The sequence below is a fragment of the Pholis gunnellus genome, assembly GCF_910591455.1.
Source record: "Pholis gunnellus genome assembly, chromosome: 5".
Taxonomy (NCBI): Eukaryota; Metazoa; Chordata; class Actinopteri; order Perciformes; family Pholidae; genus Pholis; species Pholis gunnellus.
In genome coordinates, this window is record NC_136531.1 from 17,162,001 (window position 1) to 17,222,948 (window position 60,948).

The 60,948-nt window shown below is 43.0% G+C and overlaps 3 protein-coding genes across 4 annotated transcripts; 2 read left to right on the top strand and 1 right to left on the bottom strand.

Annotated features, from left to right (window-relative positions):
- Window positions 1-21,061: 21,061 nt before the first annotated feature.
- ccdc85al (coiled-coil domain containing 85A, like) lies at window positions 21,062-40,822 on the bottom strand. Of its 2 annotated transcripts, XM_079159331.1 has the most exons (4): window positions 40,480-40,822; window positions 38,075-39,173; window positions 23,257-23,314; window positions 21,062-21,265 (listed from the first exon to the last, which is right to left on the bottom strand). In XM_079159331.1, the coding sequence occupies exons 1-4, from the start codon at window positions 40,804-40,806 to the stop codon at window positions 21,247-21,249; spliced, it is 1,503 nt and encodes a 500-aa protein (XP_079015457.1). In that variant the 5' UTR covers window positions 40,807-40,822; the 3' UTR covers window positions 21,062-21,246. The 2 variants fall into 2 exon arrangements, with proteins under 2 accessions (XP_079015457.1, XP_079015458.1); XM_079159332.1 differs by lacking the exon at window positions 23,257-23,314.
- A 1,631-nt stretch (window positions 40,823-42,453) lies between these two features.
- On the top strand, window positions 42,454-51,348 carry sec23b (SEC23 homolog B, coat complex II component). The gene is made up of 19 exons (XM_079159382.1): window positions 42,454-42,600; window positions 43,848-44,075; window positions 44,477-44,534; window positions 44,646-44,732; window positions 45,144-45,380; window positions 45,502-45,584; window positions 45,706-45,850; window positions 46,922-47,080; window positions 47,291-47,406; window positions 47,566-47,689; window positions 47,834-47,914; window positions 48,022-48,111; window positions 48,360-48,466; window positions 48,792-48,945; window positions 49,112-49,189; window positions 49,342-49,503; window positions 49,646-49,732; window positions 49,916-50,137; window positions 50,750-51,348. Exons 2-19 carry the CDS (start codon window positions 43,855-43,857, stop codon window positions 50,837-50,839), a joined length of 2,301 nt encoding a protein of 766 aa, XP_079015508.1. The 5' UTR covers window positions 42,454-42,600; window positions 43,848-43,854; the 3' UTR covers window positions 50,840-51,348.
- Window positions 51,349-55,680: 4,332 nt separating this feature from the next.
- Window positions 55,681-60,560, top strand: LOC306696049 (germ cell-specific gene 1-like protein; the record flags this gene model as incomplete). The annotated part of the gene is made up of 5 exons (XM_079159537.1): window positions 55,681-55,969; window positions 58,098-58,145; window positions 59,069-59,221; window positions 59,586-59,697; window positions 60,266-60,560. The coding sequence occupies 5 exons, from the start codon at window positions 55,681-55,683 to the stop codon at window positions 60,558-60,560; spliced, it is 897 nt and encodes a 298-aa protein (XP_079015663.1).
- Between the last annotated feature and the right edge of the window lie 388 nt (window positions 60,561-60,948).

Genomic DNA, 60,948 nt, shown 5'->3' on the forward strand with positions numbered 1-60,948 from the left:
AATTTTCTGTTAGTGATTGGTTCTTTGTTCATTCATTCACTCAAACTATGTTAGATGAGTCGCCAAACATATTGTAACACAGATACAGCCACACGTGCGGCTCTGTGACACTGCAATGCTCATTGTAAAGAAGCCCAAATTGTGGACAGTTTGAAATTTGACATTTTGACCTGATGTGTGACAGAAATAATGACGGATGACAAGTCAACGTTCTGAAAGACTTTAAATGCCTGCACCAACGTTTATGGTAATCCAGCCAACAGTTGTCAAGGTATTTCACTGTCAACCCCAAAATTCTGGCCTGCTGTTGGCGCCAGATGAAAAGTCACCAGTGCTATTAGGGTTCATCCCCTGCAATTCATTCCATAATTCCCATTTCACCGAAAAACTAAAATGTCAACCTCACGTTGACATTTTAGATGAGAAGTCTAGATGAGAAGTCATGGGATTACTTAAGTCAGGTGGATACATCCTCTAGGCCAGTCATTCCCACAGACTGGAGTCACAGGTGGGTCACATGGGATTTTATTCGGGTAGCCAATTACATTTGAATTTCTTCCATCATCTTTTATTTAACATCTGTATCTGTGGTACACGTTTTTTGCAATAAATGGTTAAACAATCTATGACGAGTGTTCCTGACTGAACTTGTATCTCTTCGACATGGCTAGATTACCTATTCAAGATAACATAAGGTGATGCGGAGATGTCAGTAAAAATGGTCATGCACGTTCATTTACGAACAAATCTGCCTTTTGTGAATTGGGTTGCAATGGTTTGTCATTTTTAAAGAGTGGCTCCACAGAAACAAGTTTGGGAAATAAATGTCTCTTCTGCCTGCAATTTCCTGCAATTACCACAATTTGTTCTGAACAATTAAGTATAATATTCCCTGATTTGCATACCACTACGGTGACGAAAAAGAAAGAATCTCTGTGTTCATGGGAGACACATGCAGAGACAAAGAGGGAGAGAAACTCTGTGTCAGATGCTTTGTGTATCCCATCACCACTAGTAATCCCCTGTTCCCAAAGGCCCAGCAGTGGCTCTCAGTAGCCGACCCTGCAGGTGCCAGTCTGAATATTCTCATTAAAGGGTTTAATGTTGTACATTCCCCAAGTCCCAGTACAGAGTTGCGGCAAGCGTAGCAGGTGCAGAGTCAGATGCTTATCCTTTGAGCAAGGTAGGGAGCGACAATCAGCAAGCTCACGGTCGTTAAACCAGCAAGAGCAAAGTTTAGCCAACAGATTGTTGCTATAACTTCTCTTAGCAAGCGAGAGAGGTAAGCCAGCCTACCAGACAATTAGGGGGTTCAATAGTGTGCAAGGCAGCTATCCAAATACACGAGGAAGCCAAGCAGACAGGGACAGGAAAAAACTGTAGAGGCAGGTGTAGAAGTAGGCTGGAAGATGTCAGACTGTCTGTCCACTGACTTGTCAGCCTAACTGTCTGATGTTAGAGTGTGTGTGTGTGGGTGTGGGTGTGTGTGTGTGTGGGTGTGTGTGTGTGTGTGTGTGTGTGTGAAGATGGAATGGGAGCACACTGCATAACAACACTTGAGGGAAATCACTGTCAGAGTGCTGGAGACATGTGTCAGCCCTGACCCCAGAGGATGACCATTTGGATTAGCAGGGATGCATCATGTTGTTGCACTCTGTGGTTGCTTGTGGGCGTGGAAATGTGGAGGGCAGCACTGTTTTTGGTATCTCGTCCTGTGTGCTGGATATAATTATCAGCCTGTCACTACAATGACAGAGTGAAAGCTTACTCCCAAATTATCTTCATGTGCATTATTGGTGATCACGCACATGTGTGAGCTCATGACAACAACAGATCCATGTCCATTCCATGTTTGTTTGTTTTGTGAACGGCTTCTAATATTTCGCACAAACATCACACACACACACACACACAAGCAGGTAATTGGCTTTGTTCATCCATATCCTCCACTCTGCTGTCAGTGCAGCGGTCTCCTCCACCTCTCATGTGAGGTCAATGCAGTATGTCAACAAAATGTTTAACCTTGTCTGCTGACCTTCCTGCTGCTGCGGAGCAACAGGCGTCAACATACGTTTGTGTTGCCGTGTCTGTAAAGAAGGTTTGTTTTATCTACAGTGTTACAGTGTTATTTATCAAGTTTTTAAATATTCTTCTGCCCAATGCAATGGACAGTGAATGGAATGTTGTGTTACCGTCTGTAAATAGTTTATATTATTTTCCTTTCCCCACACTGATGCAAATATGCATTTGCTGATTATCTTAGCTGCATATCACTCGAGTGATGAATTCAATCCGTGTTATAACTATTTCAACAAATACTGATTCAGGGAAAGGGTTGCTATTATATACAATGATTAAATTAATATGTATCACAGCAATACTTTTGAATTGGGGTCCAGTATTTTCTGATTAGGCATCTGAGAAATGTGGACTATCATCTAGTTACATTTGTTTGTTTTTTGAGAAGATGATTGAATAAAGTAATGAAATAATCATAATAAAGTGTTTGATATTTATTAAAAAAATGTCACTAAATTCATCCTTAAATGGCGTCTAGGTATGAGATCACCTTTTTCTGGGAAGGACAACATTGGCGGGTAATTTGCTCATGTGTCAAATGTCATATAATGTGAAATTGGCCCCTAATGCCAAATGACAGAGTTCGGCATTTTTGTGTTTCTGGTTCACTCGACTCAAAGTCAATGTGCTTTTTGTTAGACACCTGAAATAATGTCTGTGGTTAATGCAAGCTTGAGCGATTTTAGCCTTGTGTGCTACGATATTAAATACGTAGATACACCTGTCATGAATTTTGAAGTTTCTACAAAACATCATCACGCCGTATATTAGTGAGCCTTTAACTTCACGGCGACCTGAAGTCCAGCGACGGTGGCGTGGTTCATTTATAGCTCAACATCAGCTTTTTACTTCTGGCCATTGCATTTATATTTAAATAAATTATAAAATTAGTTTAATTTGTGAAGTTTATCTTGTTGAACAAAACCTCTAAGTATCATAAATGTTTGTTAGCCACAGAGCTGCCTGATAGGAGAGCTTATTGTCAGACGTCAAATGACAAAATGTCAACGTCGTCCAAGTTCCCTGGAAATAAGAACATTTGGCACGGGTGAGTCTTGATGAAAGAAAGACATAAAAATAGATAAATCAGGGTAGATTTAAGGTCAAGTGCAAACGGTATAATGGTGAAATGCTTGAAGTCCCGGCAGCCTGAGCTAGTGTTTCAGTATGCTGCCAGAGCACTGCGTCGGAATCTCCATAGAGGAGGTGTCAAATGGCCTCTGCAGTAGTTACTACCCAGCCTGCACTGTTACTGTTACTGGATATCTGCTGCTGTCACAGCCCGCTCTGTAAGTGTGTATGCATGTGTGTATACAGGGAGGCTTGTGTTGGTGCCTTCTTGTGTACCTGCCTGTGCTTGTATTGATGTATGCTAAATTTCATGTGCATGACAATATTTCTCTATTGTGTTTTGTGTGTAAGACAGAGCTGTGTTTGTGTCTTCATTAACAATGTTTTTATCTTGTGAAATGTTCTTATAGTAGGTGGAAAATGTGTCATTTGTCTTTGGAATACACTTTTATGTGTATGTGCTTTGCCTGAACCCGCCTGTCGCAAAATCCTTCCTCTCAAGGACAATCAAATATCTATGCTCTCTTCATGTGCTTACTGGGAAATATGTTTGAGTTTATGGACTTCATTTCCCCCTCCCTTTGAGAGAGGCAACACGTCATAGAAGTATATCAACTTTGGCAGACTGTGTTGGCCCTGATGGTGAAACAGACAATAGCCAAGCCTCTTATAGCTCCTCCAGAGGGAAATACCCATAAAAGGTTAACAAACGTCACCTCTTAGACGGCTCTCACAGTCTATTAATCATGTTAAGATGATTACGTAAAGGGAATTATCTATCAAAGCAGGCTCAGGCGGGTCACAAGAGTAATTTAGGCTTCTTTTAGAACGGGAACTTTGCTGGAAACGCTTTTCATGGGTTCAAATAAGCCCGGCTTCTCTGACAAACTGCATAGAACATCACAGAAACCAGATGTTCAAAGATGGCAATACCAGCTATCGTTTCTGCTATAGGTCCCTACAGATACATTCTATGTCTTATAGATTCACAGACCTTTGTCTCTGTGGGAATAGATCAATACATCTACAAGTATAGTAGCTACAGCAGACTTTATTTTATTTGGCATTTATTAACGCTCACTAATTCCAGATTCAGATTGTGCAAACAAATCGTGGCTCAATAGTAAACTGGCGATATGATGTCTTGTCTTTCTTGTTTTTCACACTCTGTTTGGATATTGATGATGAGAATGCCTTCAAAGTTCAGGAAGATGTGTCCCAAAACCTGCCTCTCCTCACCCGGAGCCATCAAAAGCGGGGAACAGGTTGGAAGGCGGTGCTGTCATGGATGAACCGGGGAACCCGCCTCAGGCAATGCGCGTCCTGGAGGGCCCACTGAACCTCAAGTGCACCAAAAACATTTAAACGGTATTCAAGTGTCCAACAACAAAATCTTAAAGATGAGCTTCCAAGTGGCTCAAATATTTTAATATAAAGACAACTTGTCCGGGGTTAACAGTGGTGTGCTTGGTATTGCTAGCTAATGTAGCCTGTCCAAGTTTCGGTTTATTTCTCTCAAATGCTAATATTTGTGTCAGTGTTGGATCAGGTATGGCGTCTTCCTGTCATTTATGCGAGGTAACTTTTGTGAGTAGGTTTATGTTAACATGTGTGTCTGTCTCACAGCACAGGAGCTGTCCTCACCTGTGGGTGCACCCCGTCTGTGAGAGACAGCCGGCTGTTCCTGCTGCTTCACTGATGTCATCACCACCCCCAACCCCGGAGCGGGGCTGCATGCGTCCGTCTGCATGGGGCTGATTGTGTCGGGGCATCCTCCCCTTCTCATCTTCCTCCTCCACCCCTGTGCTTCCTCCACACCACCCTTGCTCCATCTTTGAGTCCCTGTGGTGACAGTTTTGAGTTGACATTCCCAGTCCCCCGGAGGGCTGTCAGCAGGACATTGTGTTCCTCTTTCATACAGGAGGACTGATGAAAAGGGAGACCACCCACTGTGCTGCACTTGATTGAACCCACAGTGTGGTCAAGTCAACAAGTAGAACATTACAAGTAGAAATAAGCAACGTTCTGATTTTGTGTGTTATTGTCACAGTTAGATCATCATTTAACAGATTAAACTGAAATGAGAGATGCTCTGATGTCATACTTAACACAGGATTACAAACCAATCTGAAACAGAAGAATGTTTACAAAATAACCTGAAAATCCTTCCTTCCTGCGGATTTCAGACACATAAACCATGCCACCTCTGTGTTTATTTCCCTTTTTTCCAGCCCCATCTTCGATCCCCTCTTTCTCTCCCATGGGTTGTTTGCCTGATTGATATAAAATGCATTGCTTCTGAATCTTTAATTCTCATTAAACCAAAGTGTTCAAGGCCTGTATAATGGCTAGCAAATTCCAAATTGTCATCAATTATCTATCTAGACCTCTCATTAGAGATTCTGGCCACAGTGTTGGGCTGCTGCTGCTGCTGCTGTCCCCGGCAGGTCCGCCTCCACTAATAAGGAGAAAAGTGCAAAGTCATAGAGAGGGGGAGAGGGAGCGCCACACATTTCCTCTCTTTTTCTCTCATTTGTTCATTTTTATCTCTCTCTCAGTTGGTGTTAAATCTGGTACATTACGCAGGCAAAAGGCCTGGCAAAAGATAATGGAGGTTATGAGCTATTAAACGTACTCGGTACCCAAATTTAACTCATTACTGTGGATGTAGCAACCCGCCCATCTTGACATGAACTGCAGATTTTTTGGATGTTTGTTTTTAAAGGATGTCAATATGGCTTATAATGAAAAAATCAGTACCAATCGTTATAATGATTTTTTCAAAACCGTGTTTTTTGTCTGTTGAGTGAAGTGATTCTTGTAGCCTGGTCGCCTCTTTACTTGTTTCACAATATTTCACTCCTCAGCGTGAACGTTTTGAAGATGGCAGAGTTGATGCGTCAAAGCCATTCTGAATCACAACAAATTACCAGATTAATTGGATACATCAGCTGTGGGCTATTTCCTCTGCTGACTGTCACCGACTTCTGGATGGGGTCGAGCAGCCAGTTTTGGACTTTCTGGGAAGCGGTTCGCCGTGATGGATGGACAATGTTTTGTCTTGATTTTTGCTCCGGGGACTGGAGAGTCCTCTCAAAATGCCGATCAGAGGCGCTACTTCGCTTTGTGTCCAATGAGGGAAACGCACACATTTATGCTCTCTCTTTGGTACAAACACACTCGCACGATTGCGTTTGCCAAGCCCAATCAACAGGACCCCTGGGGAGCAAGAAGTAGAGAACCAAATTCAATCAGGCTATTGATTTGAGGGTGTGTTTGAAAATGGAGAGGAAGTGTGTATGTGTGTGTGTGTGTGTTGTGTGTGTATGTCTGTATCCTCACGCCCAACACCATGTCAAGGCCCACTTTTGTCTAAAACAACCCTACAAGTACTTCTATTTAAAGGTCTATCAGCAGCTAGTGCGGCTGCAGCTGGAGAACTCTCTTGTCTTCAGCCGCACAGCGATTGTTACATCCTCCAGGATAGCATGTGAGTTAAACTGAGGCTGACACGCTTCAACCCAAGCTTTGCTGAATATCAGCATTACTGCAAAACATCGCGGCGAGGGCCTCATTTACAAAAGTCCACCCTCGTGTCTTAGACACTAAAGGGTACGTATGGACAAACCTGAACAGACAGCTGGTATCTAGACCTGAAGGAGTGGTATTGTGATATGCTTTGTGTTCTTTTAATACAGCCTGTCTACTGCTATTTTTTTCGGAGATAGATACAGTTGCTTGATCCGTTTGTTGTTTTGGAGCCTCCAAACCCAAGCAAGTTGTCAAATTCACCTCACCTCTTTGACCCCAGTTCAGCACAAACCTTACCTGAGAGCATTTATGTAAATTTGACGCTAACCTTAACTGACAATATACAATAATCCATCACTGTGATTGATCGGATGCATAAAACTGAGCAACACATTTCCTTGTCACCCCTTGTCGGGGTATATGAGGTAGGATGAAGAGGCAAAAAGTGTGCCACGATGAATGTTATGCCCCCCCCCCCCCCCCCCCCCCCCCGCCCTCGGAATGAGCCAGTTTATGTATGGAGGAAGGGGAGCAAATGATCTCTTTCTACTGGTGTGCAGGTGGTGTGATACATCTCAGACCCCAGTGGCCTTTTTAAGAGCAGCTTGGCCTGTTTTTGCAGACCCTCCAGACTTGGCTCTCTAAGGGAGAAATAGGCAGGCACCTTCCTGAGACGCACTCTTTATATTCTTAGGCTTGAACTGTACTGTATATTCAAACATTACGTTCATCTATACGAGGCTTTGTTAGTTATCATGTTACGTCGCTATATTTTCTACATAAATATACCAAACTGCTCTTCAGGCCTTGCTTTACAGTGTGGCACGTTTTCCTTCCAGAAAAATGGGATGGTTACTGTTCAGAACAATAGCAGGGTACGCATGATGTTTTTGGGGTCCAGTTTCCTCTGTAGAAATAGGATTATATACATAAAATAAACTAAGAGTAGCAACTCAGAGAGGCCACATGGAATACTGAGAGTTCTTTTAATCATTCAATCAACAACTAACCAAAGTAAAAGAAAAGAAAGAAGTGCCCTCCAGCACCTCTAACGCTGATAGATGGATTTTTGAACTTTGGAGAGCCAGGCTAGCTGTTTCCCCCTGCCTCCAGTCTTTATGCTAAACTAAGCTAACATAATTGCCTCCTTACTCTGGCTCCATACAATCCAATGCGAAGACACAAGAGTGGTTTCGATCTTCTGAATATGTGATTTACCAAATGTAAATACTATTTATTTTTTTCGTGTTTTGGGTGATGAGCTGCGAGCCGTGAATCGCAAACATAGTCAAGGTTCAAATCCTGATGGAGACCTTTTTTTACATCTCTTTCTTTTATTTACTCTCATCTCTCCGCTGTTGCTATCCAATTACAATTAGAATAGAAAGAGGACTCAAACACAATTTACAATAGTGGCATAGTGTTGTGATACCAGCAATATTCAAGACAAAGAAAGATGTTGCTCTGATTTATTTTCACAAATGCTTGTGCTCACCTCTCAAGGCTGATACATTTCAAGAGTTAAAGCCCTTAATGGGCTGCTCTATCATTGTCTAAAGCATGTGCTGTCATGATGACATAATGTGACCTTTGCCATGTGACCCCTGAGGTGAAGGTCACATCATGGTTTCCAATGCTGTTCATTCCAACTGGTTCCTCGCTAATGCTTATCTATATGGAAACATCTTCATTTGACAAAAGATGGTGGCATAGATGTCCCAATGAAACAGTCGTCATTGGAAATAAAAGTGTCATCCACATGAGTTACAGGTCAGACATTTATTTCCAGGTGAAAGAACAATGTACTTTGCCCGCATGCATTGATTCACAAGGACTCGTAGGCATGGCACTGTATGTTCATCCTATTCTCTTGTTTACCTCTTAAGACTGGACACAAGGGGAAATCAATACTGCTCTCTGACAGGTCCGTAAACAGCCTCCATCCAATATTTACTGGTGTCGAGGTTCAGTGGTCCTCCTCTTGCTACTGTCTCCATCTACCCCACACAAGTTTAGATTTTTGCCCAGGCCGAGTCACTCCATCACTGGGCCTCCTCTCTGACATAACCCCCCCCCCCCCCCCCCCCTTCTCCTCCCGCTGCTATTACCCATCAGGGTGGCAGGGTCTTTAATCGATGTAGAGCCAAATGGGTCCTGGAAAAGGCCATTTAGCCTGGGTTGTTGACACTGCTGCTCAGACAAAATGATAAAGCTTCTTGTTGGAGATAAGTGGAGGCAGCGAGGCTATAGCAGAGAAAAGGACTGGGGGATCTGGGGCAGGGCCCACGTGCTTTATGTATGTAGTGTGTACATGTATGCATGTGTGTACCTCCTTATACTTTCAAAGCTTGACTGAATGAATACTCAAAGTGTCCATTAATTTATAAACACAGATGAGGCTCATAATTAGTAAATGATTCAGTCTCCCAAAATTAAGTTTAGGAGTTCCATGTTTAGTTAAACCGACAATCAAAATCCCCCTTGCTGCATATAATGTCTCCGAAAGGAGCAGTTCTTTAAAGCTGTGCTGATCAGATATAATATTTGTATTCCTCACTACCAGTGCTCATTTTCCTATTTTCAAATGCTGGGAAAATATTGGGAAAACTGTAAGATTATCAACTCTCAGATAGTCTTGCCTCAGTTGCATAATGTAAAAGCTTCAATGTTTTATTGATATTTCATAGTTGAGCGTCATCAGTATTGCTTAATGTCAATCAACATGACACCCACAGGAATAAATATGAATTTCTACCAGCAAAAAAAAAACTTAAAACCATGTTGCTCAACAAGCTTTATTTTCAAGTGCATGTGTCAGTTGGGACGTTGTTGTTGCTAACAGCTAGTGAGCAACTGTGATCAGAGCCCTTTGAGGCAGGAATACAAGTTGTCATATGACGGGGATGATATGGGGATTGGTGTTACCTTGATCAGCTGGAGGTTTGAGGTTTGTCCACAATGTACCACTGTATGTATTTAGTTCTGACACACATACCTTGTGGCTGCATTCTTTCCTGATTTGCCATCTGTAAAAGTGTGAAATTTGATAATGAGGGAATTAATATAGCAGCAAACAACTATTTGCTATGTAAAGATAAAGTGGAAAAATGTCAATATAAGCAAAGTATGAAGATGCTCTCCTTCTGTTTGTGGGAATCCGACCTTCTCATTGCTTGGTTGACATAGTCGGGCTGGCCACGTTAGCTTTTATTGCATATTAGAGCATGTGAGGGTCCCCCACTGGTTAACTCACGGACACCACTTTGCAGTGCGCTCATACGGCAGTTACAGCTGACAGCATTGCAGAAGCGTAGCACCTCCCCTCCAGTTCCCTTTAGGTCAAAACTTGTATTTCTGTTTTTTGCCATAAAATAAAAGTCTGACCAGATGATGGTGCGAGGTGAAAGATCAAGGGATACAATATTTTTGAAATGAATTATCTGGGGATCATGAATGGGTTTACCAAATGTTTGCAGCAATTCATCAAATATTTGTTGAGATTTCAATTTAGACCAAAAATGTCAACCTTAATAGGATAAGTGAAAACAAGTGGGAAAAAAAATTAAATGACATTATCTTGGTACCATGTATGCAAAAAAAGTAGATGTTGAGCTATATCAATGTAAACACTTTGATGGTGGTGCTAGAGGTCAAATCAGGGCATCATCAAAGTTAATAGGATTCATCCTCTGGGAACCATGAATGCCTGTACAAAATGCCATGGCAATCCACCTTACAGCTGTTGAGGTATATCAGTCTCTACTAAAGTGGTGAACCTACAGACCAACATTGCCATCCCAAGAGTCACTCTGGTAGTCTGGCTGAAAGGAAGACTGTGAAGCTCCTGAAGGAAAGAGCAAAGCAATATGAGTGAAATGTCCAAACAAATACACAGCAGCTTTACAATGTCTGCATGCTGAACTTTTAAAAATAGCACCTTGCCTCTTGTCGACTGCGTGACCACACACATTGAGCCAATCAGGTCACTGCGATGTCAGGGCAGCTTGTATAAGGGCGGAGATCATCACAGTGTTGGCTCTGCTTGGGAGCACGGCCATGTTATCATGGGTCAGCGCATGACCCTCTGCGGTGAGGATCCAGGGGAAATGCAGATGAGCACAGCATGCAATGCTGCACGCCATGGTACACCAAGTGTAAAGAAACAAACAATGTACTTCAGAATACCCCAATGCTTGAAATTGTTATAGTAAAGTCAGACATCAGTCGTCTCTGTTTATCATAAATGAAGCAAAGCATTAGAGACGACATACGGTCACAATTTCTTCATGTTTATTTCTACCACAAACACCATTGTTCAGACAGGAAGGAAAATATGATCTCAGTGCTGTAGGAAGAAAGAATAATACGATCTCAGTGTCAGAGGTTGAAAGGCCAAGTGTGAGGGAGACACAGAAAGAGACGAGGCAAGCAAAAAGCCAAACTCGGACAGAGATAGTCCACTCTATTGGGGGAGTTTGAGTGTGAGGATGGAGCATCTGCTCCTGCCCAGTGGGCCTCCCAGCTAGTGCGAGCAAACACACACACACGCTCAGAACCAAACCGCTGCTGATTCTAATGAGGCCAAGGCCTGCTGGGCAGCAGGACGGCTGTTCCAGTGTGTGTCCGGCTCTCTGATTCTTGTCCCAAAGCTCCTCACACGTCATCCACTGTTTCACACCGTCCACACTGTTTTACACTCAACCAAGTTCCCCCCCCCCAGCGTTGGCTCTTCAGAGTAGCTTCACATTTACAGACTTGACAAGACTGGACAAGAATAGAAAAAGACCTGGATTGAAGACAATAGAATACAAAAGAAGAAAGTCATTAATTGCGTGGCTTTAACTTCATCCATTGTGTGTCATCCAGTGCTGTTTCTTAGGCTCACAGAGCAGCTAGCATGCTTGTAAACTCTTAGTCTTGTTAAGCCAGTTATAAGAAATAGAAAGACTTTGCGCTGGCAGGTTGATTTCCCTGAATTATTGTTTATATTGTTTGCTGTGTCATCCCAGAAGTTGGAGCAATGGAGGTAGCAGCTGGCTGAAGTATGAGGAAAACAAACCACCAAAATGATTAAATAAGTAAATAAATCTTGTGGGTTATTTTCTACTTTAGTATCCATGCCCCTTTCTGCAGGCTCACTGATGTGTTGCAATGTTTGCCTCACAAGGGCCACCCACGTTATCTCATCCAAACTCCAGTTTATTCAGTTTCTTTGAGTCATTCACTCCAACTCTATTTTCTTTTCTGTCTTAGAGTCGCTCCATCATCAGGACCGATAAGCCCAAACAAATCTGTCGAAAGCCTTTGCCGGGCTGATGGTCTCATAGGAATGATACCTATTCCCTCTCATTTCAAACGACACTAATGGCATATTGACGTGTGTGCAGATTAACAGAGTATTGTATTTGTGTGTGTATGCTGGGTAGTGCACACTCATATCAGTGCATTTTCTAATCCAACTTCAGAGCATCTTTTATCATTTCTGATCACTCAGAAGGAATCTTGTCCTTTTGCCCTCCTATCTTAAACTGGTACACATTAGCATGAGCTACATCCTGCATGAGCCGAATCATAATTTATGCATTTATACATTTATGTATTCATTATAATTTAGATATATGATATTTCTGTCAAATGCATGGAGGTATAATCCCTTCTCACTCATTATATTTGCTCCAGCAAATTCATTTCCTTTGTCAGACACCACGACAGCAGTCTTTTGCAGATGGTTGTTGGGGTTTGGCTATTTCTAAAGTGATAATAAAACTGCAGAAAAAGGGGACTTGTGGGGAAGGTAAGTGTGGTGAAGAACAGGAGGGGACAAAGTCATCAAAAATATCCCCAAGGAGCCGTCTCAGCCTTTATTTCAAGCCTTGTAGATAAACTAATATAGTGAAACGATCTAAGATGGCCCTTTATTTCTCACCCTCATCTTATAGGTGTGTGCGTTTGTGTGTGCATGCACCCTTGTGGCTGATCATTGTGAGGAGAGGTGCTAAAATGGTACCCCACTGGTTTTAGCATTTTGTCCATAGATTCCCTTTCTGCTGAAGATTACACTTTACCGACCTCACAAAATGGCACCACCATGGAAACGTTAGCAAGTTATGCTCTGGCATCATTTTGTGTTACTTAACCATCATATGCTGAATTCCATAGATTGAAATCCTAAGAGATCGTTTAAACCAATTCAAGCTGATCATTAATCAGAGAGACAGGTACCGACAGCAGAAGCCAACTAAAGCATCTGTCGTCTCTTTGAAGTGAAAACTGGACACATCCAGCTGCAGCTTGGTTGTCCAATGTTCTTGTTAAATTGGGTCAAATGATGATGAAATTGCGCATATGTGCGGCTGGGTTGGATGGCTTATTGCTGGAGTCATTGCTCTGGTAGGGACAGTCTTCCATTAATTTGATCTTTGACAGAGACAGATTGAAAGTCATGTCCGTCATTAGAAATTCACATCTGCTGATGATTTCTTTTGCTACAATATCTGAAAGATCAGCAGGCGATTAAGCAGCAAATCATCAACCAAAGGCACTCTTCCTTCGCCGGTGGATACAATGTTGTCATTGTACCAGGTGCTGTTTGTGCATCCAATACATGGTATGCCTTCCAGTACTGCACTGAATTCAAATCCACTTCCTTCAGTAGCTCTGAGTCCAGCTGAGGCTCTTTCCGCCTGCTCTGTCCTAGTTAGCGTCTTGAAAAGTATTTCTCACCAACAATGATGTAGTTTGCATGTTGGTTTTCTCTGGTGCCTCACTTCTGTACATCAGCTGGAGAGGAGATTCTGTTCGGAGGTGTGAATATCTGTCAAATTGTGTGTTGGCCCTGGCAACGCACAAGGTTCTATTCTGCCCTCAGTGTATGTTGAGATCCACTGCAACACTAGATAACTATTATAGAGTAGTGGTGTACATTTTACCCAACGTAATCACGTATGTTCTCTGATCTGTTGTTAATATTCTACTATATTTGATGTTATAATACCATGGACATACTAAATGTAAGCAATTCAGCAAAATGCACTGCACACAATTAGATTTGCGTACCAAAAAATGAGTTGCTTTGTTGCTTTTGTATTTTTGCTCTCTTGTTCACACAGAAACATAATGGTTCTTAAATGGTTCTTTAAAAGGTTCCACGAAGAACCATCACCTACTAAAGAACCATTTTATCTATTGGATGGTTCTACATGTCCGTCATATGGTTCTTTGGGATATTAAAGGGTTCTTAATTCATGTTTGAGTTATTGGATGGTGGGGGATGGGATAAATGACCTTGTCATGATCTGGGTGTGGGGTAGTATAGCTGCCAGCTGATATATATATTTATTTATTTGTGGGTTCTTTAAAGATCCGTTTAACACCTTTATTTTTCTGTCTGTATCCTGAAAACACACATCATTAAATTGTTAAAATTTTAATTTAGAATTTGAAATTAAAGGTGTGGATTGCAACTTATGAAAACACCAAGGCAGAAAAGATCATGGGGCAGTTTTGATCTTTCAAAATGAATTAAATATTTGGTTATATTTGGCCCATTGGAAGAAACAGGCTATAATCCAAACATTGACATATTATACAGCGCAACATTAGCATTCTATTCCAGTTGTTCTTGTGCCCACCTGCTAAATGTAAGACCAAATTACTGTTAGCGCCAACACTATGTGTTATGAGCGTTAAGGCAACAAATAGAAGGTTTGCTGTGGAAATGGCTTCCCATATGTTCCTTTATCCTGCATTACTGAAAATGATTGTTTTCTTTAAGCTGGTCCATGTTGTATTCATTACCATCAAATACTAGAAATAGTCGGAGAAAAGACAAGCAGACCAAGAATTTCTTTCATGTGTCTGCACAGCCTGTATTGGCCATTAGCATAGTTACATTAGCTACAATAGAGCTGTCATATCGACAGAGTAATCAGATTTGAGTGGGTAATATCCACTTATTCTGTTAAAGAAATGAATGATTAGTGGCAGACACACAGACATATCACTTCCTAGCTAGCACAGTAGAACAAATGAAAACAAGGCAGCAGTAGAAAGGATGTGGTCAAGAGGTCACAGAAGTCGAGGCAGTGTCATGTGTGAGGTTGGTGTAAGGGTCCGGTCTCTTGTTCTCACCCCTGTTTTGATGAGTCAGTCCTGAGTCTCTCTCTCTCTCTCTCTCTCTCTCTCTCTCTCTCTCTCTCTCTCTCTCTCTCTCTCCCTCCACTGCTGTCACTGCATATCAGCATTGTGTTACTGCTAAAATCTCACTTCACCATTCCTGACTCTGCTCACCCACTCAGGAGACAGAAACAAAGAGATAAAAAGAAACAAAGAAATGAAGAATGGAGGGGGAAACACAGCCAGAAAATATCAGCAGTGACCGGATGAACACAGATAAGATTACAACAACATAACAAAACGTTGGTCCAAATGTAAGAGAATGCATTATTTACATTGTGTTTGCCAAAAGAAAATCTGTGACGGTTCACCCAATTTGCGAGGGCCATGCTGCGTGGGAAATTCTCCACCTCCAAAAAAGCACGGTACATATTGTGCAGGCATATTGGTGTGGAGGAGAAAATTTAATTAAGTTTTATTCTACGCCAAAATCTCCCTGACAGCAGACAAAGTGAGCACATCACGCAAAGTCTCGGAGGAAATTGGAAGAAAGAAGCAGTTTTCACATAAAATCCACCACTGAACTGCACCCATTAAGCTCTCCTTCACTGGCAGGGTGCACATAGAAAGCAGGCAGTAACAGTAGCTGATTGCATAATTAGCTGCTGCCTTTAGTAAATCAGATGCTAATTACACACAGATTGCGACTGCAAATAGAAGGAATGCTCTCTGGCGCTGAGTCTTTGCACATCCATCAATCAATTCATCCGTCCATCAGTCAGCACGATCAAGTCATCAAAGCCCATAACATGAGTTAGTGTACTGCCTCATTGCCTCAGTATGCTTTATTGGTTGCATAGTTTTATTGAACGTTAGACAGTAGTTATACTTCCTGCAGCATAAATGTTTCTGTATGTGTGTTGATGCATAATCAAGATCTAATAATTATATTAATAAAACAAAAAGTATGATGCTTTTCCCCAAAAGAGCACTGTATGTATTTTATATTCGCAGATTATTACCTCGGATATGGATTAAAGAAATTACAGATTTTCCCTGACAGTTGCGTGGCTGTCTTACCATGTAACCCCATTGCAGCGCTGGTCACATTATCATAAAACACAATTACCTCCGGAGTGAAATGTATGTTTTAATGGCTCCAGCACTGCAAGACAGTGTCCCTTTCTAACAGTACCCATGCACAAAAGTGTCCCCACAATGAAGTTTGTTTAATAAGTCCTCCATCCCAGTGAAGATATGGGACGAGTAATGACAGATCTGTAATCTCTTTTGGCCAGTAGCCTTAGTGTGTGAGGTTATTAGAGGATGTAATTAACTCCTATTGTACTAGAGACGGGTCATTAGCAAACGAGTCAAAGGCGCGTGTAGCATTGACGCAATTTGCTGGTGACCTACATGGGGTGAGAAGTTAAACGGGCTTTTGTCGTGAGACCGCCAGACTGTGTCGATGCTGTGTTTACAGCAAAGTGTGATCACAAAGCAGCTGTGTTTCTATGGTCGCCTACAGAATGCAGTTGAAGTGCGTTGTTTCCTCACTTCGTATGCAGATGCAGCATTGCAAAGACATTCATCACTTTACAAAAATGTTTGTGCTGAGAGAACACGCTGCTTTTGTGAGTCACAGATATGGAAGACAATGAAACAAAAAGCCTGTCCAGATCGCATTCTTGTGTGCTTTTATTCAAATCAGCGTTGTTTAGGGATGCTCCTCGTTTCTTTCTGTCTCCAGAGAACCAACTGTCAGAGTGCAGGGAGAATATCATCAAGTGATATTCCTGTTCCTGTACTGGCCTGTCTGATGTGGTTTATGTTTTGCACCAGAGAGCTCGCTGGGATGCCACCCATTTACTTAAATATTCAGGTTATTTCATAGATGGGATATTTTACACTTTGCTATGTTACAGTAAATCTTAGGGAGGACCTATTTGTTTATTTCCGTTGTATCTACTGTTGATAATAATCATTGAAAACCCCATTGAAATCCTCCTGCCGCGTGAATGTAATAAAACCCCAAACATCCTGGCAGATGAGCTGAGGCTGAGTATTTGTACAACAAGCCACTCCGTGTCAAACGGATCCCTGAAGCCACATTGGGCAAGAGACATGGTCAGAAGGCAAGGTAGGCAGCTGTCACAAACTGCATTTCCCAAGGTGCTCTTTGTTTGATTCATGCCCAAATTCTCACTCTCTAGAACTGGCAAATGCATGTGTTTGTGGTAGTTTTTGCTGGGATTAGCAGATGTATTTCATGAGTTCAGTGTGTGACAGAGGTATTAAATGGACTTCTGAAATGATGAACGTTCTGACATACAGAACCAAGTCAAAGGCCGTCACTCCTATCGACAATAATAGCAGTTAATCACCAAGAACTAATTGCTCACAAACAATCATACAGATGTTATATAACCCTCAAGTTAGCCAAACCTACTTGAAAGTTGGAGTGGGGTAAAGCTCATGGAGCGCAGACAAAGGAGAGCGGGAATCTGAGTCGAGGGATATAAACTCTGAGGACGAAGTGGAAGCAAATCACTCTGGAAGCATTGCTCATGTTCATGTAATACTCATTAGAGATACAAACTGATAAGACTGAACACCCTAATTCCCTGGAGGTCACCTTTTGGGGGTTTTCCTTCAAATAGTTTTATGTTTGCGAGCTCTCAGGGCTTCTGTGATCATACTGTCAAATTACTGAAATACATTTTATTTGTTTAATTCTCCCCTCGAACTACGATTTGTCTTGTTTAGAGTAAAACAGTAAATCTTCCAATGAGTGTTTGTGCTTGCTATACTCGCACGCATTTACACATTCTTGTCGTAGGTCTGTTTTTTTAGATGCGCTCCTTAACACACTAGATGATATCTATTTCCATTTTTCGACATGATATCTCAGTCAGTGAGTCAGCTCCACGTGCTTGCTGATGGGTCCCATAAAAGTTATCATCTTCCACCAGACTAACAGCTCCCAAGTCAAAGTGTCATATTTGACTTCAGCTGCATGCATTTGCATGTAGAATGTGTGTCCTGCAGTAGTTCGTTGTGTTGATGGTTTTCCAGGTTGATCGACCAGTCATCTGGGTAGATTACATGTCTCATCTCCGTGTTGATAGATTATTGTGAACTTGCAGTATGGTTATCGTCGGCTCTGGTTTCTTCTGGTGTCCGTTGCGCAAATAGCCGACATATTTGGTGTGGTGTTTGTGGATTTACCCTTGCATCGGCTATGCAGATGGGGAGGATTGACCTGCTGCGACCTTGGAAGAGTGCCCTGGCGGAGGACGATGGCGACCTCGGGATGGGCAGGACATGCTGCAATGCAGCAGAGCAGATCAGTGGCGCTGCATGCTCTCACCCACACACACACACACACACACACACACACTCAAACCCATAAACTGCAGCTCACAAACACACTTCACACTCGCAAACACACCTACTTTACATAAATACCATTAAACAGCACAGTTGCACACAAATCAATAGAAACACACACACACACACACACACACACACACACACACACACACACACACACACACGCACACACTCTTTCTTTTCCTGGATAAGCAGTCGAGGGCGTGTCTTAATCAACCTGCCACTGTCTGGCTGGCTGAAATGCATCCACCATCCACATGACTCTGCATATTGAGCAGCACGTAAACAGGCACACGCTCACACACATTTACTTCCACACTCTTCATAGATGCACACATGTACACAGAAGGAGAATGTCTGTGGGTGCACACACACACACACACACACACATGAAGTACTTGGATGGGGAAGTAACAAATGAGCGATCACATAAAGTATTGTATTACACTTCATTTATAGCACTATATAAACACAATTAACTTTCCTTTTTCTCTGCATGCAAGCAACATCCTTCTTATCACACAAATGTAGCCTATAAATCTTTAAGTTTTTTTTTTTTTTTTCATCGCACTGCAACAACAGTCACTGCTTTACAGATAAGGCGATCACTCAGTTCCAGCAGCAGGGCATCCCATAGGAGGACAATATGAAGCAGCAGTGCCAAGATGTCTGATTTAAATACCAGCACAGCACCGACCCTCATTAAAGAGGTTTTCTGGGGCAAATAAGCAAACCCTAATTACTCTGAGCAATCACATCAAACCAGATCAGTTTGCTTTACTGGTAATACTTAAACCCAGTGGACGACCAAATACACATCGGTGTTTGTTATGACCTTGTACTGACTTTCATCCATTTCCTGGGGGGGCGTACCCATACCGAACCAAAACCATAACTAGATGCATTACTTCAATGCAAATATTAAAGGACAAATCTGCTGATGTTCTTTATGTTTTGTTGTCAAAAAGTCCCATGGAAAGACCAAAACCAACAATGAATGAATCCTGCTAACAAGTATTGTCTGTGTAGAGCCTGATGTATGTTGCTAAGAGCTCCATTGTTGTCTTAAAACTATTAAAAACACACCTATGAGCCACACTGTTGGATAACATGTCCCTTTATTATGGTGAACATGGCCACTGTAGTTTATTTGAGTCAAGCCTGCATATGCTGTCCTGTAGCTGTAAATTCTCAAAAGAGTACCAAATGTGTGTTAATGCGCTGCTGAAAAAGGTTCCAGATAAATGCTCTATTTACCTTTGTTTGAGTAACGTTTGTTAAAAACGTCAGTGCCCAGCTGTGTCAGTAAAATGATTCGGTCTTTAAAATAATGAAACTATATATTTGTGACCTGTTTTTCAAGATTTACATATTTAGTAGGAATAGGGTTGGAGCGATAGACAGGGTTCGAGGCGTTTTACAGAGATGGACTAGCACATTTTTGGTTTTGTTCTTACATGTTCAGCTTTACCCTTTGATCAAATCATAAAACACACACAAACACACACACACACAATGGTGTCGGAAATCCTTAGTAGTGCAGCAGATGTTATAGCACAACTGCCTGTTGGGCAGGATGTGAGGGAAGGTGATGGGTGCAGAGGAAGGGGAGCTGGCTGTTACAGTTCCAGTGACTTCACAGGAAATTCCTCCCAGTTTGACCCTATTGTTTCCAAACTGACAGGATGGGATATGGCAACGTGTGAGGGTTGGATGTGTTTTTGCTTGATTGTTTAAATTCATAATAATCTCTATTATCACACTTAACCATATTGGTTTGCACATATCCAAACAACTGAGAAACAACTCTCACTCTGATCCGTTTTTTTGTCATTGCTGCTGTATGTGACTAATAGATGTATTTCCTGACATTACAATCGGCTTCACAACGTGTCCAATGTGACTTTTGGCTGCAGGGTCAAAGGTCAGCACACACTCACCTGAGTCATTGCAGCACACTGAAATAAAACCTGAACAAGCGATGCACTTTTACATAAAGAAGTCTGTTTATTATTTGTTATATATCATATGCATCTTCATATAATAGTTCTAATACCAGTAAGTCAAAAATAATAATCATATTATATTTATATATAGATATATAGAAAACTAATCCAATAATCTACTTTTTACTTGGACTTTACTTCCTTGTAAAAAACAACATGGAGAAACGTATAATCTTCTGCCCAGCTTCAATATAGGCGCTTTAAGGGAGCAACGAATATAATACAAAAAAGAAAAATTACACCTGAACATTGCATCTTATAGAACTAGAACATCTGTCAGCAGCTTGTAATGATGACCATCTCGGTTTAAGACACAGGAAGAGGTTGTTTTTTTTTCTTTGCTAGAACATCTTTGACAAATATACTTTTTGTTTGTTTTTAAATTCAGTTGAAATGTCTGAGCACATTGAAGACGATGGCAATCATGTGATTCAGCTGGATTTGGGAGACAGAACATTAGATTACACCAGTCTCATTACACACTGAAGATGAGGGATATCTGAAGATGAAGGAGAGGAGGCAGAGAGTGGTTAGACAGTAAGGGAAAAGTGTGGGGAAATAAAGGTTTAGTACAGCAGGGTATAGAAATTTTAATTGATGTGCTTCTCCGCCAATGATGTACATTTGTAAACAGAGGGTAGCAGCACAAATAGCACAGAGTCCTCTACATCTTCTCTCACTGATCCCCAACATCCCTCCCTTTCTCTGGGTGCTCTCCGGGAGGTAGCCGTGTCACAGTTGGAAGGGAGAGATATCCACTCTAATCCATTGAGCTGCGGCAGTCTTTGCGAGATTTACCAGCCGTACTAATAGCATTCCCCCCCCCCCCGAAACCCCCTCTTCTCAGAAACTCTCGATATGTAGAAATGAAAACATGGAGGCAGGCTGTTTTCAGGGCCGTGGACGTGGAAGAAGCCATGGACGGCAGGCCATCCGGAGTCGTGGAGGATGGCGTCCACTGGCTCTCGTGTCTATCAAGGCCAGAGACGCAGGAGGGCTCTACCGCTGCGACCTCTGCTCCGTTTGAGGAGCCTATCTGGTCAAGTCGGGGTCAAGAGGAGGCATCAAAGCTGCACAGGAATAGAAGAACAAGAAGAAGAGTTCTAGTTATTACATTGAAACTTTTGTGGGGCACTATTGACTGATTGACTGATTTGAACAAGAAACACCAACGGATAAATGCACCTGAGCCACTGTATGCCTTTTTGTTTGAAGTGTGGGCAACAGTGTTTGGTAGCAACATGGTTTCATAGACTGTGAAGAACCTTTGAGGGATTTGTTGTTTGTGCTTAGATTGACATGCGTATTTCACGAGATGGTTGATGAGTATGTGCGGTATTGAATTAACTTACTGTTGATCATGAAGCTATTGAGCCCTTAATGAAATCAGGACTACACCTCTAATCTAATAGAAATGACTCACAATGCATTATTCAATTTCATGGTGATTAATACTCAACAATCAACAATACAAACATTCTGTTTTTCACAGCAGACATTTTGACTTGTTATTGTACGAAAAGCAAAGGTGTTACTACTGTAACAACATTAGCGATGGCTCGATCAGTTCTATACTGGTGTCCCAGTCGGCCGTGACAGTATGGAAGGGAGGTAGCATGCACAACAACAGGGCCCTGAAACTGAATCAGCTAAATGGAATCTAAATTTTGACCTGTAAATGTGAAAATATCATTATGTGAAAAAGGCTTTTTTACCTGTGTTCTAATGCCAGAAAGGTACAGGTCACCTGACTCTGATACCAACACAATAATGGAGTTTAACCTTAAAGCCAATATTCAATTCTTACAAAAAGTCTGCAGTTGTATATGCTCATAAATTGTTAGTACATGGATTTTGGTCCAGATGCACCAGAGCCAAATGGATTTTTTTACAATCTGGCAACCCAAAAGATGCTCTTGGCTTGTTCCTGAACTATAAAGCATTAGCAAATGATTTATTAACCATAAATAGAGCCATTAGTAACAACTTGTCAGATAGATAGAAATCCTATGGAAGCAAATGAAACAGACAGAGTTTAAGTGAGCAAGATGTTCATCACCGCAGGCTTTTGTGTTGCTTATCAGTGACAGATCCTTTTGTTCCCGCCTGCGTCTTTCTCTACCACAGCGGAGAGCCCAGGGACGGCCATAGGACCTGACTCCAGTCTGCATTGTTAGCACATCCTCGTCGCTTTTCTCTGAAATCGCAAACTATCTACTGACATGAAGTACACTTCCTTCTGTTCCTCACCTGAGTCATTGATATTTTTGTGTGAGATAAGATGGAGTGGGCTGAGAAAGCACAGGCACAGAGGGAATGACAAGGTGAAAAGACTGATGTGGAAGAAAAGGAGGAGGACGCGTTCCATGGTTGAAAAGGTTACCATATATGAGAGGATGACGGTGAGAATGTGTGTGGATTATGCATGTTTGTATGCGTGTGTGTTCGGGCTAGTGGGGGCGCGTCTATCCTCTAGGGAGGAGGTATGTCTTGTCTTGCGGTCATTAAATATTAACACAGCCATCTCGCCCTCCCACTGGGACCTGATTGAAGATGTAGGATGGCACACGGGGACAGGACAGGGTCACCCCTAACTCTGTAGTCCCACTGTAAACCCACTGTGATTATACCTTTGCCAGACCAGCATGCAAACACATTAGTCATCTGGAGCTGGGACGCTGAGCTAACTCAAGGACTGACCCTGCAATGACATGGGATCACAACAGAATATAAATCTGAGATATTGTGTCACCTAGACAGATGATTACCAAGAGAACAGAGTAAACATATTCAATTATCCTGTCAAATCCTGAGAGAGCGATTTCTGATTGTCCTCACAAATACCCTCCAACCCAACTGTTAAATGTAAATAGGTTTCAAGACTCCAGCTAAAGGAAGCCCTCTGTATGGGAAAATAGAATAATGGGAGCTAATTACAGGATTACGGGCCCTCGTGGAAAGAGCACACAATGACCGTCATTGGCTGTTCTTCTTTTATCAAAGACTCTAATTAACGCATGGCGGTTTAAGAAAAAGAAGCAAGGTGGAGAGGGGTTCTTACCTGTCCCATAGCTTGACATTTCTACAGTTGTTGGTGCAGCAGCCGGCTGATATCAAAGCTGCGACAAAGAGAGAAGAAGAGAGAGACGAGTTTTAAATGTGTTGTTTTGACAAGAGAGGAGAGCCTCATTAATCTAATGACTTGGAGCTGACGTCCGTCTTTTCATATTGCCAAATTTAGATGATGGAGGACTAAAAAAAATGTATTAACGGAAAGATATGAAAAAGATGGAATTGGTAATGTTCATTATTGTCCCAGACACCACTTAAAACTGACTGAACCATGTACCGTATAAAGTAATATTTTCACAGTATTTGCTTTTTTGCCGAGAGTTAGATGAGGAGATTGATTAGCTTAGCTTAGCAAAAAAAAAAACTGGAACCAACAAAACCACAGATTACTGTGTTCATTGTTTTGTTTGTGAACAGATTAAACAAAAGAGATACAATGTGTTAATAAGTGAGCGCTAGAGGTGCTGGGTGGCAGAGGTATTTACTTTGGACACAGCAGGCCGTTTTCCTTTGCTTTCATACTTTATGCTAAGCTAGGCTTATTGCTAGCAGGCTCTAGCTTTTAGAATTAAATGACACAGTGCACTCACTCGGCCTACCACTTAATGATGTGTTGTATAGAGCAGCATTAACAACGTTTCCACATTCCCCCCTCGTCTGTTTCAATCTCTGCTGCAACGGTGCAAGTGACAGCGAGCCGAGTGGCAACAACCTTCGCGGAAAATGTGAACCATAATGTACACAAACACACACACCTAGAGGCCGTCTGATTTATCAACGTGTATCAAATTTAGGACTGGAAGATTACCTGGAGCAATAGCTGGAGACTAAGGGGGGCCGACAGCGAGAGATAGGATCAAGGATTTATCTTGCTTAAGAAGTGTAAGACATCAAACTATACTGCAATAAACATGACTGTCCTTAAACACATGGCAGGCTCTGGACTCCATCTTGACATCCCTGACCCGAAAGTCCTGTGCTGTTTCTTTCTGCTTGGCAAGAAAAATGTTGCTGTCAAACCAAATAGTATTAATGTAAAGGTGTACAAGACACACAGCATCTTCCCTCGTCCTCTCTGGCTCAGTGAGCACTTCTGGTCAGAACTTGGTTTGGTTGAGCCGTGGAAAAATGCCTTTGCCTTAAAGCTGTCCAAGCTTTAAAAAATATATATAAATATTATCCCTCTGTACCAACTTTGCCCTTCAGAACAATTCTTTCATCCTTGCTCCCCTGCTTGATATCTCTCTCTTCTCTCTTTCGCTCTCCACAAACAGTTTCCTTCCCCATGAGCTTATAATCATGTTTTCAGCACATTTCCTCTCCTTGGCGCGCTAACATCTCTCATTAAAGATTCATGCCGCTCTTGTGACCGCCGAGTTCTGCGAAAGATTCCAGTAGCCACCTTCACTAAGTTCCCTGCCCCTTCCCTCGCCTTGTTTATTTCCGCGGGGGGGGGGCAAGGCAGCACAAAGACATATGAAAACTCCTTAAAAGAGTCGGGGGATGCAGCGGTGGGCTGCGGCGTATTTTCGTTTTGGAGGTCAGAATGTGGAATTGATTTCACGGCTAAAGCGGAGCTCATAGACCAGATAGAGAGCGGTAAATACATGATCGCGTGTCCCTTCCTCCTGACACACGAAGACAAACAAAGACACAGAAAGTCTATAGGAAGTGTAGCCGATAGCTGTTTACATTTGAAAGCAGGACTTTGTCTGAACATGCTCTGATAGATCGATGCAAACATAGAGTGGTCTAGCAATGACATTGTTTTTGGATTGATGGCAGAGAGCTGAAACATTCATTTATGTTGGTTATATTGACGCAAAAATGGATATTGGGCCCGCATTACAATGGGATTAGTTCCAGATGTGTTCCAGATGATTTTTCATAATAAACACATGTCTGCGAGGCCTTGTCATCACCCTGCCATATGACGGTTGGCGCCTCCCTGTTCTTGAGCTCATTACCTTGTCTGGAACACCCCGATCAGTTTCACACATGTTTCATATTTCTTTTTTTTTACATCGCATACTTGTTTTGGTGTGAGGTTTGTCGCTCTGTACCTCGCAGTCGATGCACCTGCAATGCTTGCAGTCAGGAATCAGAGTACGACGACAACAAGAAATGCACAGTTTAAAAAATAAGTCGGTAATGAAAGACGCCGCGTGAGATATTCAAACAGCCAGCGGAAACAATACAGTTTCTTGTTCAACGTATCAAGCGAACTCAGTTCTGGGTCTTTTGGACTTGCCCGCTCAAGCACAAGAACAATTAGCTTAAATGGATTTTCTGTCTCAAGGTCTGCAGTCACACACACAGGTCACAAGATTACAAAATGCTGTCTCGTGATGGAGCAGTCCTGGTAACACACAGCAGGCATGTGCCAAAATCCAGGAGAATCCCTTTAGAGTGAACTTGATCAATGTCCAATAAAACTTGCCTTGTGATCTCTTCAAGGAGAGTTATACAGGGAGAAAACATGCAGAGCGCTTAGACGGCGTTTTGTTGATTTAGTTATAAGCAGGGCGTGAAAACCCAAATTGGATTTAAACGGGATGTGAGAGATGTGTAGAGGAAAAAAGGCTCTGTGTGGGTCAGAGCAAGAGGACATAGATAATGTGATTACTCAAGAATAATGTGGGGCCTAAGCGCCTTTAAATTACACCGCTGTACACCAGAGCTCGAGTGAAAGGCTCTAAATTTCCCCACAAAGAGATGTGAGAGATTGGCTGGGGAGGAGCTGCTCCCACACTGAATAAATCACTGTTCCGGATGGGGAACCCTTTTTCCCTGCTGCCAGACAGCAGTTATTAACTCTATATAACTCATAATCTTAATTCATATAAGAGATTCAAGGGTTTATTACGAGATCCAATGTCTTTTGTTTCATGAAAATTGGGGAAATACGTTATGGAAATGTTAAAGTAGGCTGGGATCCAAAGCAGCTCTGAAAAATAAAATCCTCATGAGTGGTGTGTCTGTATAATTTGTCAAAACCAGTAATCACGTTGTTATTGATGTCTGAATCAAGCCAGTAAAGACAAGAACCTGCTCTCCTCACGGCTGCTCTTTGATCCGTCAACCACCCCCCCCCATCCCTCTCCCTCTCTCAACTGATCAATGAAAGGTAATTTCACATGGCCATTCCCTCAGATCTCCTAAAAATTGGCCACATAAATTATTCAGGCCGGCTGGGCAGGAAAGCCTGTGGAGATGCATGGTAGATCGGTGACCTTCCGTTTAGCTATAGCAGTCAATCAGACCATCAGGGAGACAGTCCGTCAGTCAGCGAGGCTGGCTGGGAGGAGACTTGTCTTGACGTCCCTCGGGCAGCTACAGTCAGTGCTGTTACGTGCACACGGACAAGTTCTGAATGCATAATGCAGAGATTATGAGTGGCCGGAACACATTTAACAAGAAAATGAGAAGAAGAAAAAAAGCAGGATGTTTATGGATTCAAGTCCGTGTTTGGTCAGTCTCACGGAAAGGCCCCAGTCTTGTCAGGCTAAACTTCCAGGTCTGGGGTACTTCATCGCTTTGGTTGCTTCTGCTGCACTAGATTGTAGCACCGCTATGCTTAGTGACTACTTGGGTTGTCAATCCTGGATGAATGAGCTGTCAGTGTCAGTGTTGGAGAGACCCTGGTGGCTTGTCTTTCTTATTCAAATCAATAAAAACGGCACTACGGGTAAACTCCTCTGTGTAAAGAAATAATAACATCAAGGTGTCATTTACTGAGGCTGGCCTTTTCAAACTCAAGCAAAATGGCTGCTTGAGGATGTCCTTAGCCCAGTGCTGCAAGGGTCCAGTTTGGCAAAACCACGGCCGAAAAGCTCAGCACTAGAACCCAGCGGTTCCCTGCAATTATCTTCCAAGTCAAATCCAGACCCGCCCGCCCCTTTAATGTAAGACCCCCGACTCCACCCGTGATTAGACACACAGGCTACACAGCCGCTACATTTAAAGAGCTTTATTTTTACTTGCACCATTGGAACATGTAGAATCATGAATTCAAATCATAATCAGCCGGACCCACTTTGGCAGAAGCTAAGCTGCGATGCTACTCACTCTGCTGACATTTAATTGCTCCTTGAGTCTGAGGTTGCTGTGCAGAAAAATAATATTGTCCACAGTCCCTGGTGTAAGCTGGGTTCTCCCTTCACAAGCCAAGAAAAAGTCTCTTTCCCTGGCTGCGCTCGGGGCTAGTACAGCCAGCACACTCAGGTGACACGCAATTAGAGCCAGGCACTATAAACAAAAAATCCTGCCGGCTGATTCGGCTTGATAATAATAGCTGATTTAGATTTCAAAAATACTGCACAATCATTTTCATATCTGATTCCTCCAGACAAAAAGCGTACACATTTTTGTTCTCGCCTGCTGCCCTACCACAGAGTTCATTTTTACCCATCTGTGAAGTTATGGAAACATCTTTTTTACACAACTGTTACCCGACCCGATGTTCCACAGTTCTTTTTTAAAGCTTTCTCCAGACATTGTATGTAATATGTATGTAATATATAATATGCCACGCTTAAAGTCATTACACTATTGTTACAACAATGATAGGACATGTTACAATGTTGCATAGTGGCTTCAAATGGCAGTAAAAGGTAACTTTTGAATACCCAGAAATCATGTAACACAAAAGAACACCAAATGAAAAAAAGGGCCAAAAACATCTACAGTTGGCGAGTGGAGGAGTGGTTCCACATTTTGGGATATATACTCACTCGCTCTCTCACAATGTGTTAAATATGGTGCTGGAGCCAGGAGGTCATTAGCTTAGCATAGCATAAAGAATGAAAGCAGGGATAAACAGATAGCCTGGCTCTGTCCAATCTTCTCAAAGCGGACTACTGTTTAATCTGTGCACAAGCAGAAATGAAAAAACAACACTTTGTGGTTTTATGTGGAGTCTTTATGTTAAGCTAAGCTAACCAACTCCTGGCTCTAGCTCCATAGTTCATGCAAAAACAATGAGAATGGTATCAAATCTAACTCTTGACAATAAACTAAATAAACACCTTTCCCATAATGTGCAACAATTCTTCATAAGAAACAGCTGAACTCTTATTGAGCCTTATTGCCCATTTGGATGTCCTTTACGCATATTTCGCCTAAATCACTCGCTGCTCGTAAAGGAACAATTGTATTACTGGTTAAGAGATCTTCATTGTTATATCTATTTTGGGCTACCTCTATGTTCACTAAAATCCTTCTTGGTGTTGGATTAACACCTTTTTATTATTTAAGCTCACATTTATCGTCACATTAGACTCTGCAGAGTATGAAAATACAGGAATAAGAGAAGGACAGCTGTCATGCTGTTATAATTAATGGTAAGTGTCGTCTGTCTACTGTGTAAGAACTATAATGAGTGTGAGGGTGAAGGGATGAGAGTACGAAACTCACCGGAGTAGAGCTGGATAATTGGAGCCTAGTAGGCTAAAAGGTCTGTGTAAGTGTGTGTGTGTGTGTGTGTGTGTGTGTGTGTGTGTGCGGTTATTTTGTCTTTGCGATCTCAGTAATACAGACAGACGTACACACACCTATATCAAAAGGGAGAGAATAGTCATGCAGTCGCTTGCAAAGTCATGCGTGGAGTAACTGTAGACGTCACATTTTGAATACTACCAGGAATTATTGTGTTTTGTAAGAATTTTAAATCTGTGTTCTTAAATCAACCATTTGTGTATTTCATATTTAAACCAAAGAGATCAGCAGAGCAGGAAAAAGAATACCATCAGAAAGATTTATAGGAGCTAGTGCTGGCGCAACGTCAGCCCTTAATTCTTCTTTACATCTGTTGTCCTCCGTGTTCAAGCCCCCTCCACGCTCCACAAGGCTGTTTTCAGTCACATTGGTGTGCTACGCGTTCTGCTATGACTCTCAAAGGGAAATCAATTAAATATTTAAGCAGACATTTGCTAGATAAACTGCTGTTGTCCTTTTTTAACATGTCACCACCCATCACTTCTCAGTGCTGTTGAATAATATAACAGGCCGGGCATAGCGTGTAGATCATTGTGGTGTGGTGTGTGTGTGTGTGAGAGAGTGCGTGTGTATCTGTCTGGGGGTTTGTGTGTGCGAGTGTGTGTGTGTGTGTGTGTGTGTGTGTGTGTGTGTGTGTGTGTGTGTGTGTGTGTGTGGCTCAGATGGGTCCGGATGAGACACAATATTGGTTATTGCACCAGCTGTGAATGATGTTAGATTTCCAGCAACCCACGATTCTTTGCTGCTTCCTTTAGCGCCAAGGATCAGCATTTAATGGCTTCTGTCTTCTCAACTCCCACAAGCCTTCGGACCTCGATGACCCATGTCCTGAGGCTGAAACTTGTTTACACTCTCTCAGACTGTTTTGTCTCTCCCCTCCCTGATGAAAACAACTAATCCTTCTGTAGTCGTGCATGTTAAAAGGCCCGTTGTATTAAGATAGAAATAATGCAATGCATTGCATCAGATACAGAAAAACAATGCTGAGGCAGTTTACTTCAGAACAATGCAGGGAAGTATAGAATTTACGATTTTGTCACGAAAAGCCTGAGGGATGAGCTGAAAATAACGGGGCCTTCGGGGTTAGAATTAGGTGTGGACATTTACATTCTTCTGCTCTTTAAATAAAACATGTTTCACACTGCTCTTCTCGCATTAAAGAAGTTGAAATCACAGCTTCAGCCCTCTATCATATCGGATACAAATACTGCATCCCGTGATTGAAAACAGAACATAAATATAACATTTAGTTGCAAAATAAACTGTAAATTCCTCAGTCAACATTTAGAGAAACTATTAAAAAAGTAACAAACTAGCACAGAAAATAACCATCTAGTACAGTTCAAAGCAACCCAAGAATTACTTCAATTCCATGTTTTACCTGCAGCTAATGCTCTCAGGAAGCCCGGTGAAAGATGTAATTAAATGCACCTTTTTGCTGTAAGAGTAAAGGAAATGAGCCAGTCTGGAGCAGTGGGGGGCGGTAATGAAATTGATTTCAATATCTCCGAGAGGAAATCTCACAGACCAAAAGACTTCTCTGGAAGAGAACTAGTAGGAGATAATGATGTGAATATGACCAATCCTTTTTATGTCGGTAGGATAAACCCATTCATCCGCAGTAATGGGAGCTGCACACGTGCCTCGCTGTCAGTCTCATCAGGAAAAGCATTACATCAAATGCACATAATGCACAATATGGGCCGGAGATTTATGCCCCAGGAAATGGATAACAACATCCTGCGTGTTGGGAAAGGGAGGTATAAAAATGTTTGTCAGCTGCAGCGGTTTTGACTTGTTATGTTCCCAATATGTTGTCTCACTTTCTATCCCTGTCTTTAACAGATGATGAGGCTGTAAAAACCATCAGCATGATGGCAGCAGCAAAGCAGCTCATCACCACAGCTTGATCAGTGATACAAATGCAAAACACACAGGCACCATAGATAAGCTATAGCCGAGCATTAGAGCAAGACTATGCAACTTTTTGAAGAAAAATAAGACCCATTCTTCCTCTTGCAGATTAAAAGTTGGATTCATAAGCACAAAATGCACCATGGCTCAATTCAATGCACTCAGGGGTTTTGCCAACGCCAGTGTACCTGGTCTGGTACCAGTATCTTCTGATGGCTAAACTTTGATCCCCTTTTCAGACATGGAATACGTGGAACTGTTATGCAACATGAAGGAATCATGGATTTTAAAAAGTACTTTGCTGTAGTATAAGCCTTCATTAACGATAATCAGGAATTCGCTGAATTCCCTCATCAATTTCCGCATCATTCAATACAATTAACTAGTTATGAAAGAGACTCAATTTAATAAGTATGCCTCTTTATGACCTTAAAATGTAGATTAGAGCCCATAAGCGAGAAGATTGCCGATTTCTATATATTCTTAATGCTGGTCATCTTTGCCAGTGGGTCCGATTTCGGCAAAATCAGACCAAATCCTGCAGGTTCACCAGAAACATCTTCAGCTCAGACTCCTCCAGCCAGGAGCAGAGCTTCGCCTCGCTGCTCCACCGGTCCACGCTAGGAGTCAACATCGACACCACGCGGCTGGAGGCCCACTGGAGGGAAGGGAGGCACAGGAGAACCAGAACCAGGACTCTCAGACTCTTTCTAAAGGGACTCTGGTTCACAGAAACACTATCGCTTTGTCCCCGTGGACCGCATAAATCAACAAAAAAGGAAAGTTCCTCCTAATAACTGCTTGTTGGATGAAAAGCCAAATTATAAATTCTGGTCTGACTGTGATTGTCGTACAATTTCTGTTTAATTTTTTTTTTCCTGCACCACAAAAAGTCAAAATTGCCTAATTACAGTGTCCAATGTGTTTTATTGAACACATTTGAATGATTTTCTTTGAGCATAAGAGATGATAATTAAGAACAATTTGAATGCACTTCTCTTAATTTGGGATAACATGCATTAATCGACATTGAGTCGTACAAAGGTGCGGTAACCTGAAGACTCACATTCATTTCTCATATTACTCTGTTAATGCTCCTTAACAAACTCGCTCAGGCTGAATGAACAACATAAATAACTCATTGAATCCATGCAAGTCATTATGGAGTAAAAACAACACCAGATCTTCCTCGTCACAAACGAAGACGCCTCAAAAGCTGCCAAACATACAGCTGCACACTTATTACGTGTACCTGATGCACTCAGCTACATGCGTCCAGCTCCACTCACCTCCTTCACTCCCACCTGATCACCTGATGCCCTCAGACTGCCAGCTCTCAGCGTGACACACAGCTACAGCTGACCAACATCATCATCATGCAACATAGCTAAATGTGGTTACTGCTGGTGACTTTGGGACTGACATGAGGTTCCCTCAGGCCCAGCGTTGCCCTCGTACATGGCAGCTACTCAACTTCCAGTTAATTACCTGGCCTAGCAAGCTAATTTCCTCTTAGCTCAGTGGGCCGTTCCCCATCGGCACGGCGTAAGAGGACAAAGACTGCTCTGCATTCCACTAGGTTTGCGTGTCTACCGGATGACTGGGGCTACTGTGGAACATTTGTCAGATACCTCTAGGGGTTTGGGCTGCAGCGACGCCCGTGCACGCCAAACAGCCTCCTTCATAACTCACACAGCTACTTAGCTGTGGAGCTGCAGGTAAAGGGGAAATGTTTGGGTGCATCCTGCAGTGGCCCAACCGCTCCACGTCTACATGAATACCGATCGAATAATCAGTTTTAAAGATAAACCATAACATTTACATACATCAGAGTGCCAGAATGCTGCACATGCACACACATCTTCATCTTGTTTATATCTGCAGTACATTATCATTCTCCCTGCCTCCCCCTGATTCATAATTTAGGCTTGCCAAAAATAATTTGTGTCCTCTTGTTGGAGACATTTCACACTCCATTTCCCATTGACATTACTGTTGTCATGAGTTTTGTGCTGAAATGATGGGTAAAGGACCAGAAAAGTACCGTACATTGTTTGCTCCATCCAGGGGAAGCGAGCTTTAAAGAGGCAAAGCTGAGGGCGGCTTGATTCAAAATGACAATGATATGCACCGGAGGTAGATAAAAAAAAAAAGCCTAATCATGCACTCCTTGGTTAATGGCTGCACTGATGGCCTACAGGGGGTGTTTGGGATAATTGGTCTCAGGTGTGATTACAAATTCAAATGCCATGATAGCATTTAAAAGTAACATTTTCCCTTTTGCAGGGTTTTGATAAAGACATCCACCTTGGGAAACGAACATCTCCGATTCCCTAACTATCTCTGGAGCTTCTAACCTGCTCTCATTCCTTCACTGTTACACATGATAAAACACATCAAGATGAGAATACCTGCACAATTCTAAAAAGAAAAATCCGGCCCCTTCTTTGCAGAAAAATACTTCAACATAAATATTTTTAAATAGCCTTCAGCGATAGAAACACGAGATCATGTGTCTGAACAAGGCCATCTACACATCATGCCACTTTGGTTAATTGAACTAGAAATGAAGGAAGAGATGAGACGGTAGGCATTACTGACGTGGTTATCTGGTTATAATACTAATCTCCTTGAATTACTGCAGCCTAATGCTCCCCCAAATCCTTTCATGCCAAGCAGCTGTGACAAACATTTGAGTTTCTTCATGCCTCTTAGGCTGTGAGACTTTCCATCCTTCACCCTGGCAGACGAGCGAAGAAGAGGATAGAGTGGAGTCAGAGGAAGAGGAGAAGATGTGTTGCAGAGAGGAAGACAGAACGAGACAGAGAAGGAGGGGAAGAAAAACAACCAGCAATACACTCAAATACTTCCTCAACCCTCTTTCCTCAGCCCAGCCTGGCTAACAGAACATCCTCCAGCCTCCTCCAGAAAGAGGTCTTTGTAATCAGAGTTTTCTCTCTGTCCGACAGCTGGTTGTTCACACTGGCACCCAATTAGGATGGAAGGAGAGAGGAAGGCAAGAGAGAGGGGGGAGAGGGAGAGAGATAGCCTGGCTTTCGCAGTGACAGTGGAGAAGGAGAACATGATCTGAGGCCAAAGCTTCAGTGATGATTTCCTGTTTCAGACAGGCAGCAGCACTTTTCAACAACAGCCGGGGGAGCTGGATAGTCTGAAATGATGCTGCAATTATAGATTAATAGAATGAGAATGAATGAGGCAGCGCGATGATCCGTGTTAATTCAAACAGATAAAATAGCATAAAATGCACAAGAATGGAGGATTATGCTGCCAGTGTCTGTCAGTTCTCATTAAGTCAAAAATACAGTGGCCTCATAAGAGCTCAACGCAATGCAAATTAAAAATCATCTTCACCCATGTACAAACACATGCTTAGCATTTAGAAAGCACGTTCCCCCTACATGACAAGACATGTGCAGCATTTAGAAAAAGCGCTGCAAGAAGCTCACAACACAATGGAAAAAGTGAGGATGTGACACAATTGTTGTTGCCATCAGGATGTATAAAGACAAGTGGATACAGCGTTGGAGACGGTGCCCGTTTATTTCTATGAAAGTCGAGGCAAAAAGGTTAGACTTACAGATATAACATTAACCCGGGTCTTCCGCAACCATGGGGCCCATAGAGCAAGCGCGCTTCTTTTAACCCAACTGCTCGGTCTCACTTTAAGGACCTAAACATTTCAATATTTAAGTATGTTGATTTATCTCAACAACAAAATGACGTCTCTTTCCCAACGTAAGAAATTAGAAAATAGGCTTTTTTGCACGTCTGTGTGAACTTAAATTCACATGGAATAACTAAGAATGTTGAGTGGTAACCTGTCGTCATTGTAAACTGTTTAGTGCCGCGCAAGAACGAAAAGCCTGACACATAGCAACAGTAACTAAGGGGAGGGCGTGGCTTTATGAACGGTCAATTGCAGAGTTTTACACTGTGCATGTGTATGTGTGTGTGTGTGTGTGTGTGTGTGTGGGTGTGTGTGTGGCATGCATTGGCATCACAAGGGCAGAGGTTCTCACACACACTGTAGTGTCTTTTTTTTCCCATGCAGCCTTCTTTTTCTCCTCCCGATCATCTGAGCAGCTTAAGCTAATGTGCAGAACTTGCGATTGCCGAAGCAGAAAACATGATTAAGTCTCTCCTCTTTTTGAAAAAGCCCCTCTGCAGTGCAGAGATCCTATAGGCTTAGTGAACAGTCTGGGTCAGGAGACTACAGTGTTCACGGCTGAGTATCTTTCACTAGAGCGAGTCTATCACATGGGACGATAGACATATTTGATCTGGGTCTCAGCTGAGCTGAAGGTTTCATTGTTTATTTGTAGCTACTTAACAGGCTTTACAGCCCCATTATTTTATATGGGCAAGACAATATGTATTGCTATTCAAGTGACATGCCGTTGTATTGTATTTTTAATGTATGCACTTGGTACTCCCTGAATTCTCTAAATGCCTTTTTAGGTACAACCCTTTGTTATTTGTGTGGAGATGAGAGGGCTTCTTTTCTTCTGGTAGAAGAAGAAATTTCTATCATTTTACAAAGCACAACTAAGAATGCTTCTAGTCATTTTAGAGATCATACCCCTCACCCAGCTGTAAACATAACAGAATATGTGTGATAAGCTTATACCAAAGCATGCAGAAGCAGTTTGTATTAAAAGGCTGCAGAGGTCAGAGTGATGTTTTGCTTTCATCTTGGATTTTGTCAGGAATTTAAATGGCCTGAGCTTCAGTGCTGTCGAGTAGCACGTGTACATGAGACTTTCATTTGTCTGAATAAAACACTGCTACAGTGACACTGGATGGGACACATCTACCCAAATCACACACACACACACACACAAGCACACACAAGTACATAAAAAAAAATGAAATAATACTGTGCAAAGGGCTTAGAGGATAATCCAAGTGAGTGGAGTGTACTACATCGTCACAGGAATCAAATTCCCTCTTCGTCCAAAAAAGGACATGGCGGTAAGGATGGGCCAGTGGATGACCCACACAGACACAAAGCTGCTCTTCTTACTTCTACCTCTCAACAGGCATGCGTACACTTTCATTTCTGCAGTGTTTGTATATTTCAATCTGTCAGCAAAATTCCACACAAAAATACAGCCTCAATTTTTACGCAATTAATTTAGTTTCAACACCACAAAAGCAAAATCTTCCACTTCCGGCTTAGTGGTGTCTGCATGTCTCGATCGAACTGTAAATACTGTGTTGTGACACTTGAAGTTAGTGTCCTTGTCGGATCAGTGGAGGCATGGCGTCCCTGTGAGGACATTCATGATAGAGATAAGCAGCCATTCTGACAGATGATATACCATTAGCACTCTACAGCAACACACGCACACATTTCTCTCACACACGGGCTTAATGAAGTCTTTATGAACCTGGTTAAAGGCTATTTGGTGCATGCATTTCACTCCCAGCTAAGTTCACAACAGTTATGCCACAGTTGGCAAACCACCAGACATGAGGGCCAGTGAGTGCCCTGTGCACTCACAACATTTTCCAATTAAGGATTTGCGAGGCATTAATGTGGCGTGGCCTTTTGCAGACATCATATGGGTTTCAGGTTACAAGAAGATTGAAATCTCATATGGAGCTACAGAGTGCACATAGAGCTAAAATAGGAACAGAATTATGATCCAACTCAAAGTTGTGTGTGTGTGTCTTCACAATAATCCGCTGCAATCAGTGGAGATTGCAAAATGGCTCGAGAGAGCCTGTTTACAAGACTGTTATTTGTGAGGCGACAGTGACTGTTGTAATTATTGTACTTCAGCAATTTAGTGTTTTAATTTAACAAAGTTGGGAGGACGTTTACAAAGAGAATGGTATGATATCCTGACTTTTAGTCTCCAGTATGGCTCATGTTCAAAAAACACTACATCTCCCATAATGCAGCTCAATATTGTCTCTTTGTTAGGCCATCCCTTGTCTGTTGTTTTTTCAAACTCCACGACTCCATGTTTGCAACAGTCTTTCTGGCAAACACATTTTCAGTTTCCAAAACCAACGAGATGACCCTGATGACATCACAGTTACATCATCAGGCCATCAGCCATGACAAAGCTCCTCCAGAGCCACAGATTACATCATACAACTGTTTCATAGGCTAGGTAGTGCTCCCTGTGACTAGTAAATGTGTAGAATCTGCCCCTTCGAGTAGCACTTAAAGGTCATAATGAGATAGAAAGATTGTCTTTTTACAACGAAACATATCAATCCAAATAATCAAGTTATAAATGACTTACCATTCAGTAACAATTATTATTATTATGATGTTTTTTGTATGAGATTGATTGAGATGTTTCTATCTTTTATTCGCTTGTAACGTAAGGTCGTCATTGTAATTGAGAACACGGTTCTCTATTGACTTATCTGGTTAAATAAAGGTAAAATAAAATAAACAACAGCATCTAAAAGCACATAACTCCTGACATTACTTCATGAGTAATTGTAAAGGGTAATTGAACTCCTTCCTGTACGTGTAGGATTTACTCCACTCTGTGTACACTGTTTCTGTTTCTCTTGTAATATCAGCCTTGTTTTGCAAAGTCAGGCAGATATTTCACCTTGAGGAATTTGTCCTTTAGCTTCTGCCAGCTCTGTGCCACTCAGCACTTTTTTCCCCCGGACTCCAGAAATCATTATCAGCCACTGTGGGGTATTTAAACAGCAGCCAAGTTGGTACTTTGATATTCCTCCTTCTCTCTGACATCCTTAACTCTCACTGAGATCGGCATGACTGCAGCAAAGTCAGGGCGGTGATTCGTCGCCCAAGAGGTGGATGTGTGTCGCAACGCTACAGCACACACTGATATCTGAGCATGGTTCGTTTGAGTCGAATCTGTTCAATTTCGATACAGAACGTGTAAAATAATGAAATAAACTGAAGCCCCTATTTTCTCTCTCATCCACTGAGCCAACCCACATTCCTCTCGAGATGCCAAAAAAATCAATAATGCTGTACATTTCTTCACCCGTCAGAACGAGGAAGAGCTTCTCTGTTTTCTCAATCAAATAAGTGCCTCGCATAGCACGCAGCAATTTTCCTTTTTTATTTTCACATTTTTACAGAGACAAATAGATTATCTCCAATGCCAAATCCTTCTTGTACAGAGAGACAACAATACATGACCAAACCTTGAGAAGATGTTGTGTTAACTATTAGTGCACTAGTTTGTGTGTGTTTGTGTCTTTGTGTTTGTGTGGCTTAAGTCTATGTGAAACTTTGACTGTAAAAAATGTTGCACAACGTCCTCCTCTGCAAAGTTTTTAGAAGTAATTAGAAGATCAAAACACGGGATGATCACCTCACATGCAGTCACATTACAATGCACACACACACACACACACACACACGCACCTACCATTCATGCCATTGTAGATGCTCCGATGGTGTGGCGACAGCTCGTCTCCTGCCGGCCTCCTCTGCCCGTCTCTCACAGGGCTGCCAAACTTCACATGGTCAGGGCTCAAACTGTACTGGTGCCTATGAGTTTCGGGGCTGCCCCCCTGGACCACGCAGCCCTTTTCATGGTGCTCTGAGGCCCCTAAATGGGCCTGCCTGGGCTCGGGGCTCCCGCAGCCAATACTGCTAATGCTGCTCCTGTGGTGCCTCTGATAGAGCTCCCCGCTGCCTCCCTGACCCAGGAAGTGCTGCCTCTGGCCCAGGAGGAGGTCAGAGCTGTGGTGCTTGGGGTGCTGCTCCGGACTGCGTCGGCCCACGTTCCTCCCGTATTTTTCCGGGCTGAGGCCCCGCATGACTCGACTGTGGTCGGGCACGGATATGGAGCCGCAGCGGGGCCGGCAGAGCTGGGGCAGGGTGTATGGGTACTCCAGGCTTGTACTCCGGTGGCGCCCAGTAGGGTGCTCAGGGCTGGGCACCTCCCTGTCTACTCCGCTTATGCTTCCTATTCCACTGATGCTGCTGCACCTGGGTTTGTGCACAAGCTCGGGGCTCCCTTTTTCCCCACCGCTACCAACCCCACCCACCCCTGGAGCCAGGTGAGGCTGCTTATGTTGAGGGTGATCGGAGCTGTCAGCGCTCCCTGCGCTGGAGGTGCTGCTCCCGTCCCCCACGTCTCTCATCAGGAGGCCCTGCCCGGGCACCAGCAGCAAACTACTCTGGCTGGTTATGGAGTTGCGGCACCCTCCCAACCCTACACTCCCTCCCCCTCCACTTCCTCCACCCCCACCTCCTCCACCTACCACCCCTTTCTCCTCGTCCAGCAGCAGGCAGAGCTCCTTCAGCTCCAGGTTCTCCCGGATTACCTCCTCCTGTCGGAGCTCCAGCTCCTTGAGTTTCTGGAGGTAGAGGGTCACCTCTTTGCGCATGATGCTGGCACTGTACCGTCCCAAGCGCTGCCACTCCCTGGATACACGTTTGCCTTTCTGGCGATCGTCGTCCAGGAAGCAGCACAAGTCCCGCAGCTCACGGTTGTCCTCCTGCAGCTTCTGATTAATATCCTGAGAGGAAGAGAAGGAAAGTGCAATAGGAAAAGAGAGATTTAAACTGAGGCCCTAATCATTAAGAAGCTATCATGAAAAAAGACAATGCTGATCATGGCAGAAACAACACGAATGGGCTTTTGATTTGGTGCAAAATAAGATAATTTGTCTTCTATTGATTCTACCTAAACTCCAACTAAATCACTGCAACCATTGTCCAATTTCAATCCATTTCACCACTCTTTTAGATATCAGTCTAACGCTGCAATCATAATGAAATAAAATTCTAATCCTGTCTGTCTTCCCCACAAAAGCACTGACTCACTGTGGGCCATTCAATGTGAAGTACATAATATAGATTAGAGCGCTCTGCAGGAGATGGAGAGGCCACACACGGATATAAAACTGGGTTAGAGCAGTGAAATCACACACCCCTAACATTTTACACCCAGCAACGTTTACTTAAACATCCCTCCTTCACCTCCCCTAGAGCTCCTTCCTCTCTCCCCTCCCTCTCACACTCTCTCCCTTTCTCACCCTCCAGCTCTTTCCTGTGTAATTAGGCTGCTTGGATGTGTGGAGAGGTGACGAGGTCTCCAAGAAAGGCAAATGATCCCCATGTGTTTCCTCTGAGGCTACCTCAGGCTGGGTCTCAGCCTTATCTGTAAATATTGTGGACATTGTGCCAAATTCATCTTATCAGCGGTGCAGAAAATGAAGGCAGTATAAAGGTTACTGAAAAGGCGAATGTTTGCATATACTTTCAAAGCAAATGCCACGTTGCTCTAAAGGCAAAATACTGCACATACTAGATTTATGTGCAGGAACTGTCTAGGAATGTGAGGTGTGTGTGTGTGTGTGTGTGTGTGTGTGTGTGTGTGTGTGTGTGTGTGTGTGTGTGTGTGTGTGTGTGTGTGTGTGTGTGTAGTTCAGACAGAGATATCTGGATGCCAGATTTGAGCATTGGCATTTGAATAGATTCTTCAGTAATCGGAGGAGGACTTTTTACTTTACAGCCAAGCTGCAAGGATCCAATTTGTCATTGATTTCCCTTCCCGTGTTAATTAAACTATTGTTTAAAAGAGAACTATTTGCCTAACTTAGGTTAAGCTGCCCATAAAGCCCACAGGATCTACATTCATCTATATCAGATTCTCATACAGGCCCTCACAATGGCACAATGAACTTCAACGATATACCATCTATTCTCACAGCATGCTTGCAGACGCGCTCACTAAGCAGCAGCACATCCCTCATGCTATGCGCGTTCTCAGGTGCGCTCCAAAACTATGATCTCATCCTTCACCGATGCGCGCCCCCTCACCTTCAGCCCCCTGATCTCGTTCAAGTGCAGCTGGAGGCTGCGATTGACCTCTCGGATGAGATTCCCGTGGTCCAGAATCACGCTCATCTTGTCGGCCTCGGACCGCCTCAGCCGCCGCACCAGATCCTCCTTGGTCCACTTGAGCAGCTCCTCGTCAGTCAGACCGGAGATGTCCTCCGCTGGACTTTCAGTCTTCGCTATCGACAGCTGGAGCTGGGGCTGGGGCTGGGGCGGCGGAGTCGCCTTCTCCATTGGCACAGCTCCTCCGGCACCGACAAAAAAGGGCAGAAAATAGTCAAGAGGCTCGTTGACAACCTCCGCTCGCATCCGCTCCCCGGTCGACTTGAGGTGGAAAACGGTTACCGGCAGAAAGTCCGTCGCATAGTTCGGCCTTTTTTTCTCTTTTGTGTTGCTCGCGACTCTTCCACTCTCTGCTATAGAGCAACAGCTGACGATGCCGGCTGAGTGCGAGACGGCGGAGAAGCTGCTCTGCTGTCTTATCACTGCAACATCCTCACAGCCAGGGTGAACTGTGGCCAGCCTACTTACGGTGTGAGTTGTCGCCTCGGTTTTGCTACATCCAAATTTGGTCCCAAACGTGGTCAAAGTGAGAAAAGCTTCGGCGGACCGTCGGTCCACACACACACACACGCACGCACACACACACACACACACCTGCCGCCTGCAGGTTCAGCACACTGCGAAAAGAGAGAGGAGAGAGTCCGCTGTGCACGGCAGAAACACAGAGAGGAGAGGGAACAGCTCTCCCCCTCTCTCTCGCTCTCCCTCTCTCTCTCTCTCTCTCTCTTTCCATCTCTAGCTCTCTCCCTCCAGGGGTTTAAGCTTCACCGAAAATGCTGCTTGGTTACAGCGCCACTTAATGTTCAGAGACACGCTAAACAAGCTGTGTTCACTTCCTTTAGCTACTTGAATTGCAAGTGGGAAAACTCAGGTTTCCTGCAGGTTGTAGACAGGAATGTAGGCTATACACACTGTTGAATAAATACTTATTTGGGCTAAATCAACTTGGCATATAAAGCGAGCAGCAGGCTATCGATTATGTTCGGTTACAATTAGATTTAAATTACAAGTCATTTTATTAAGTCTTCTTTCACTGTATATATTTCAATTCTCCTCATATCAGTGCATTGGATAAATTATAAATTGTTTCTGTACATTTTGAGATTAATTCCATCACAGCAAAATAAATAATTATTTGCTCTTAACATGACTTCATTCAGACTTCAGGATTCATAAACCCCAGTAGATGCCACAGGAATCATCTAAGAAAAAACTAATCTTATTAATAGTAACACTATTATTCTATTATTCTTATTATTCTTATTATTATCATTATTATTATTATTATTATTATTATTATTATTATTATTATTATTATTATTATTATTATTATTATTATTATATTAATATAACTCTCAATTGCAATAGAGTTCCATTTCTAATGTATTGACTACACCAATACCTTTCAAATATATGTAGTAGGGTAGATTTATAATTAAGAGTAGAATAATGCCCTCTAAATAATAGTGGAATAGAAACATGCAATGGAAATGTTCAACTACTGTAGCCTGCCTCAAGAATGTAGGGCCATAGCTCAGTAGCTTCATTTTCTACTAATAGAATGAATAGGTTTAGATTAATCACATCTCTACGCAGTGAGTAGCTCAACTAAGTAGTGAGATAGCAACGAGTGAAAACAAACACTGGTCTCTTCACACGACATCACACTGTACAATAATGTCATCAGATAGCCTCTACGACTCCCTCACTCAGCCATTAGGGGAGACACCGGCGTTGCAGCAGGGCAACACTGTAAACTACATATAAACTACATGTCCCATGCTTACCCTCTTCCCTTGCGTGCGCATAACACGCCCTATCGACGTCATTGATAGAAGAGCCAATAGGAGACCCCTGAACTTGGAGTAACACGTCATTTTAGCAAAGTGCAAAGAGCCGGCTGGTAGGGAGCGATCCCCTCACTATCGTTTTTCTGTCCTGTACATCCGTCTGCTTTTACCTCCAAATGCTGTAATTTCTTTTGAACACAACAGACTCTTTTGCTCGTGTCTAGACTTGAGACCAACCTGATATAAAAAGGTAAGCACCCGACCTAACTTTGCTCGAAAGTAGGCCGCTTCCATTCAAAAACGGTACAGGAAGTGGGTTGATGCTACATTCCGTTAGCTAAACCAGCCAGACACACAACGAAGCGTTAGCTTTTAGGTGTTTGAGTGATAGATATTTGGCAACGACGGTTAACACCAACGTTTACTGTGGAATTGATGTGGTTTCTACGACACTATCGTTACTAGTAGACGCAGCGAAAACGCCGCTTGTTCATCTCGGAGCAGAAATGCTGTTCACGACAGTTAACGTGTCTTAACCTTCACTGGTGGGTTCATCAGTAATGATACGTGTCCTGTGCTATCTATTTAAAGCTAACCGTTGTAAACATCTTTCAAAAATAGTGAATATTTCTATGATTTAATAGAATTTCAAGGTTGCTTTTGTACTTTCCCCTCAGAGTAAACACCACAGAATCAACCCCACATCCCCTTTATCACATAAGGGCAATTTACTTTTCATTAGGTCAACAAGATTGTTGTCGATTTATCTCCTCGAGGTGATGTTGATTCTCCTCAGGTTGCTTGTTTTGTCTGACCAATAGTAAAAAAAAACAACCAAAATATTCAAGACAGACGTGCATAAGTAAGCAGCTAAACTGGAATTAAGGAATGCTTGTCATTGATGATTCATCAATATTAAATTGAGGATTATAATTGGTTCACAACGATATTTATTCTGAGCCATACGTAGTACACCGTTGTCTGGCCTAAGCTCATATTGTACGCTCTGAAATCTTATGCCCAGCTGACAACACAAGATTTTTTTTTTGTGTCATCTCATCAAATGCTCCTTGTAAACCTGCTGAAATACAGTTGCATTGCTCTGGAAATATGAAGTTCCTCAGATCGCGGTGAGAAACAGGCGGAAGTGCACCGTTGCCACAACAGGATCTAATGTGACACTTTGCCAAAGGTGTGACGTCTCACTGACCTAGGCAAACAAAGGTGTAACCTAAAAATACTACTTGGATTCCTCTACTGTTCCAAAACACGCTGTTCAGGTATGCTTAGGACAGGTGTGTGCGTCATGCCTTTGTATAGCTGCGTCTTATTTTAGCATGGGAGGGGAAAGGAGCACCTGTATAAAGAGCGGCTCTCTGCAGCCAGTGGAGAGCAGTAAACTTGTCTAGGCTGCCATTGTCGGAGCAACTATATCTACTGCTTCTATTGGACTTTAAATTCATCACCGTGATCTGTTGTGCTCCGTCTCTGCTGAAGCTCAGTGATGGCGTCCTACCAGGAGTTCATCCAACAGAACGAGGACAGGGATGGGGTGAGATTCAGCTGGAACCTCTGGCCCTCCAGCCGCCTGGAAGCCACCAGGCTAGTGGTCCCCGTCTCCTGTCTCTTCACACCGCTCAAGGAGAGGCCTGACCTTCCGCCGGTCCAGTACGAACCAGTTCTGTGCAGCCGGGCCAACTGTAAGGCAGTGCTCAACCCTCTATGGTGAGTTAAATGGGAAACAATGCCCCTGCTTACAGATGTGAACTTTTTCATGTTTGTTTTAACTGCAAGTTATCAAAAAAAAACAAGAATTTGAGTATTCAACCTTTTACTTTGACGTATTTTTTAGCCTTCTACTTTATACGGGAATTGTGTTCAACCGTCTGTGCAACTTTCTAGTGGCGACTGTGTTCTTGACATTTCTTCATTTTAGTGTTCCTCAAGTAAAATAAAATGGGTTGCAGGGATTTTGGTGCTTTGCATAAATAGCTTTGTCCTGCATCAGCAAATACTAGGTGTGGTACATAAGAGTTGCAAGTAGGCATATTTATTTATGTGTCACAGTTGCACTCCTGCCAAATGGGTGGATCCTTAACCCAATTGTTTCACTCACTCCTTCACAGTCAAGTTGACTTCAGAGCGAAAATATGGGCGTGCAACTTCTGCTTCCAGAGGAACCCCGTAAGTACTGACGTCCACAGCATACCTTAGTTTGATATTATGCAAGACCGATAATTTGTACTCGCTGCATTCCTTTATTGAGGTTGCTAATCTGGTTCTGTGTCTCTGCAGTTCCCTCCCTCTTACGCAGGCATATCAGACGTGAACCAGCCAGCGGAGCTCATGCCACAGTTTTCTACCATTGAGTACATAGTACAGGTAAATACTACATGCATGTCTGCACTCTGACCTCAGCCCTGTGCAAGGAGATTGTATGTACTCTGTTGTGTCCTAGTTGTGGGTCAGATAATCAATGTGTTCAGTGTCATCAAGGGGGGAAAAAAGGCCCTGTACTTAGCCACTGGGATCAACACTAATCAGGTGCAGCTAATATGGTACATTAGCAAAAGAGGTTTGTCATAATCATGTAGTGTTTTGACATTTTAAGTTATACAGTTATTGAAATAAACAAACATCCTTGACTTTGCAGCCAATGAGGGCCTGACTACTATTATTTACTATTAGCTAACAAGGGTGCCTTCATGGATAATGCATATATATGAGTGTCTCTGCTAGTGTAAATATGCAGAAACAAAATGTGTAACCTTCCCCTTTCTCACCTATTTACAGCGTGCACCCACAGCCCCTCTGATCTTCCTCTATGTGGTGGACACGTGTTTGGAGGAAGAGGACCTCCAGGCCCTCAAGGAGTCCCTTCAGATGTCACTCAGCCTGCTGCCACCCGACGCTCTGGTGGGCCTCATCACATTCGGACGCATGGTTCAGGTTCACGAGCTCAGCTGTGAGGGGATCGCCAAGAGCTACGTGTTCAGGGGCACCAAAGACCTCACCTCCAAACAAATCCAGGTTGGTGGCGCCAAAGGAATGAGGACTCTGAGATATGAGACAAATTAGGAGATTTATGTGTGAAAAAAAAGCCCAACTGTAATAATTGTTTTTCTTTCCTTTTTTTTTTGCTGTGTTTCAGGAATTGCTGGGTTTAACAAAGCCAGCAGCAGCAGGACAACAAGGTCGCCCTCTGGCACCTCAGGATGCTGCCGCTTCTTGCAGGTAAGGAGGAGCATTAACACTCGCCTCTGGGCTTAGCCAGTTAATGGTAGCCGTTTCCAAAAGTTAGGAAACACACCTCCCAGCTTTCCTTTGTCTAAGGTGTGCTTGTGTTCAAATACAGGTTCCTTCAGCCCGTGCACAAAGTGGATATGAATCTGACCGACTTGCTCGGTGAGCTTCAGAGAGACCCGTGGCCTGTCCCTCAGGGCAAACGGCCGCTGCGCTCAACCGGTGTTGCGCTGACTGTTGCTGTCGGCCTGCTGGAGGTAAAGTCTACACACACATGCAGAAGCTTAGATAATATTGTACACAAAGTTTGGATACTAATAAAACCGGACTATGAGTATCTTGCATGTGGTGGTTCAACACAATTTAAATCCAAATCCGAACCTTATTCTCTGGATACAAATGAATTATCAGTCCTGTAATGAGGCGCTTCACCGTCACCTGAACTTTGGCCTCTTCAACGTGACTGTGCCACATGTAACTGTTCAGCAAGGCACAGACTGCCTGATGACTATCTTCTGCAGGAACAGTACGTGAGCTTTGTCAGTTCAAAGGCTCGTTCCTTGTTTGCCTTCTGTCTTTTCCCTCCACCATTACTATCCTCTCTTCTCCTACAGCTAATCTGAGCGGTTATGCAACTGACGCAACAGATCGTTCCCCCGCTGTACTCCCCTTCAGCAGATAGGACACGAGGCCTGATTAGAATACATTTGGTTGTTTCAGGGACTCTAGAGTCACTGATTTGTCAAGAGGCATTTGACTTGATGAATAAGCCTTTTTGCATAAAAAGCAGAACTGCACAAAGTGGTTAGCATCCACCAGCATTGTGGGCTTATTTGTTTGATCGCGAGTACACTTTGTCCCTGTATAAATGAATCACTGTTTACGTAGAACTTAAAAGCTGATTTCAGTGGCTCTGTGACGATGTGGCATACTACCAAAGGTCTGTTTCTTTGCCAGACTCCTGGACTATGGACTTAGTTGGACGTGTTGGCTGTGAGGTCTGCCCTCTGAAAACCGATTCCCTAAAAGCACTCAGCAGACCTGTGATACTCTCTATACATACATTCAGCTAAAGATAGGGTTTGTGATCTTGAGTGCACTAGATTTTTGAAATAATCCAACCAACAAAATCATCCCAACTGTTTTCCAATGATAGCAACACTTGCTTCAAAAGTCTCTAAAAAGTTGGCAGCACTGACAGCCCGTCCCTCCAAAGCCACTCCCCCAAAATGACGATAACGAACGTAAACCACAAACATGGCTGTTGTTGCTACTCACAGCTGTCAAGCTAGCAGCTTGTTCAAGACTCTTTATCTCTTCATCCTCAGGGTACATTCCCCAACACAGGGGCTCGTGTGATGCTGTTCATCGGAGGGCCCCCCACCCAAGGCCCAGGCATGGTGGTGGGAGACGAGCTGAAGACCCCCATCCGCTCCTGGCATGACATCCAGAAAGACAACGCTCGCCATTTGAAGAAAGCCACCAAGGTGAGCCAGTGCATCAACCCTCTGCAAGTCTTGGCATTTGCAACAATACTTCTATTTAATGGAACTTTTCCTCTTACAATCTGTTGTTATAACTGACTTTTCCCCCAAATATGCAATAAAGTCAAATCCATTTACACAACGTATTTAGGGTATGTTCACTGACAATTTGTAATTTCATGTCTTTTTGTCTCCTTGTTTTTTGTATCACAGTACTATGAAGCCATGGCCAACCGCTCAGCAGTAAATGGCCACTGTATTGATATCTACGCCTGTGCCCTGGACCAGACGGGACTGCTGGAGATGAAGTGCTTGTCTAATTTTACCGGGTACGTCAGCACTTACTGTTTGATTGGTTGAGGGTGTGGGATTATATTAGTCTAACTGTTAAAGATGTGTAATTCTTTATTTCTTTTCCTTTTTTTCTTTTAATGCATAAATACCTTTTAGAATAGATTCTAAATAAATGTGTTCTGTTTTATTATCAGGGGCCACATTGTTATGGGAGACTCCTTCAACACCTCCCTGTTCAAGCAGACCTTCCAGAGAGTCTTCAGCAAAGACTTCAACGGAGACTTCCGCATGGCCTTCGGTGGAGTCCTAGAAGTCAAGGTAAAGAAGTGATTAAGTCGTCTGAGTCACAATGAATATCATTGTTGTGTCTCGTGTCAATCGCTCAAACGTTGTGATTCTTTTCAGAGCACAAAGTAGATCTGTACTTGTATACTTATGTCGTGTGTCTTTCTGTCTCTATAGACATCAAGGGAAGTGAAGGTTTGCGGGACCATTGGACCGTGTGTTTCACTCAACTCCAAGGGCCCGTGTGTTTCAGAGACTGTGAGTCGCTGCCCAGCAGTCAAATTTCTTCCTTCACACAATTGTATTGTAGTGTGAGAGCTGTTGTTTACAGGCATCCACAACAATATGTTCTCTGTCCTGTGTAGGAGATGGGTATCGGTGGCACGAACCAATGGAAAGTGTGCGGTCTCAACCCCTCCACCACTTTGGGCATTTATTTTGAAGTGGTGAATCAGGTAAAAAAAAAAAAAAACTTGAACCTTATCTTGTGAGCTCTGATGGGATTACTGTAGGCGGATTAAAGTACTCTCGCTAATCGTATCAAACAAGTGAATAATTGTGTTGGGATGAAGGCTTTGTTTAGTGAAACAAGGACTTCTTTTTGTGTCGTTTTCCTCTTGGTAGAAGACCATTTGTTCGGCTCATTCAAAGAGAGAAGTGATCGACAATAGTAGTCTGACTGTCTCTTCTGTTTTGCGTGTAGCACAATGCACCAGTCCCCCAAGGTGGCCGAGGGGCGGTCCAGTTTGTCACCCAGTACCAGCACTCTAACACACAAAGGAGGATACGGGTCACTACCATCGCAAGGAAGTAAGACACCATACACCTCTACTTCCCTCCATGTCAACCTGGAACATCATTATTATTATTATTATTATTATTATTAACAAGCTAGCTTATTTTGCAGCAAAGACTGTCCAATGAATATTCACTTCACGCACCTAGAATCAGTTTATTGCCAAGTATGTTACACATGCAAGGAATTTGGCGCAGCAGTAAAACACAGTGACGTATTTTTAAATGGAAAATTGACAGGTGTTGGCGATATAATGAAGCCTTCAGAAACCTGTTTGTATGTGCGTCATTCACATCACACCCGTGCTCACCTGCACCTTTCTTTCTGTCCCCACCTAAGCTGGGCAGATGCACAGTCCCAAATTCAGCACATCGAGTCGTCGTTCGACCAGGAGGTGGCCGCAGTGCTCATGGCTCGCCTGGGAGTCTTCAGAGCGGAGTCGGAGGAGGGACCAGATGTCCTGCGCTGGCTCGACAGGCAGCTCATCCGCCTGGTGAGTGCCGCTCCCACGCCTCCCTACCTGCACATTGTGATGAGAACAATGCATAGTTTGGATTGTGTGATATAAAGCCAATCCGTATTTGCTTACGTATGATGTGCCAGGTTGTGTACGGTTTGTGTTCATTGTTTGAACGGTGTTTTGTCTCCCTTGGTTTCAGTGTCAGAAGTTCGGCCAGTTCAACAAAGATGATCCGACATCCTTCAAACTGTCTGAGTCTCTGTCCCTCTACCCACAGGTGAACTTATAATAATTACTAAATAGAATCTTTCCCAATCATTATAGAGCTGATTAAAATATGACTTGATCAATCCTAATTATAATATAAATGTAATTGACTAGCGTTAGGACATTCAAAAAAACTAACTTTTTCCTCTCTTCCACCTGCAGTTTATGTTCCACCTGCGGCGGTCGCCCTTCCTGCAGGTGTTCAACAACAGCCCCGATGAGTCGTCCTATTACAGGCACCACTTTGTCAGGCAGGACCTGACCCAGTCCCTGATCATGATCCAGCCCATCCTCTACTCATACTCCTTCCATGGACCACCAGAGGTCAGCCTCACCCCCTCCACACCATCATTATTATTATCATTATTATTATAATCAGCGTTAGAGGAGCATCAGGACTTTCATAAGAAATGTGTGTCAGTTATGTGGTGCTTGAGTTGTTCCAAACGGTGTTTTTCCTTCACAGCCCGTCCTCCTGGACAGCAGCAGTATCCTGCCAGATCGAATCCTGCTGATGGACACTTTCTTCCAGCTGGTTATTTACCATGGCGAGGTGAGACAGTTATATCCATTTAGATCTCCAGCAGGGCGACGTTTGATTTATCCCCTTTTAGTTCCAAAAAATCTCCACCTGTCTGTCATTTCTTGAATTTCTTTCTAAAGGATAACGACACATTAGCTGATACAGAAGGCTGTTTCTTAATGCTGTCAATGTCCTTTTTTTTAAAATTTCCAGACCATAGCCCAGTGGCGTAAGGCCGGCTACCAGGAAATGGCCGAGTACGAGAACTTCAAACAGCTGCTGCTGGCTCCACTGGACGATGCCCAGGAGATCCTGCAGACGCGCTTCCCCATGCCGCGCTACGTCGACACAGAGCACGGAGGCTCCCAGGCTCGCTTCCTGCTCTCTAAGGTCAACCCATCGCAGACCCACAATAACCTCTACGCCTGGGGACAGGTACGGCATTATAAGCTACAACTCAATGCTTCAGAAAAAGATTGCTTTTAGAGGTCAACAACATTTTGGGCAGACCATCTAAAGATGTCAGTGGATTTTCACTCATTCGTCTCGCTCCTCATGCAGCTTCAGTGGACTCAAGTTGTTTACAACCTCCTACAGCGCTTTCATAACACATCAGTATAAAACTACAATTTATGCAAGTTTCCAAAATTTCTCATTTACTTCTGGCCTCCAAATGAAGACTTTAAAACACCAGGATTGTCTGTACCCCTGGGGGGAAATTTAAAGTCAAACTGTCGGAAAATCCAGGTCTTATATTTGCTAACCTCTGAATTTAGATTGAAAGCCGAAAATAGCATCAATCTTTTTATTGCCCAAGATAAGAGCTATACCCCGCTGTTTATAAACAATGTGAATACCTCTACAGCGGCCCGAGAATGAGGTTATGAAGAGAACAAGGCCCTGCATAAGCCAATCTTAGTGATAAACCAGTTTTGCTCTACTAAAGTGATCATGGGATCAGAGTTATGTGATGAAAAGATCTGTCCGCAAAGTGCATAAATCACTCAGCCTCTGTTTGTGTCCCATTTGCTTCCTGTGCATCTGTAGGAGACGGGCGCCCCGATCCTCACCGATGACGTCAGCCTGCAGGTCTTCATGGACCACTTGAAGAAGCTGGCTGTTTCCAGCTCTACGTAGACGTCTCTATTCCACCACAAAGAGATCGGACATTCACTTTACGACATCGGGATCCATTAACATTTATTTCCCCTGTTTTTTTAAATGAGCCAAACCCAGAAAGTCCACTGTATGTGCGTGCTTGATTGTGTCCTTTCTGGAGTCATGTGTGACATATCCATGCTACAAAATGAACAGAAAAAAAGGGGGGAAACAACACATTCCTAATATGAAGAAGAAGTGATATTTCTACTCATTTTCATTAACTTGTTATTTATAAGAAACTGCTCCAGTACTCAAGACTGTCCTCATGTAAGCAATATCAAATACTCTCTCTTTTATATTTGATATTACAGAATAATTAGACTAATGATAAGTTCTTTTGTTTTATTTGTGTTTGTTTGTCCTATAAATATACGTCTACTGCATCAGAATTGGTTAAATGTGCTGTCCAAATAGGATGCTTGTATGTGTCTGCTTTGTCTATAGCTAAAGATAACATTTTCTCATGAATAAATTCTTCACACTGATGGCTTGTTATATAGAGTTTGACATATAGATTTAAAATCCTACGTGGATTATACCTGTGTTTTCCAAGAAAATTCCCTCCGAATAATAAGGATTAATGTTCTGAGGAATTGTAGTCAATCACATCAACCCAACTGAGACCGACTCCGTTTCCAATGACGAACATTGAGATTTATTTTTTACTTTATAAGGCACTCTATAGTTTAGTCCTCTCATCACCATCTGGTATTTTGCACCCGGTGATTGCCCAAGTGTCTTCCTAATCAAACTTCAATATACTGTAAGTCTGTATAAAAGGGACAGTTGTTTGGTTTAGATCCTGTCTGGATTCCTAATGCTATCCCTATAAAGCCCTGTCGGCAGGAAACAGATTCTGTCTGTGTCGTCTGTCCTTGCTCCGGCATGCGCCGCCGCCTGTTCACGAAGCATTTTCCCCGGGTTAGAAACGTAGGAACTGAGCTAACCAGAGATGCTCAGTTCATACACCAGGCATCTGTTTGTTGACGTGCAGCAGAAGGAAAGGCCTTGCTCTTGCAGGTCAAGGATTGCAGATTTGCACGCAGCATGTTGCTACAATAGTAGATGGCACGGCACTCTCTCTCAACAATTGTCTTTTTTCTTTTTTAAATTTATTGCTACTGTACATAATGCCTGCACGGCACGCAATCCCAATCATAAAACCACTTGCACACACCATCTACTGTTACTAAGCTGATTTCAGAGCACCCAGACAGTATGATTTCGAGGATCAGTGAACGGCAGATTATGAAGACTAATCCTTAGGGGCTATCTGTTTAGAGGCAAATTCTACTCTTAGCAGCTTTAAGCGGAAGTTGCCACTGAAATACAAATGAAGTCTGTGTCTATCAAGAGCTTAGGCCTTATAATGTTGAACTCTGAAATCACATATGCTCCAAAGGTATTCAAGGCCAAGTAAAAAGAGATGCAATGCAACGGCTCTTAATCTCTTGACATAGAGACTGCTGCACAATGCCAAAAGCTCCTTTTAGGTCTGTGCATTTTTCAGTTGAGGTTGGTGCAGCTGCGTGAGATGTGACGCCATACGTGGATATGAAATGATCTCATAAAGGGAAAGCAATCATGTCTTCATTTGAATCTGTGTGTCTATACTCGTGTCCGTCTTCAACCATGCGATGGAATGCGGCTGTGCTTGTTCGATGACGTTCAGAGGAACAAAAGAACATTAATTTAAGATTTTTTTCATTTTTTTCCAACAGTGATCATTTATGATGCTCATGTCCGTGTGATTCCCAGGCTTAGGCAAAGCTGTGAGGAAATGTGTTGTCTTATTATCTCCTATCAAATCCTAACGGATCAGTTCTAGTCCAGCAGCCAGAGCAATCCATTCTGCTTTCTGTCCCAGAGAACTTATGTAAGGTTTCTATATGGAATATGTCATAGCACGATTATATAACTATGATCCACAATGCTGTAGTCACATGACGCCTACCATAAATAATATAGTTCTGCTCCTTTGCTGTTCAGATTAAATGAGCTTAAACTTGAGTCTGAATGTATATTAATATTGTATTTGAGTATATTTTTGGCTGTGAGAAAAAGCTCACAGCCACAGCTGTATGTGCTAATAGTCACCTAGGTGTGAAATAACACTCCAAAGGAACATCCCTTTTAAGAGTAGCAGTAATAGTCATCTTTATATTGCAGATTTCATCAAATTTAATGTAGAGGAACAGAAGCATGGAGAGAAAAGTCACGAGTAGTAACTTTTTAAACAGAATAGAACAGCCTATGGCCCACTAATGAAAGTATTGCCATATTTACAGTATTACCAACTGCATTACAGTTTTTCTCCATCATTTACACAGAAAAAAAAATTGAACTATGCACACATTTCTGAAAGAAATGACATGTTAGTATGGATTTTTGGACACAGTCCAAGACTCCAGACTGCTAAACTCCATTGTGTTCATTCAAATAGAAATTCTAAATCAACCAGGATTGAAATGTTGAGGATTAACACTTTAAAACAAGATCTGTAACCTTTTCTGAACAGCAGCTGTGGTCACAATGTGAACACAGCATATATGCCATATACATGTTGAGAATGTATGTAGCATTAAAGTGAGCTGTTGAACCCAACAGCTAAGGCAACCTCAAGATTAAATACAGCACAGATTATCCGAGTTAGAATCAAACATATATGGATGACGGGGAATGCAACGAGTAACATTAGCAGAAGCTTGCCAAGTCAGCAGACTGACTCACTAATGTCAGTTGCACACCAATGTCTATCTAAAGTTTGCTAACATTAGCTAATATTAGCTTTAGACTTTCAATGAAATATTGTTTTGGTCACTTACGGCAGGAGGCAAGGTGATAATATGTCGGTGTTGTGCTGACAAGTTTGCCACATCAACTTTAGTTGCTTAGTTGCACATCTCGCCAAAAATATAACAAAGGATGTCGAAATAAAATTCTGTATCAAAAATGAACCCCAGATTCTTGGACAGAGCTGGATCCAAAGTGGTCAATAGCTGTGCTAGAGAGCCTGAAGCTGGGAAACAATATCATCATGATCCTGCATAATGCAGCACTGTACAGTCGGATGATCTAATGACTAAAGGTGTACCAAGATTTCAGACACACACACACACTTCAGATTCACACAAATAGTCCTATAATTCCTATAACATCTATCTTCATGTAGTGTGTGCTGTGTACATCACTGCCTCTTCTGACACGTGCCAAACTCGTTTATTATTCTCCTAAAGGCTTTGGTGGACGTGTCAGATGACATTCATTCCCACAATGAGGACTTGAACTGTTGTGTTAACTTGAGAGCAGGGATTAACTTCAAATTATCGCCAGCCTCGTGAAAGTCTTCCAATGTGCTGCTGATATTCAATAAGACCGTTGGCACACTGGTGGCAACAAAAGCTGGGTGATTTCAGGACACGGGGCGCTCGTTGATGCTGTGAGACGTGTAGACGGACGGGATCACTCGCACGGAGTGGGACCAAAGCAGTTCATCGAATTGCATTTCTTATTTGTATGCCTATAAACCTGTACGATAAAGAGCCAAGTGTTTTTTGAAGTGGAAGATTTAATCCTGTGCAAATGCAGCAGTAAATGTGCCACTTGCCCCTTGATAACCTTTATGTTCAAGCTCACGCCAAGGTGGTATAATACGGACAGTATCCCCAGCAGCTTGTTTAATAGTGGGTACTTAGGGCGCGTTGGTGACCTGATTTGTCCGTTTTCAGAGTCATGTTGAAGTGCGGCTTAGCCTCCGGGTGGCTGAACATGGGGGCACGCTGCTGAGGTGACAGAGATATCAGGCCTATCTGGCCTCATTTACTCTGGGGTTGTAAGGACTGTTTGCACGGAGGCTCAAACGACTGGTATTTTTAGCTCGTTCTCACACAGAAGAATCACTGTACTCGTGGGTAACGTCTTCCAAATGCCAACATTTGTGTTGACTCTGCCAATTGGACACATCAAGTTTCCTCTCACATGCAGTAGCTACTCTGCGGCGGAAACTCCCCAAATGTTTTGTTTTAATAACGCTGGCGATGTCATCAGGGTTATCATGAATTGTGCTTCTTCAGGGTAAAGGATGTGGGTATTTAGGAGGCAGGGATGGTCGAATTAAAGATGCCATTTAGTTACTCTTTTAGCTATTGTAGAATCCAACTGACTTGACATGTCCAGCAAAAGGGACTTAAAGTCTGTCTTGCCAATGCTGCTTCCTTTCTTTGTAATATTTAGTCTCTTATGGCCCCCAACTTGGTGATTTTTTTTTTCTTCTAAATGTACCACTATTGCTGGAGTAGCCCTTAATCCTCTTCCTCCTGCAGTTTTCTCTAATTCTGAAATTTGGAGTGAAATATGTCTGCTAGTACTTATAGGTTGATACATTGTGAGGAGGAGATACATCCTATTAACAGAGAGAGAGAGAGAGAGAGAGAGAGAGAGAGAGAGAGAGAGAGAGAGAGAGAGAGAGAGAGAGAGCATCTGCATCATCAGAAAATCCCACACTTGATGCAAGCAAGCGTCAAATCCTTTGACAACGTGACACCCTATAGGCTGAACCCTCGTGGGGCATCGCGCGTGGAAGAGAAAAATAAAGTCTTAATATGTGACACTCGGACACACGGCTGAGCTCAGAGTGGGGATGCTGTCGGTATCCTCATCATCAATGGAGATGTCCGGTAACCGTGGAGCGCCAAATGGGACCGTTACCTCCACCAGGTGCGTTTGGAAATTAACCGGGACTCGAGCATCTTCTCCACTTGGCTCGCACCCATGAACTTTTTGGTCCTCCGCGCGCCGCTGAATCCTTCTCACGGACAATGAAGACCACTCGCAAATGCAGGAGCCTTTTGTCGGTTACCTTGAACTTCTTTGCCATCTTCTTCTCAACGACCGCGTTCATAACGACCTACTGGTGCGTGGGGACCCAGAGAGTCCCCAAGCCGGAGTGCAGCAAGCTGCGGACGCACCAGTGTATTGACTACGGAGTGAACGAGACAGACCCGAACAAAGTGGTGTACAGCTGGGAGACCGGGGACGACCGGTTCCTGTTCCGACAGTTCCACACCGGCATCTGGTTCTCATGTGAGGAAAACATCCACGATGAAAGTAAGAGGAGAAGGTGTGTGTGTGTGTGTGTGTGTGTGGCCCCTGGACTAAAGTTGTATAGCTTTACTTTATGCCTCACCGTGGGACAAAGTTAATTTGATGCTCACTGCTTGTGTCCAAAGTGTAATTATTTATGATGAGATGTTGCATGTGATCGCAGGGATATGTCCAGGAAATCATTTCTGATGAGGAAATGAGGAAAAAAGCTTTGATGTAGAAAAAAAAGTCATTTTTTATTTGTATCACTGTTTCAAACAATTTTAATACGCCTATATTTTTATTGATAAAAAATGATTTTAAAAACTATGCAAAACATCTAATTGGGGCTATCGTAACAATTTTGTTCTACTTTTCACTATCTCTTGTTTTAATTGTAGCAGAATAGATCATCATTGTCGTCACTTAACCAGACATGAGGCTATTGTCTCAGCCTACATAACCAGTGACTCACCAATCCCACTTTAAAACACAATCCCACATAAACAAATGTCCACCGTGGAAACTCATTTCAGTCATTTTATCTCCTTCATTTGTCCTAATGGAGCTCTCAGTTCAAATGGAGATTAGTCGCTCTCTTTAATTTATTCCCTCTCATGACAATTGCGGGATAATCGCCTTCCATTTATATCAGTGTGCTCCTCAAATTGCAGGGATCTAGTGAGATCTGTTTTTATCTGGCATGGAATGCAGAGCAGCAGCAGTGGGAGCTTCAGTTTAAAGTTTAAAAGGGGAGAAGAAGGACACTCACACACATCCAGTTTTCTACTCTGGGGCCTTAAGTGGGTGACTGGATAGGGGCACAATTGTGATTGCTTCACAGCCTAAGCCAAAGGGAAGAGAAAAACTGTGAGTGGTATCTGGTAGAGCTTAATTTCTTCACAGGAAAAGTAATTTGGTAATTTAATAACAAAGGGCTCAAGGGGGGGGGGGGGGGGGGGGGGGGGGGGGGGGGGGGGGGGAATGAGTTGCCAAGGTGTCGTGCGTCAGAAAGGGTGAAAGTTCTAGTCAAAGTTGGGATCAGGGTAGATTAGTCCTCTCTGGTTAGTTCACTGCAACTTGATTAGGACTTGTCCCCGCATCCATCTTCAAACTCAGTCCAACACCACTGAGCTTATAACTGTGATAATGTGTTAATAATTAATAATTCATACGTTTATGATGCTTAAGACGAGAAATGAACCGCACGTTGAGATTGCTTCAGAGGGAATTCCTAGCACATGCCCATCTCATCAAGTGTCTGTGCGTTGAGGAGGAGGAGGAGGAGGAGGAGGAGGAGGAGGAGGAGGAGGAGGAGGAGGGGGGGGGGGGCTGAGACAGCTTGAGTTAATAAGGATTATGTAACGGGGCCTTGATGAGTTTTTCCTCAAAACAGCTGTTGCCACCCTCCTTCTACCTGATTAAAGTGTTCAACTTACAACAAATCCAGCGACATGCTCTGCTCAACAGATGACAGAAGGAAAACATTACATCTGCAGGACTGTGTTTGGGTTAAGGGTTATTTATTTTTCTTCATTCCGTTTGTTAAATTCACACGGCCTCTCATTACGTCTCCAAGTGTGTTTACGGTTTGACAGGTGTAATTAAACTTAGAAATACAGGATGATATCTCTATTCTGTTCTATCATTGTAATTCTTTGCAAAGTACCTGTTATTCAATAGAACAGGATCCAGATGTTAAGCAGCGTTGCCAACACAGCAGCTGGTGACACTGAATCAGAAGCCCAAAAAGCTGCATTTCTGACATATGCCTCTTATTCAACATTCTGTTTATTCATTTTGGAACGTACAAACTCTGAATCTGCTGTTGCTGTGTGGTCATCGGGCAGGAGGTCATAAGCCGATCCAGCAAAACACACCTGGACAGACATTGGGAATTAAACACATGTTAGGGCTTGGATTTAGGCCTGTATCAGTTCAGTACTAAGAGCATTTATTTATTCCGTTTTGTTTAATCCTAAACCGCTCTTCTCTGACCTTTTCAACAACTCGCATGTCCTTCGAACTCCTCCACAAACACATGACTCACTTATTTCTGAACTGCCACGGAGTGAATTCAACATAAAGTATTGGCTAAAGAGTCCACCGATACCGTGCTGCGCTAAGTCATGACGATATCTTTCTGCTGCAGGTGAGATGTGCAGAAGCTTCATCGACTTGGCCCCGCCGTCAGAGAAAGGTGAGTGTCCTCTGCTCAGCATGATCAAAAGTTCTCCAACAATCCGACGAGGACACTTGTGAAACAGTTACTAATCTGTTCAGTGGAGTGTTTGAATGCTGCTTGACTAAGGTTAGGAAGGTTTATTGTATCGGCCCTCACTCACCGATCCTCCAATGTGCAAAGAAGTGGAATGGCTGGAAGCACATCTCTGCCTTTCCAAAGAAATGTGTCATGTTTGTGAAACCCCCTCCGAAATCTTTTAGATGATTAGATGATGACAGTACAGTGACTGCCCAAAGGCAAGGTGCATAATAAACAAGATTGTGGGCATTTCAATTGTCTCTGAGAAGCTCTCTCAACAGCTCTCAACGTTCAATAAGCACCTAACTTTAATTTTGGGTATTGGCCGTTTAATATGAAACCACAGAGCCACAAATAAAGCCACACACATTCGATGTTCACGTTTAGGATTTTCAGCTGTGTCGACGCTGTCGTTTTTAAAAGGAAATACTCATTTCCTGTCTCGCTGTGAGACGATTCAATGGGATCAAAGACGAGACGGAGACTGCAATGGAGATGCGATTAGGCTCGGCTTGATTCATTGGAAAGCTGAGTAAGATGTGGAGTAGATTTGAGAGCTCTGACATCAGCTGAAATTCAGCATCGTAGCACTCAGACATGTAACATCAGCCCCTATTTGCTGCCAGAGGAAACACTGAAATGTTGGAATAGATATAAGTCCTCCAAAACAAGACCGATATTTAAATAACAAAAGAATAATTCACAGTTCGGTATAATTAAACAGCAGTACATTTAAAAGGACTTGTCAACTACCATCTGTACTATGGATGTATTGTAACATACTGTAAATGTACTGTACATGATATGATATGTCATGTGAATATTTGACGTTGTCATAATCAAATGGGCCCTTTTTGCAGGCATGCTGTGGCTGTCGCTGGTTTCTGAGATGCTGTACATTGTTCTGCTGGTGGTGGGCTTCAGCCTCATGTGCTTAGACCTGGTCCACTCCAGCAACGTCATCGATGGACTCAAGCTCAACGCCTTCGCCGCTGTCTTCACTGTGCTCTCAGGTATAGCCACATTTGATGTGTTATCAACTGAGAGGCTGTGACTGCTTGTTTTTATGGTGATGCGCTTTACATTTTAGTGTTTGTGATTCCTGTTTACGCAACTTGATAAAAGACATGCACAACTTATCATATCCTATCTTGGTAAACATGATAAACTATTTGGATGGGGATTTAAGGCTATCAAAATTGGCACGTCCTTATTTTGTTTACATGCGTGCGTATTTGTGCGTACATGAAAAGGCTTTACTCTCAGTCTGTAGAAACAAATCATCTTATTGCTGAAGAGTTCTTTGTGTATATCTTGTATTTGAACCACAAGCCACGCAGCCATCTAACCATCTACATATTGTATGCATTATTTCAGGTCTTCTTGGCATGGTGGCTCATATGATGTACTCACAGGTCTTCCAGGTCACTGTCATTCTCGGTCCACCTGATTGGAGGCCCTACAACTGGGACTACGGCTGGTCCTTCTGGTATGACTGGTAGTTTACCAATACCACGTGAAGCACTGCTATATAAATACAGTTCAGTTGACTCACCCGTTGATGAGGGATTCCATTCTGCCTGTAGCAGCCCCAAATAGTGGGTTGTAGCTCTGCTCTCACCCCAGCATCACTGTCTCTAATGAAAACAGCCCAAAGCTCTCATGTTATGACAGGATTAGGCTTTGGTGTCCAAAGCCCCAATGCAGGCGTAATTGGAATTGCATAAGGGGATGATATTTCACTCCTTTACAATATGCACAGGATGCTGAAAATGTGCTTTAGAGGCTAAACAATACTTGACCTTTTGTGGGATTTAACCAACCCGCATGAAAAGTACATGAGACGATGATTGTCTGATCTCCCGTGTGGGCCGGCATGCTTGAGGGGAGCAGAAGGACTTTGAAGTGATTCATACAAATCTCCACAAACGAAAAATATTGAGGGGTAAAAAAAAAGTCCAAATGCAATTTGAATTGTGTCCCTACATGGTGCTCACCCATTTTTCATCAAATGCTGAATTACAAAGTGAATTTATTTTTGTTCTGTTTTCTATCAGCATGGCCTGGGCGTCCTTCACCTGCTGCATGGGCGCATCAGTCACCACACTCAACTCCTACACAAAGACCGTCATCGAGTTCAGGCACAAACGCAAGACCTTCGAACAAAGCATACGCGAGGAGCACGCGCGGGAGGCTTTCGGATATTTACGGGAATGCTCCCTGCACTCCATCTCCAAATCTGTGGAGGTTTATCCCAGCCAGAGCCTGAAAAGTGGCAGGAAAACTCTCACACCTGCTGACTCTCTGGACCTGAGTGACATTGCAACATCTTTAGGGGAAGAGCAGTGCTGAACATGACGGGGCAGTTAGGTGGTGGCATCGCTCTCGGTGTGTGGCAACTTGATGGATGGGAGCACTGTTGTCCATATGTGGTCGGCATTCAGTTTGGGACGAACAGCTGGACAGGATTTCAGGGATGCATCATTAGCTCCTCCTGATTCACTGCCTTAATCGTGGGTCAAACCAGCTTCAACTGAAAAAAGTGGACATGAGCTAACCTCACAGATGAAGGTGTTGTCACTGTTTGTGTAACCTACCACAATGTAGAATTAAAAGAAAATGTGAAGTATACCCATAGAAATAGAGTGAGGGCCTCTCAGATGCTAATAGCCTTATTAAAGTTACTGTGAGGAACTTTTAACTGGTTATGAATTTAATCTATATGACTTTCTGTGACTGA

Excerpts from the sequence above, each read along its gene's own strand:
- sec23b (XM_079159382.1), top strand. The coding sequence starts at position 43,855 with ATGGCGTCCTACCAGGAGTTCATCCAACAGAACGAGGACAGGGATGGG. Across the intron at positions 44,076-44,476 it reads GCAGTGCTCAACCCTCTATG|TCAAGTTGACTTCAGAGCGA; the intron begins GTGAGTTAAATG and ends ACTCCTTCACAG. Across the intron at positions 45,585-45,705 it reads GATGCTGCCGCTTCTTGCAG|GTTCCTTCAGCCCGTGCACA; the intron begins GTAAGGAGGAGC and ends GTTCAAATACAG.
- ccdc85al (XM_079159331.1), bottom strand. The coding sequence starts at position 40,806 with ATGCGAGCGGAGGTTGTCAACGAGCCTCTTGACTATTTTCTGCCCTTT. Across the intron at positions 39,174-40,479 it reads ACGAGATCAGGGGGCTGAAG|GATATTAATCAGAAGCTGCA; the intron begins GTGAGGGGGCGC and ends TCTTCCTCTCAG. Across the intron at positions 23,315-38,074 it reads CATCTACAATGGCATGAATG|CTTTGATATCAGCCGGCTGC; the intron begins GTAGGTGCGTGT and ends TCTTTGTCGCAG.